Source organism: Triticum urartu, chromosome 2 (genome assembly GCF_003073215.2).
Source record: "Triticum urartu cultivar G1812 chromosome 2, Tu2.1, whole genome shotgun sequence".
NCBI lineage: Eukaryota > Viridiplantae > Streptophyta > Magnoliopsida > Poales > Poaceae > Triticum > Triticum urartu.
This window is the reverse complement of record NC_053023.1, coordinates 821,595-893,683: the sequence shown is the minus strand read 5'-3', so window position 1 is coordinate 893,683 and position 72,089 is coordinate 821,595. Positions and strand designations below refer to the sequence as shown.

The 72,089-nt window shown below is 44.0% G+C and overlaps 1 protein-coding gene, 1 long non-coding RNA gene, 3 other non-coding genes and 1 pseudogene across 6 annotated transcripts; 2 read left to right on the top strand and 4 right to left on the bottom strand.

Annotated features, from left to right (window-relative positions):
• Window positions 1-27,281: 27,281 nt before the first annotated feature.
• LOC125534913 lies at window positions 27,282-30,258 on the bottom strand. 2 transcript variants are annotated; one of them, XM_048697957.1, is made up of 4 exons: window positions 30,051-30,258; window positions 29,835-29,934; window positions 28,989-29,113; window positions 27,318-27,523 (listed from the first exon to the last, which is right to left on the bottom strand). In XM_048697957.1, the coding sequence occupies exons 2-4, from the start codon at window positions 29,908-29,910 to the stop codon at window positions 27,386-27,388; spliced, it is 339 nt and encodes a 112-aa protein (XP_048553914.1). In that variant the 5' UTR covers window positions 29,911-29,934; window positions 30,051-30,258; the 3' UTR covers window positions 27,318-27,385. The 2 variants fall into 2 exon arrangements, 1 of the variants encoding a protein (XP_048553914.1); XR_007294554.1 differs by lacking the exons at window positions 29,835-29,934; window positions 30,051-30,258 and having other exon boundaries at window positions 27,282-27,523; window positions 29,012-29,204.
• LOC125541852 lies at window positions 27,788-27,878 on the bottom strand. Its single transcript, XR_007297695.1, has one exon. It is a non-coding gene; the product is annotated as a small nucleolar RNA Z223 (small nucleolar RNA).
• On the bottom strand, window positions 27,932-28,016 carry LOC125541982. Its single transcript, XR_007297770.1, has one exon. It is a non-coding gene; the product is annotated as a small nucleolar RNA U36a (small nucleolar RNA).
• On the bottom strand, window positions 28,524-28,615 carry LOC125541832. The gene has a single exon (XR_007297678.1). It is a non-coding gene; the product is annotated as a small nucleolar RNA SNORD96 family (small nucleolar RNA).
• An 11,944-nt stretch (window positions 30,259-42,202) lies between the features above and the next one.
• LOC125534911 lies at window positions 42,203-49,085 on the top strand (annotated as a pseudogene).
• Window positions 49,086-54,116: 5,031 nt separating this feature from the next.
• On the top strand, window positions 54,117-54,707 carry LOC125540546. Its single transcript, XR_007297340.1, has 2 exons — window positions 54,117-54,161; window positions 54,261-54,707. It is a non-coding gene; the product is annotated as an uncharacterized LOC125540546 (long non-coding RNA).
• Window positions 54,708-72,089: the final 17,382 nt, after the last annotated feature.

The following is a 72,089-nucleotide window of genomic DNA, read 5'->3' as shown; positions in this document are numbered from 1 at the left end:
CGGTGAAGAAACATAACGTGTCGCTGTGGATTAAATGGTTTGTGTTTCAAAGGGCTCTAATTTCGATGTGCTAGCACATTGCCTGTGTTTTTTACTTATCCATGGGAGCTCCTATACGGTGCTTCAAGCGCCCGTTCATCGAACTAACTGGTGCTCACACAGCCTCGAACTTGGGCTGGCCCAACACGGGTGCTCGCTGTTGGTCGCTAGTCACGCTTCACAGTTTGACCGGTCAACTGTTGACTTTAAAAAAATAGAAAAATCCAAAATCCCAAAAAAAGCCACATAAAAAAATCATGAATTCAAAAATGCTCATGCAGCTCTGGCTAACATCTCAATCAATACCGTACCAGTGCCAAGCCATCATCTAGTCTAGGAAGGTAGAAATCGACAGCAATATAGATCGATGGCCGGTGAGCGCAAGGAGGCTAGTGTTGTCGTCGCCGTCACCCTCGTGGTGGTGGTGGTGGTGGTGCTGGCCGCATCCACTACACCACAACACTGATGCGAGGACAGGTAAACTGCCGGGAGAAGCCACTTTAAAGGGCAAATAAACTGCCGAGACAGTGTTTCTCGCGGCAGATAGAACTGCCACGAGAACGGCTGCCGGGGATTACTTGTCCCGGCAGATAGACTTCTCCCAGCAGTTTATCTGCCCTGGCTCACGTATTTGCCAGCGGTCTATTTTCTCCCAGCAGATTAGTCAAGCACATGAAACTAGAGTTGCCGGCAGTTCAATTGCCTACACAAGCATGTTTACCCGGCAATTATTATGCCAGCACCTTGATTTCACCACCAATTGGTTCTAGGCATTCCTAATGCAACATCCAATCAGTATATACGTTTAGGTAATCAGGACATGTCCAACGATTTGTACATGCACTACAATTAAACTAACATATAGGCCTCATCATAAACAGTAAAGTATATCCAATAAATATAACGACCATATATAAGCCGGTTGTGCCAAAAAAGAAGTACATATATGTTTACAGATGTGTCACACAACCAAAATAAAGTAGTGCCACAAAAGGAGAAGTACATATGTTTTTAGATGTGCCACACAGCCAAAATGAGCTTAGCAACCATCAAAATGAGCAGAGCAAGTCTCCAGGTTCAACAAACAAGACATACGACACTATCATTCCACCAACTTAATTGTAGGTCTTCCAAATCTTCAGCAACTTGAAGATCTTCCATACCTTGATCATCTTTTGTACCTTTAGGAAGCCTGCAATAGATCGGCAGATGTTACACACAACAGTTGCACTCAGAACTTAAGAAAGATGTTACAACAATCACATATAACATACAAAAGCGGCATATGTTCTGAAATATAGAGAAACAAGTAACATCTCTAGAGTAATCTCTACTACAGTACGAACATGTCCTGGACATCAGCAACACGTCCATTTTTTATCATCTTGATAGTAGCAAGCTTATCTTACTTCTCATCCTAATATAGTGTGCAAAGTTTGTACAAATATTAACAAAAACTAGTAGGTGTACCTTGTATTTTAAACACTTGCCTACAGCAGAAGTGAGGCTATAGACTCATGGTATGTAATCGGGTGCTTTGGTTGTAATATGGTCATCTATATTTGATCTGATAATGGTAGTGTGTCTGCCGCATAAGGGGCCGAGAACATAATGAATGTTTAGTTTATCTGCATTTAGCAAGTTAATTAGTAATCTGTATTAAGTCAAAGTGATTGTGAAGTTGTATGCCTGCCAGTAGATGTACCCAAGTCCTACCATCAATCCATAAAAGCATGGTTTTTGAAAATGGAGCTGACATAACTAAGGCAAATTAAAGTTCACTTGTGTTCATCTCTCACTTGTGTTAACCAATATGATGACTCGGTGTCTGCAATCCTATTGTTTCTAATTAATAGTGTTTGAAAGTCAGATTATATGTGTGAAGCTGAAAATTTAGTGAACAAGCTGCGATGCCAGATTGTTGTTTCAGGTTCTTTGTTAGGACTGCAGATTCTTTCTTTTTTCAAGCAGCATAGCTTCATTCTCATTCTCCTTTGGCAGGCCTTCTACTCCCTTCTTACTTTGCTGTGGCAAAACCAACAGAGAAACATATAAAAATGTTATATGATGAATATTTGCTCAAAAACAATGTGGCCAGAGGTAGCTCACGAACAGGCAAAATTTCAGAGGGTATCGACGCTCGTTCTCCATGGTAGCAGGAACCAAAAATCCACCCAAAAAAGTTGAGGGGAAACTCACATCAGACCAAACAAATCTAACAACCTCATCTCAACATACAAAATTGACAGCATCCAAAGGGATCTGCCCTCTAGGAGACAGGAGGAGGGACAGGGGAGAGGAGGGGTGACGGATCTGAGCAGCATCTTGGTAAGGAAAAACTCGTCTGCATCAGGTTTCCAACATGACGGATCTGAGCAGCATCTTGTGCCAGCGTAGTGAGGAACATGCACCACACTCACCGTCGGCGTGGAGGGAACCATGGTGGAAAGCCCTGCCCGTGCTCGTCAGCGCAGAGGGACGTGGAGATGAGGAGCGCGACGGCCCTGAGATGTAGAGGAGCCAGGAAGAACCGCTTCCTCTCACCCTTGCCGTCGCCGGCCGTCGAGACGAGACACGGTTTTCGTCGCAAGATCTGGTGCTGGAGATGAAGGCGACATCGACCAATTCCGCCTCCGCCTCCGGCCATGGAACGGGCCGCACGAGCGTCGCCAGCAGGAGTGGAACTGGCTCGGCTCTCATACGCAGTCACACCAACGCCGTCGTCTCGAGGGAGGAGTGGGTGGGAGGAGGCGGCGGCGGCGGCGGTTTTGATCTCTGTGCTCTTCCTCGACGCGGGAGGCAGCGGATCGATCCGGCCGTACTAGCTGCCAGAAGGATGGGTCACCGTCGTCCCCAACCCCATGCATGGCTCAGCACCCGCGCCTCAGCTCACCGCCCGCTGCATGATCAGGGTTGCGCGGGGGAGGAGTTGTGCTCGCCACCGGGACGGACAGATCCAGGCTTCCATCGAGCTCATGCGTCACCATCGCCGCCAGGAGGCACAAACGGGTGCTCTCCACCGCCGCCGCCACTCTGCCTCATGAGTACGTGCCGGTGCCCGCACCGACGACGGCGAGGCGCTCCATGCCTGGGCACGCTCAAAGTCCGGCGCCGCCTCCCACGCGCTTGTCTCCAACTCCCTCATCATCTTCTATTCCTCCCTCCCGCGGCCCCTCGTCCCCGCGACCCTGGTCGTCTTCGCAGTAGCAAAGACGTCGATCGCCTCGCCCGCCATCCTCCCGTCTTCTCACTCTTTTGCCGCCGCCCCGCGCACGCTCCGCGATTGCTGGAGCCGCTTGCAAGGTCCCCTCGGCTAGCTCCAATGTGGTCGTGTCCACAGCTTGCCAAACCACTCGGCTAACCTACCAATTCGTGTTAACTGACAGGCTTTTAACATTTTTCTATTTCCTGTTTTCGTGGAAAGAGCTTTTTTCTGTTTTTCTTTTCTTTTTCTTTTCTGCTAAGCGCGGGATTTATTTTTCAATTTGGTAACTTTATTTCATATCGATGAACTTTCTTTCAAAATTGATGAACTATTGTCAAATTTGATGAACTTTGAAAAATGTTCAGTGTGTATAAAAAATGTTCATCATGTATAGAAATTTTGTTCAGCGTGCATTCAAAAGGAGTTCATCGTATTTTAAAAAAATACAACTTTTAGAGTGGTTGGGCTTTTTTAGAACCGTTCGTTGATGTCGATCTAACGGCAGACAAATACGAAGTACTGGGTAGTACTCCGATGAAAGTACGCGAAAGTACTAAAACGAGTGGGGCCGGTACTCGTGACAAGGTGGGGACGCGTTTTAATCTAGGGGCAGTTTAGTCCTAGGAAAATTTGCACGCGCCGCCCCTCTCGTCGAATGAATAACCGCCGCCATGGTGCTACACATTCCATAATTACTCATCGCCGGCCATCTCCTCCCTCTCCTCCATGTCCACCGCAGTCATCTCCTCCTTCTTGCCGCTGCAACTTCGCTCCACTCAGGCAACCCCCCCACCCCCCCACCCACCCCCACCCCCTCTTCCACGGCAGATCGAGCTGATGGCCGGCGGCGAGAACACCGACTTCGTGCAGATCGCCGGCGGCGACCAGGTCAAGTTGGCCAGGTTGAGGGAGATCCGTTCTTGGTTTGACAACACAAGGCAGATGAGCTGGACGGCAATGGCCACTCTCAAGAATTTGACGAAGAAGGAGAGGGCAAAGCTTTTCCCCCAGCCCGCGCAACCGATTCAAAAGATCGAGATCCTCCTCTGGGCGATGGAGCAGGCCAATTCGTCCAGCGAGTGGACCAGGCGGAGGTGGTGGGCGTTCAGATCCAGGGTAGAGCATCCACTTGATCAGGAACCCACCGTGCACGAGGTGCCGTTGCAGATTGTGCAGCCTCCAACCGAGTCACCGGAGACTTCGAAGCGCAAGATGAGGAGGACAATGGTCGCGACCTCGCTTCCCCGCCGTTCTCCACGCTTCCCTCGCCGCTCTCCTCGTCTGAACGGCGGCGGTAGCTATGTTTAGAGTAAGCTTCCCCACTCCTCATCTTTCTACTGCTCGTGCTTACATCGTGGTGATACTGATCATAATAGTTCAGAGAGGGAAGGCTAGATGGCATTTTAATCTCAATGAATTGCATGAACATTTGAGTACATGGATTTGGAGGATGGATTATGATGTATGTGAACCCTAGGCATCATATGAACCCTAGGAAAAATTAGTAATGTTGTAGTGGTAGACACTGAAATATTTCGGTACACACCGGTAGGCACTGAAATATTTCGTTACTGCCCTAGGCAAAATTTGTAATGTTGTAGTGGTGGACACTGAAATATTTCGGTACACACCGGTAGGCATTGAAATATTTCGGTACTGCCCTAGGCAAAATTTGTAATGTTGTAGTGGTGGCAGACACTGAAATATTTCGGTACACACCGGTAGGCACTGAAATATTTCGTTACTACAATTTCAGTACACACCGATGCACACTGAATTATTTCACTACTGCAGTTTCAGTACACACCGATACACACTGAAATATTTCAGTACTGCAAATTCTATACAAAGTTGGCATTTTGTCATTTATGTGTGAATTAATCCATGCATCATATGGCCTAACTTTGTACATGAGTTTGGGTCAATTTCATGTCTATTTATTGTTAAAATTATTTTCATGCCATGAAACACAAGACAAGTCACTGACCCAAGCTTGCAAAGATGCCATATCAATGTTGCTGATATGAAATATGCATGTTTTCACCTAGTCTTGTGTCTGAATTAAAACTGAGCATTTTTTTCTTGATGGTATCCATGGATCTAGAACTCCTATGAATTTGCTCATGTTGGATGTTTTCTTCTCCATCATTTGTACTAGCATTCCGTGCGATTAGATGCCATGACAAGACCCCTGGCATATTTATTTTCTTGCCTCCAACATCACATGTGTGTTTTGCAGGAAAAAACCTGGAGTTCACCAGGCTGGCTGAAGTTGTGAGGCTGGGAGGCTGATGGTGCTACTACTGGCTGATCCTTCTTCTTTCAGTTTTTGTTCGTCATTTCTCAAGCCATTGGACCAGTGCTACTTCCCTATGTGCTGTTAATGTATTAAGTAGTTCCTTCGAATTTGTAGTATTAGTTAGTTTGAATGTGGAAGTACCTTAATTTGTAGGAACGAAATGTTGCTATGTATGACCAAGGGTTTCATACCTTAATCTTTGGATAATTAATTATGTGAACTATTGGATGTGGCGCATAACGAAACGCCTCTACCATTGATACTAGTTCAACATGTCGGTCCAATTAGAGACCAGCCACTACCATATAGAACAGTTAGCATTTCATACTACAACCTGGCACGTACAAAACATCACACAGTGGAAGCACATCCCTAAGAACCTTGCATTGTACAAGGTCTTAGAGACAAGCCTCTACCATATATAACAGTTACCATGTCACACTACAGCCTATAAAACATCACACAGTGGAATAATCATAGCTAGTAGAGCATTAGGTACCAGTTATAATAGTTGCAATCCATCACAAGCAATAGTACCTAGATATGAGTAGATATAGGTACGGTAATACACGACAAGTACTCGCAAACAAGAGCTAACATAACAAGTTCATTTCAGATTGATACATGGCCCACCGCAGTTCTAAATGAGGTGGATGGTGATCATCATCCTCAAGTCATGGCGACGGGTGTTCACAACAGTGAGTAGGATGGCCTGTCCTACCCGAAGATTCTTGGCACGAAGGAACTTCTTCCACCCTGCCCTGCTCAAGACAGTGCGACCGTCCGTGTCCACTGCATAGGCATAGCTGGTGATGGAGCCCGTTCTGGTAAGGCGTAGTCCAGCAGCCATGCCTTCTTCGTCCGGGTCGATGCCACAGCTATCAAGTAACCTCTTAGGTAATTTCTGAAAATAGTTGACATGATCATATACATTAGTGGAAATAGCAAAACAGTTGACATGATATATGATCATGTCACGTGCAATTATCAACAAAGCATACACTTGAAGACACATATATCATTGGATTCAACACTGAGCATATATATCATCACATCAGTACACTATACGCCAAGCATCAAATTACTACAGTAATTAGGCATATCATTAGATTACTACATACACTAAGCATATCATCGCATATTACTACACTACATGCATGTCATAAAATTCTTCACTAAATGAATTATAAACTAGGCCTCTCATCACAGTACTACAACATGCATATCATATGAACTACTACACTAACTAAGCATGTATATCATGTAATTACCACACTAAGTAACATACCATGATATGCCATTTAACATTCGTCCTTGTGAGGCGGGTCACGAATGGCTTCCCTAGGTAGTCTTCACGTAGCGGAAGCATGTCCCAGAGGTTGCCGATTTCCTCGTCGCCCGGTCTGAGTCCTTGGGCATACAGGTATTCAACAAGTGGGTTCTCATCATCATCAGAATCGTCATCATCTAACTCAGCACCATCTTCCTCCTCATGAACTTCATCCTCACTATCCGGAATCAAATTTAGATAGATAACAGAAATCCTGGGCCTATCTTTTCTGAAGGAGAAGCTGATCAATTCACCCCCACTAAGACGGTTGTGGGCGATGAAACGCCAATCATCTCCTCCTATCTGGGTTATCTTTGGCCCCTTCTCGACCTGCATAGTGTATGGGCCCCCAAGAGCATCGAAGGTCACGGTGTCTGCGACGAGCTCATTGAATGCCAATCTCACATTGCATGGTACGATCTATGTAAGATAAAAACAAATAACAGACACAATACATTAGTGGAAATAGCAAAAAAAACAAAAAGAATGTACTGTCAGAAGGTTCATATAAATTGTTACCGCTGCGAAAACAAAAGTAGGCTGGAAGTAGATGCCGAACAGCGTGGCGGTATCAAGGCTGGTCCGGCACCGTGAGTTGCAGCGTCCACATTGTGCTTCCTCCATTCTACACAGAACGTGTTGAACTCTAAGTTGAATTATACATAGTACAATACAAAGATCATACATATAATAAATCATAGTGAAAACCTATACTGGCAATGGCCAATCAATCTATTTTCTATCATCTACGTAATAAAGCAATGCCAATGACAATGGCAATGCCCGTCTCATCTAAACCTGGGAATAGTTTGGCATCCAAACTAAAACCAGTCCAATCCACAGCACACATCAAAACCAAACCAATCCAGATATTTTCATTTAGAATCTAGACCAAACCGAACTATACATGCTCGTCATCCAACCCAGTCCAAACCGTTTTCAACTTTTGGATTGAATCCAAAGGTTCAAACCGTGGACAAAGCCATACGCGAGGGCACGTCATGAATCTAGATCAGACATGGCGTCAAAGCTCGAGAGAGGCGACGAGCTCCGGCCAGCAACAGCGGCTCTTGGATTTGAAGCAGTAGTAGGTGGTAGTGGTAGCTCAAACTAATTGATTGATTTGGTCTCAAACCATAGAAACCAAATCAAGATCCAATCCAAAAACTAAGTTTCAGTCCAAACCAATCGGCTCAAATCCGCCTCCGTAGGGAGACGCGGTTGGGGAAGGGAAGAAGAGGGGAGATCTCACGTACTTGCCGGAGTTGGCGGCGGCCGCGCACCGGCAGCGAAGAGAGGGGTCGTCGAGAGATGGCGGCGACGGCGGCGGCGCTGGTCGAGAAGGGGAGAAAGAAAAATGTGGAGTGGTCGAGACGGGGAGAAAGAAAAATGTGGTACATGTGGTGGCTCGGTTGTGTGGATGACAAGGGGACCCACTTGTGAGACCGATAGCAATTGATGGCAAACCGCAGGAGGTGCAGGACCGCGTGCACGACCGCCACGTCCCCACGTGGAATGGGGACGGCCGGGTGGGTGTGTCAAGTCAAATCGGCACCCGCAGCTTCTCGGTAACTCCAAGAGGCAGGAGCAGTGCATTTCTTCCCCAAATCGGGTAGAAAACCCTCGTCCTCTCCCCACCCTCTCTTCCTTCGTCACCACCTCACCACCCTCTCCTCCTTCCTCACCACCCTCCTCCCTTCCTACGCCTCCCTCCTCCTGTCTTCGACCGACGATGAAGCGCGGGCGTGAAGATGCGGCGGACGAGCCGGAGGCAACCATCGGAGCACAGCAGCCTGCTGTCGTGGCTGTAGCCGTGGGTGCAGCGGCTGAGTCCGCCGTAGCGGCGGAAGCTGGCGGTGCAGCGACCGTTGTGCCTGCTCCCGCTGCCATCGCAGCCGTCGAGGCACCCGTCGGCGAGCACAAGGTCGGGGAAGATCTGGAGGAGGAGGAGATGAGAAGGCGTAAGCGGAAGGTGCATGACGAAATCGAAGAGCTCATGGAGGAGAACGCCATAAAGGAGTTCGACCTAGATAGCAGGAAGGGCAGCGACTTCGACGAGGATGCCATCGACGAGCTATCTGAGGTAGTACTCTGTTTTTTGCTCTGTTTTTTTCATGACATTGGGGTTTTTCTTGTAAACTAGATGAGCATCAATTTCACTTGGGCGTGCTAGTTCTACGTATGTAGGATTGTAGGGATCTAGCATAGATCTTCATGTTGGATGTGGATTTTTAAATCTGATTCACATTCTGATTCCAGCAGATACTCTGAGTTTTTTTCATGGCATTGGGGTTTGTCTTGTTAACTAGATGAGCATAAGTTTCACAAGAGATACATTAATGAAAGAAGTGGGGTAATGAACCCAAATACAAGAAAATGTTCATGGCAGGGATACATTAATGAAAAAGTGGGTTAAACAATGGATATATGGCAGGATTCTCCATTGGCTTCCCAAGGACAGTGACAAAATGCTGCAGTTCCTGATTTATTTTAGTTTATGTAGATGAATTAATTTGCACACATGTTCATATATGATTAGTTTGCACACATGTTCATAGATGATCCATTTGCAAATTCTATACAGCTTTCCATTTTGCAAAGGAAGTGATCGCTCCCTTAATAATTATGGGCTGACAGTACATATCCACTGGATACCAAAAAATCAAAACATTTCATCTAGCCAATTTTCCACAGTATGTTATCTCGATGATCACAGCCACATCTCTCATCAATATGAGCAGTGAGACACCCCATAGCTCCTTTACCAATTTCCTCCTGAAACTTATCAGGGTCTAACAATATTGGAGAAGCAGTATTGCCGCTGCCAGAAAGAATAATGGTTTCTTCATTCCAGTAGATAGAACAAACCCCCCTTGTGTGAAGCATGGAGGAGTATAATGAAGCCATTCTTCTGATTCCAAGAAGAATTACACCTGTAACAAGTATCAAATATCATTAAACCAAGCCACTTCATGAAGTCTTTCATGTGTTAATTATGTACTACTTGTGCACTAATCTATAAATGCAACTATTCCACCGTCCATATTTATGCATGTCAGTTTCTTTGGCTCAATTATGTATGTGCACATACGCCTTGTTTCTAGCAAATAGATAGTTGCCATGTTACACATGTGTACTTTCAAAACATTGTAATTAAAGTCAATGTACCATAATAGATTAGCTGAGTTCTTCTATGTGTACTAATTCACTAATTCACAGGAGGATGACGACAACGTGGACTACAGCATGGACAGCAGGCACAGCAAGAGCCGGTACACCCTGAGGCATCTGATTGCTGGGAAGATCAAGTACCGTTTCTTTGGCAAGATTGGGTGCCCTTTCTGTTGCAAGTCGATCGGTGGCGGCATAGATGGCATGATCCAGCATGCCTTCAGCACTGGCAATGGACATGGTAAGAAGAATGCCGCCAGTACTTTGGCTAAACATGCTGCCTACGCACGCTTCCTCGAGATTGTCAAAGTCAATGAGCCCTACAACATGCATTGAAGAAGGGAGAGAAGTGATGTGCTGCTAGAGTGCTGCTGCTGCCCCAGGACCGCCGTGTCCTGTTATGTTATGTATGTTTGTTTGTTGTTGGAGTCTAAAACTGATGTCCTATGGTGTGTCTGAACCTATGCTGAGCGGTGGTTGATCTGCCGTTTATGTTAAGAGTTTGCTGCTACTCTGGTTTAGTGTTCCTAGTTGTTAATACTATTTTGGTGATGCATGTTTAAGCCTTGTACAATGCTAGATGCTTAGGGTGGTGCTTAGAAAAATAAACAGGGTATTTCTGAAGCACCAGTGCCTATTTCTGCAGGAGAGACGCCTAGTTATGCGTCTACCCTGTACAAATAAGCACATGTGCTTAAGAAAAGCCTGGTTTATTTCTATAAGCAACTCCCCTAAGCACCTTGCATTGTACAAGGCCTTAGCAACTCAAGTATCGTACGGTGGTCTATGTTATGGTTGCTGTGTTATTCTGCCGTACGGTGATGCATGCTAGGAACTGTCATAATATGACTATGGTAGTTATAGCTTTCATGACTATGTTTAGTGTATAACTCAGCATGTTCCTACCATATCTATGAGCAATTACAACTGAACTATGCATTAATTTTTGACAAAATGAAAGCATGCAAATGATTGCCGATTCCACCTATTGCCAAATCAAGCTTTGTACTGATGATGCATTAGATATTGCAATAAGTAGAGGATGCTCATGATTGCCAAAAGTACCTATTTCCACTTTCTGATAAGAACTAAACGTGTATCAAATGATGCTAAAAGTAGAGCATGAGCATGAGCATGTATCAATGCATTAGATATTGCAATAAGTAGAGGATGCTCATGATTGCCAAAAGTACCTATTTCCACTTTCTGATAAGAACTAAACGTGTATCAAATGATGCTAGAAGTAGAGCATGAGCATGAGCATGTATCAATTGATGCTACCTTTTTGTGTTTGAATGGGCTCAATAAAGCTGGTGCTGGTTTATGCTCTCTGCGTGACCGTGATGGTAACGAAGACACTTGGTTGGCTATGGTCTTGCTGTCAAATTTAAGTTTCAGTTCTTTAAGACTCTTTGTTTTTGCTGCTTGCTCGGGATCGACTAGCTTTCTCAAGCGTCCACGTGCTCTCTTCCTTTTAGGGGAGTTGGGTGCACCATTTTTGGGGGAGTTGGCTGCACCGGTATCCTTCTGGGAGTTGGATGTGTCAGGTTCGTTGGAACCATCGGGATTGTTGACTAATTGTACGTCCTCTTCTGAAGCATCAGGTAGAACTGCTTGCTGGGCATCGTACACCTCCTTCTGTATAAGAGAGAGTGCTGCGTTAGTTCTAATCATGAGACTTATGAAATAAATGATATATTCTTCATGTAGCGCTAACCGTTATGGGGAACTTATATGATTCGAGACGAAGCGCATTGCAATTTGAATGCAGTAAGGCTGTACATATTTTCCACCTGAAAATATCTATCCTTGCCTATATTGGATAACCGACACTGACGTCAGCATAGCTTTCAAGCTAAACAAAGTACAAATTTAAATTAGGCATTCAATTACCTGGTTCAAAATATCGGTCATTTCATCCCCGTTCCATGACAACATGTACTGCAGTGTCCAAACCGCACAGGAAGTCCTGCGATGTTTAGTTAAAGATCAGTAATCTTATTTGTGTACGCAAATAATAATTTATGAGGCCATGCGTACCCATCGGTCTGTTGTGGTATGTTCTCATAGCGTTTTTTGGTCCATTTGGCAAAATTGATGTTATTAGCTGGTGATATCAACCCTTTCTTGACAGCTTCGTCAATGCAGAACTGAATCGAGTCCACCTAGGGTACGACGAGTTATACATAGGGTTACGGTACTTTGGGAGCTCATGTTCCATGCGGATCAAAAGAGGCAGCAAGAGAACACTTACAAGAGAATCTTCCTTGGTCTTGTCGCAATGATAATTCATAGAGTTCAGAGTTTGAATTTCTTTTTTGTCAAAATTAAACATCATTAGCATCCAATGGTTTTGGTGTACATTGAGTGGGACATGCACCTGCAGTAAAATTTGGGTTGGGTTGAGACCCGAAATTTGTCGTGTACAGTGTGTACGTAAACTATGAAAGTGTGGAAAACGTGTACCTTTCAGCGCCCTACAAATTTTCCTGCTACATGAGCTAACCATGAGGCTGCACGTCCAACAGGAACCACCCCCTTCATTTGTAACAGCTTTTCGGTTTCTTGAGGAGATATGATTGAGGTAGTATCATTCTCAATTTGGCTAATGAAAGCATATGCCATAATAACCTGCCAAATTTTCAATCATACAATAATAAGATAGTTGTTGCAGTAATGATGTAGAATAGAGTATAATGGGCTTACATCACCATAAATGTATTTCTCGTCCAAATTTCGCTTCAGATTTTCTGCTGTGAGGGAAATGTCTCCGATTCTAGCTATTTCAACAGGGTCATATGTTCCGCGGATGTAAACGGCTGTCTCTATGTCCTCATCCATGAACTTGTAATCATTACCAAAGACAGGCTTCATCGGAGTTAATTGTGGTTCCTCATTGTTTTCCGTCACATGTCTTGCACTTGGTGTACTCGAAGTTCCTGTCGTGATTTGGCTAGCCCTAGGAGTTCCTGTCAGGGATGAATTGCACACATTGACTTGATCCTACAATGAACAAAGGTAGTTCATCATTAGTTTGTTACTTTTAGATATTAATGTGTTGGGCCAATTTTGATCACCTGCATGCCTCCTTTCTGTGACACTGATTGTCGGTTCCTTGTAAATTCGTATTTTAAGTCATGTAACAGTGCAAACAATAATGAACATGAAGGAACATATTCATAAAAAATACAAAATGCACAGTATGACATACATGGAGTTCCCTCCTTAAGTCTTTAATTTCGTCCTCGGCCTTCGACAACCTAGGATTAGTGCCAGTTTTAGTCTTCATGTCGATCAAGTCTTCACCTAGAGTCTGGTATTTGACATCAAATCTGTGCTCAATTTCCATTAACTTCCTGCGTACCTTCTTTTCATGATCAGCAATGCGTGCATTCATGACTTCAACTACCATTTCAATCTGTGTAAACAAAATAAAACCCCGTTGGTAACAATAGCTAAATGAATGAGGTTCCATCACACCTATTTGTGATATTGCAAAAACAAATAGTCTTTGGAGTACATACTTGTTGGCTACTAAATTGTTGTCCTTGTGATGGTGCTCGATACGAATCATGTTGATGCACATGTTTATCTTTTTTCTTGGAAAATTATTAGAATTCTCGGACGGTCGTTGAGGAGCACAAATTTCCATGACAACCTATTTTTTTAAAATATAATGAACCATTAGTACCAAATAGAAAATCGGATATAGAAAGTTCAATTGTAGATAGGTACCAGCCCGTTATGAAGACCTCCTTTCTCGTAAGCATCGCTTCTTAAAGTAGCCATCATTTCGTCCCATCGTGCGATCAATGGAGGGGGTCTAGAAGCATACATTAATCGGCCACTACGCACGTGCTCCCAGTACCAATACTACACAATAAATTAGTTCATCACCATACAGATATGCAACAAAACAATAATTAAAGGATATTAAGTAGTGATCTATCACTAACCTGGAGCAGAATTAGATTTCCTTGTAGATTTATGTGATCTCGATTTCTAAACTTGTGAACGGACTTGAAGAAGTGATTAAGTGTGAAACATCCCCAGTTAAATTTCCTAAGGTTTTCAAGATCTGTAACGAGGTTGAGAAATTTCAAGTCCACATAATGTTGTGTTGTTGGTGCTAGAACAGTACCAATTGCGTACAGAATGAACCGCCTCAGGAAATCACCGTCTAGGCCTTTGGAAGCTCGGATCGCCGTTTCAAGGTCAGAAATCAAAATTTGCCCATTGTTTGCATAGGCGGTAAACAATTCTGTGTCGGTTTGCATTTGCAGATGTGGCTCTATATCCTCCCCTTCTATCGGAATGCCAAATATACCTTGCACGTCCTGTTTTGTTATAGGAATTGGCGTTTTACCGATGGTAATGGATTGCGTGTCCATATCTATGCTCTTGGCTAGTCTAACCAACATTATGCGCCTAGAGTCACTTCATGCATCTGGGTTAGACCGCCAAGACTGGTTTCTGATATGATGTACTTTTTGTGGTCTTGTGACAACAGTTTCATGGTTTTTTCGAACCTTGTCTGTGAGCATACTAACTTCATATGACCATGCTTTTCGGCGAGTTCCTGTTACATGCCATTAAATATTACTGAGTACACATGAATTATGTGTACGAAACGATTGTACACAAACAGTAAATTACTTACCGCATCGGTAATTTCGGAGATGGGCTTTTCTCCATTATTAAGGTTCGTATCTGAAACTGACATTGCTGCCTCGTATGCAATGATAAAATCAGGCTCAATTAATCTGAACAAAATTGGAAAATGTATAACAAAATTAGCAGAGAATTAATTTTAACAAAATTAACTGGGTCATTTAACATATGATCCACTTATGGGTTTAAGCACAGAACCTATTTGGGTGCAAAACCTATGAGGGTTCAACAACTAAAGCATCGGCGGACAACGATTATAAAGAGTTACGATCAGCTAATACCTTATCTCGGAGATGGTGCCACCGAGTAGATGGCGGCGGTTAGTGCGTCGGAAACTATAAGTGCCGGTATAGCGCGGTCGACGGCGCAAAGGAAAAATGGCACGTTCACGCGAGGAGGAGGCGGCGAGAAGAACACTGACGTCCGAGCCCTCAGATCACGTTGGCGGTGGGCGGCGAGTGGTGGCCGCCGACTCCTGTATTCCGTGGGCGACCGGCGTCTCCGATCTGATCTTGCAGCGGTCGTGGGAGGTGCGGACGGCCCGGGTGGTTAGAATGTGGAGCTGTAATCGCGGGATTTAGGGAGGGGTGGGCCGCGTGAGTTATGTGAGATTTGGATAAATGATATAAAGAAATAAGAAAATCTTGTGAACTCGGTGTGGGGTTTATGGGGTTTAGGGTTTAGGGGTTTAGGGTTATTAGGGTTAAGGGGTTTAGGGGTTTAGGGTTATCAGGGTTTAGGGTTGAGTGTTTACATGCAAGCCTGGAAATGCGCGTGTCAGAGAACGTACTTGCATGTATATGTACTAATGATCCCAAACTTTCTTAATGGCATCCCATGAGCACATAGAGAATGAATGCATAATGGTTTCCATGTTGGGCAAAATTTTGAATGTTTTTACGGTTTAGTGTGGGGGGGTTAGGGTTATCAGGGTTTAGGGTTTAAGGGTTTTAGGGTTGACGGAACTATGTTTGTCTTACGGTGGACGTAGCACACACACCGGACATTGGTGGAGCGTTGGTCTACAATGGATTCCCTCTGGTAGCATCGATCCGATCCGTTGAATGGCTCGGCCGACAAACTTCGTGCCACATAGAGCATGCATCCATCCACTGGACCGGATGAATGTTGGGTTGGTTTCATACAGGTGAGGAAAGCAGCTGGTGCTTTCGGGTTGTTGACATGCTAGGCCGGAAATGCGCGTGTCAGATATCGTACTTGCATGTATAATCCCAAACTTTTTTCATGGCATCCCATGACCCCATAGAGAATGCATGCATAATGGTTTCCATGTGGGGCAAAAATTTGAATGTTTTTATGGTTTAGTGGGGAGGGGGTTAGGGTTATCAGGGTTTAGGGTTTAAGGGTTTTAGGGTTGACGGAACTATGATTGTCTTACGGTGGACGTAGCACACACACCGGACATTGGTGGAGCGTTGGTCTACAATGGATTCCCTCTGGTACCATCGATCCGGTCCACATAGAGACCGTAAAAATCTTTCATGGCATCCCATGACCACATAGAGAATGCATGCATAATGGTTTCCATGTGGGGCAAAAATTTGAATGTTTTTACGGTTTAGTGTGTGTGGGGGGGGGGGTTAGGGTTATCAGGGTTTAGGGTTTTAGGGTTGACGGAACTATGTTTGTCTTACGATGGACGTAGCACACACACCGGACATTGATGGAGCGTTGGTCTACAATGGAGTCCCTCCTGTAGCATCGATCTGGTCCGTCGACTGGCTCGGCCGACATACTTCGTGCCACATAGAGCATGCATGCATCCACTGAACCGGATCAATGTTGGGTTGGTTTACATGTACATGTACAGGGACCCGAAATGCGTGTGTTAGAGATCGTACTTGCGTGTACATGTACCATCCGTTCCATCCACTGGCTGGGCCGACAACCTTCGTGCCACATTGTTCACATTGTCCAATTAACACTTTGTATAGATTTTTTTGGTAAAAAATGAACGAAATAATGCAACTAATCTGAACGTAACGTTTGGCATGTATCAAACCAAGTTGCCACTATTCCTCAAAAAAAAAGAACCCAGTTAGCCACTAATTGCACCAAACATATCTCGTAATTACGAACGAAAATGGGTTGACAATTATATCTATCTGGAAATTCTTGGACTGAATTTATTGCTCTTCCTTTTTTAGAGAACAATAAGTTAGAATGGTGGGCGGCGGGTTGGCACGGGCACGGCGATGGCTCGGGCTTGTGTCATATGTGGTTCGACCCGCGGTCAGTGCACATGTTTTCAAAGCCCCGAAAAGATCGCGCTCGTTAAAAAAAAACTTGCATCGAAGCGCATTACTTCAAAATAACTAATTAAACCTACAATCACGGATATATACCTTCCCATTCTACCGCATATCTACCCTATCCTAACCACCCCCATCTACCTTGTTTCTCCTCACATAGCCATCGCCGGGATCGCGCCATCGCTTCTCAAGCGACCACGCCGACGCCGGATTAAAAAGGTCTCTTCCACGGCTTCTCCCATCTTCGATTACAGTGCTGATTATTTTTTCCATTGATTCGACCAACAAGTAATTTCTGAAGAGATTAGAAAATCCAGCTTTTGCCATAATTGAGTAGTTCTGGTGTGATTCGAGTACAGGATGTCATGCAAGAGCTTTTTGATTGATAGTTTGTACTAGTTGATCGTACGAACTGATTATGAATATTTTTTCACGGTCGTATTGTTTCGAATTAGTTGGATGAGGGTGTGGATACAGTTTTCATACTATGGGTATATGTGTTGCTGTAGGGACCATGGTCTCAGAGGCGCATAACAACCGTGCGGAGTACGACAAGTCTTTGCATGAAGCGCGTCGGGAGATCGACTTGAAGGTGCAAAAGGATCGCGCTGAGGTAGATAAGAAACTGAAAAAAGAACGTTCATACGTGGACAGGATGATAAAGGAGGAGCGTGAGGAGTTTTCCCTTAAGATGGCGAAGATGAGTCTTGAGATTGAAGAAAAGTATAAGAGGGACTGTGAGTACATGGAAAAAAAGTTTGTCTTAGGCTACAAGGAAATGCATCAAACGTTGCAGAAGGACCGGAAGCTTGTGGACAGTATTATACAGACAGAGCGAGTCAGGATGGATGCCTATGTGTTGCAGGCACGTGCGGATATGGACAGTAAGCTGCTACAGGAGCGGTCGGACATGGATTACAAGGCCATGCTAGAGAAGGTCCGCTTGGAAGGACATATGTTAGAAGACCGTGCGATCTCACGGCCACCCCGACAACATGTCTTCAATTATTCTCCCCCTGTAAGTATCTCGCACCGATTCTATATATTAAGGACCTACGTATTCTATGATACAAACATCTTCAATTTGTGGCAACCTTATGTCGGCGATTGTATGTAGGCTAAGCATCATGAGACGGCACAGTCGCCATTCACTCGAGACATTGCGATAGAGTCACCCGTTCAATGCCACATCAGTCCACCCCAACAACATATCGTCAATTCTCCCCTTGTAAGTACCTCCCAACGATGCATACCCAAGATATGGTATGACCTTTCAAAACTTGTGTGTAAAGCCACTATCGACGTTTCATACGCAGGATAAGAAACCTGTGATGGCAGAGTCCCCAGTCACACCACATGAAGGATACATTCCACATAATAAGGTGAGAAGGTTTGAGATGGCACAATCCCCAGTCACTCCACATGAAGGATACATTCCACAAAAGCAGGTAACAACGCCGCAATGTTGCTATGCACATAAAAAATTATGTTTGCCCCTTTACTCATTGAATGTATTAACTCTGATGTGAGATACTAGGTGCTGGTCATGGAATTTTTTGTTAGTAGGGATGATGAGATGTCACATGTCCCGAGAGCATACTTTGATGAACACCCGGCAGAAGTCAGAATTTTTGAACCCGCCAAAGTGACCTACGATCTCATTATGAGTGAAATGAGAGATACTTTTGGTTGCAAACTGGGAGCAGAACTGTACTACTTCTTACCCGGGTCTGCGTGGAAGCTGCCAGAAGGAATGTTCTTGATTGCAGGACCAGATGATGTACAAAAAATGCTTTCTGATCTGAATGGCAGCAAGACATGTCACCTGTACATTGTGTACAATAGAACTACGGGTTGTTTTCCCGAGGATGACATTGATTCCGAGGTTCAAATTTTACATGTTACATGCATCTAGTTTATGGCTACGTCTTTTTTGAGTTCTTCCTAATACAATTCCTATGGTTTTCTACAGGAAGTGAGAATCCAAGAAATGGAGGGTCTTGCTAGAGAGTTGGCAGAGAAAGACCAAGAACAACTTAAGTTGTATGGTTACATTGATGTTAAAGAGAAAAAGATTGAAGCACATGGGTCATCACCAAGCCCGATGCAATCTCCAACGACGCAACGCAAGAGGTCACTGGATTTTGGCAGCGCAGAAGACAATATGGAGTAGGCTCAATTGTTTTTCAACCAGTTTAAGCTTCAAACCAGAATTATTTAGTTGCAAACAAACATTTTGTTTTCTGTTTCACACTATGTTCGCAATTATGGTACAATTTATTCATGATACAGTTCTTTGAACAACAATGCATGTGTTTTATGATCAATCATACAGTTGTTTCTGAGTTGTTTTTGAGATGGCATTGTGTCTAAAGAAGTTTCCATCTATAAAACTTGGCACGCAGTCGCATGGGAATCGCATATCACGCGAGAGACGTGCGTCGCACGGGAGAGCGTCGCACGCGAGCTTGTTTTCGGGTAGAAATCATAACATATTTCGGATAGATAAAGTTCACGTCCGCCACCCGCGCATGCAAACCCACATCGCCGCCATTCCCATGCATGCAACGAGACGGCCCATCCGAATTAGGCCCATCCGAAGTAGGCCATTAGAACCCTCCCCCCACTCCACCTATTCCCCTCGCACTGTGGCCTCCCTCCCTCCATCGCCAGATCCCCCACTCGTCCCCCTCTGTCCGCAGCCCCTGCACGCCGTCGGCGACTCCACCCCCGCCGCCCCCGCGCCCCCCGAACGGGATCGGCCGGATCCATCTCCTCAACCACCGTAGGACAGCGCAGGTACCCCAGTTTCTGTTGACGTCTCAATGGTATCCATGCTGATAATGCTAGGTAGATCGACTGAGTGTAGCAATTTTGTGCCACCAATCCACTTTTCTGGAAAATTCTTGCTAGAAAACCATCTGAAACTTGTGATGCTTGCTACTGTATAATATAGGACTTTTCAAAGTTCTGTTATGATGGCACTATTGGACACATACAGTAGAGCTGCGTTTTTAGTTGTTATACTTTCAGTTACCATCACTGCTTGGGAAAGGACGATTGGATGCATTCAGGTCTGCAGTTGATAGTGTATCATCATAATGTAGGTGCTGTGTTGTGTGATTCTTCATGCTGAGAACTTCAGCTTTTTCAGTTATAGTGAAAGGCTTCTGTATAAAAAAACTACTAAATGATCACAAAAACTTCTAGACAACATTCTGTATGATCTGACCAAAACTTGAACTAAATGATCACCAAAAGTTGAAGGATTTTGCATCACATCACAACCATAAGTGTTCTGCACCAACATCATAACAATCACATAACTACATAACAAAAGCAAACTTGTTCATCATTACAAAAGCAAACTTGTTCAACATAACAAAAGCTAACTTGTTCAGCATTACAAAAGCAAACTTGTTCAACATAACAAAAGCTAACTTGTTCAGCATTACAAAAGCAAACTTGTTCAACCACATAACTGCAAACTAAGACACATAATACCACAAACAACTCAATATCCCCAGTAGTAGGGGTCATCCCAATGATCCTCCGCCTCTTGCCAGTACTCCAAACCTTCTTTGACGATGTCGATTTTCTTCCATGCCTCGTAGGTGACGTACGCATCTTTCGCTGCGTACTCGATGAGGTTGTTTGGCAGTGGGCTGTCCCCCCATAGTTTGTGGTCCAATTCCTTGTTGATCTTCTTCTTCATTTCCTTGTACGATGGGTGGATGGGGCAGGCTGCAAACTCAGCCAAAGCCTGCCACTTCTTTCCATTCCTTGGAACTCTCCATTTGAGCTGCATGTCGACGTACTTGTCGGGGTTGATCTCCAAACCAGACAATTTCAGCTTCTCCTTGTCACCTCCAATGGAGAAGCCAACAAAGGTGTACAGCTTCTTCTCCTGCAGGAGCGGGCGGAGTTCCTTGGGCCTGCATCAAATTAATCTGGTGCATCAAATTCATCTACTTCAAAAACTTCAAAAACTACTAATTAGACATAAAATTCAGAACTAGTATTGCATCTACTCCAGAACTTCAGAACTAGTATTGCATCTACTTCAGAACTTCAGAACTATTGCATCTACTTGAGAAACTTCAGAAACTTCAGAACTATTGCATCTACTTCAGAAACTACAGAAACTACTAATTAGACAGAAACTTCAGAACTTCAGAAGTAGTATTGCATCTACTTCAGAACTACAGAACTATTGCGTCTACTTCAGAAACTTCATAAACTACTAATTAGACAGAAACGTCAGAACTTCAGAAACTTCAGAACTGGATGTTTTTACCATTTGGTTGCCGCGGTGATGTGGTATACCAGGACGAGATCCTCCACGCATAACTGTAGAACTGCAGCCTTTTGCGGAGGTTCATCTTCCCTCGTATACTCGACATCAACGCCGATCGACCGAGGAAACATGCCGCCGAGCCTCCTCCTGATCTCGCGGATCCTCTTGTCGGCTTCATCTGGATTGCTGGTGCATACGACATACAGCTTCTCCTTCAAGTGGATATCAACCATGAGCTTCACGGTGTAGTCCTGCTTCTGCCCGGGGACCGGAACGTCGTCGTCGACCACCAGCGGCTCCTTGCCAGACGCCTCACCTTGGTGATGCTTGGCAGACGGAGGGGAGTTGCTCCACGATGCCTCCGCCATTCTCTTGGCAGACGGAGGGGAGTTGCTCCACGATTCCTCCGCCATTTCCCTCCTGGCCAGCGATGGTGGAGGCAGAGGGGAGTTGCTTGATGGTGGAGGCAGAGGGAGGAAGATGGAGCGGCAATGGAATGAGGAGGGAGGCAGAGGGAGGCAGATTGAGCGGCAATGGAATAGGAGGGGAGTTCCCTGCATCGTGGGGAGTTGCCAGTGGAGGGGAGTCGTGGGGAGTTGCCAGTGGAAGGGAGGCGTGGGGAGTTGCCTTGAAAACTCAAACGTCCTGCCCTTTGGCCCTCGAAAAATCTGGAGGGGAGACGTGGGCCCTTTGGTTTGTCCTGTTTCTGAAACAAAACAAAAAAATAATAGCCATATTTTGCTCTCACTGCAACCATATTTAGAGATCAAAAATGGTACCAAAAAGTCACTGCAGCCATCCTAAATGGCACGAAAACAACACCAAAACAACATCAGCCAAAACAGCAAAAAATGCATCCATCGATCGTTCTTTATTTCTTCTAACATTCCGTGTTCTGTGCAGTGAGATAGACACAACGCTACAAATGCAGGCTGACAACACCCGCGATTTCATGACCATCAGGACAGACGGCGGCTTCATCCACGCTCCGGTCCCATGAGTCGAGTCAAAAGTAGTGATGCTATGTGTAGTTCTGAAACATTGATTGGCTCATGTTGTAATTAAACTTCAATGAATTGTATGTCTCTTTGGTTTGGAAAGTCATTAAACTTAGATGTAATCGATGCTATTTATTACTAGGACCATGAATTGTGCTATTAATGTCTTGCTTTTCTCTTCCGATCCTTTTGTTGCATACTTATTTATTGCTTATGTATTGTCTGCTATTTGGCTTGTGCATAGAGATGTCGTCGTATGTCGTGTACAAGGGTAAGGTTCCCGGAGTCTACGACGACTGGGAGGAGTGTCGGAGACAGGTTCACCATTTCAGCGGTAACAGTTACAAAGGGTACACCACTAGGACGGAGGCGGAATCTAGATACGCCCGCTATCTAGCGGGAGAGAGGAGGGAGTGTTGGAGGAACCGGATGAAGACCAGTTTCATCGCGATAATGCTCATCGTGATGACCGCAACTCTCTTCTATGTGATGGTAGTTTAGATGATCGATATCGACTTGTAATGTGAAGACAAACTCGCTACTCGCGGTCTCGAGACTTGTAATGTTCTATCTTTGTTCGGTCTTTTGAATTCGGAGACTAATATGATGAATTGTATTCGGAGAGCTATCTTCTATTGTATTGGATGAATGTGCTGTTGTTGTGTGGTGCTGTCTATATTCTCTCCAATAATATATTTTGTAACCTGTGAAAATATCAGAAATGTGCATTTTTCCGACCACCTCCAAATCACCTCAGTTTTGGCACACATGATCTCTTCCACAAACAAAACTAGATTTCCAAGTTTTTATATTTTTTTTTAAAAAAATTGAATTTATAATGCCCTCTAGACTGACTGCTGAAAACATCGGTCTATGCCTCAAGGGGGCATTGTAAAATAATTTTTTTCAAAATTTTCTTGCATACACATGTTTTGCACATGTGGGTCACCATGTACAAGAAAATTTGGGTGATTTGGAGGTGGTGGAAAAATTCACGTTTTTTCAAAAACTGGCTTAAGTTTAGACCACCTCCAAATCATCCAAATCATCCGGGAATGCGGGCATTTTTTCGACCACCTCCAAATCACCTCAGTTTTGGCACACATGATCTCTTCCACAAACGAAAACATCGGTCTATGCCTCAAGGGGGCATTGTAAAATAATTTTTTTCAAAATTTTCTTGCATACACATGTTTTGCACATGTGGGTCACCATGTACAAGAAAATTTGGGTGATTTGGAGGTGGTGGAAAAATTCACGTTTTTTCAAAAACTGGCTTAAGTTAAGACCAAATGGTCCCTTCGGGAATGCGGGCATTTTTTCGACCACCTCCAAATCACCTCAGTTTTGGCACACATGATCTCTTCCACAAACGAAAACATCGGTCTATGCCTCAAGGGGGCATTGTAAAATAATTTTTTTCAAAATTTTCTTGCATACACATGTTTTGCACATGTGGGTCACCATGTACAAGAAAATTTGGGTGATTTGGAGGTGGTGGAAAAATTCACGTTTTTTCAAAAACTGGCTTAAGTTAGACCAAATGGTCCCTCCGGGAATGCGGGCACTTTTTCGACCACCTCCAAATCACCTCAGTTTTGGCACACATGATCTCTTCCACAAACAAAACTAGGTTTCCAAGTTTTTGTATTTTTTTAAATTTATAATGCCCTCTAGACTGACTGCTGAAAACATCGGTCTATGCCTCAAGGGGACCTGCATGCAAGAGTCGGGGACCTGCATGTGAATAGTGATTCATCAAGGCCTTGACAGCTACTGGCACAGCGGCTGCCGCCCGATTTGCATGCAGCGAAGATGAACGTGCATGGAGGTTTTTCAAAGATTTCCAAGCACACCCCAGTGGGCCCCGCTTATTTAAAAAATACGTCAGTCATTATTGCTCTGTAAATGAAGAATATGCATGATGATTATGAATATGCATGACAACCATAGTAAGGGTGAAGAATCATAGTGCCCAATTTGTCGAAATACATCATCATTCTTAAAGTTGGACATCAAATGATACACACAGAAAATGGAAACGAAAGATGTCGAACTAATACAGTAACATGCCAGTACAACCGCACTTCACTAAATTACTGTCACGATGAAATAGAATGTAAAGACCACGTCACACAAACATGAATGGCACACGACTTTCTCTAGCTCATCGTCGGTTCATGCTGTATGTAGATATCATAGTTCAGCCTCGATATCCTACACAGAAGAATAGAATAAATCACATGGACATCAATTATGAGTAAAACACATGCAAAAAAAAATATGAACATATTTCGTACCTCTAGCAATTTAGCGCATTTACGTCGATTGTGACCTGGTTTCTTGCAATAGCCACAGATATTCTGTGATCTTGACTTCTTTGTCTTTGCCTGCAGCCTTTTCTTCGGTGCACCTCGTCCTGGCACATGCACGGGATCCAGAACCTTATCAACTTTCTGCGAGTGCGGCATCAATGGGCCAAACCTAATGCTGTTATGCTGAGCATTAGTTGACTCCTTGCTGTTAGCTTGTTCAAAACTTGATTGCTTGCCATGATGTTGTGCTTGCAAAAGCATCTTTAGACGGTGATAGTCCTCATCAGAGTGACATGCCTGGAAACTTGCGGCGTGACTACAATTCCACAACTCGCGGTACCTCTGCAGGCTTAGCGAATAGTCATACATCTGGTTTTTTCTGGTAGGTGCGTATGCACATTTTGCATTCATAGTCCACCTAGTGGGAACGCAACAACCGGGCAGAATTGTTTGTTTCAAAATCCCCAATATGTAAAAAAATGTGGGAACATGGTGTGCCTGCGCATTCCAGCTTACGGCAAGAACAACTCACCCTGTGCAAAAGACCTCCTTGCTCTTCAATGCGCACTCCAAACTTTTTATCCGTTCTTTCCTGCTTGGACACAACATAAGTGGAATCTTCTGATCCATCTAGTATCTCTCTAATCTGACATTTGTGACAGCATCTATGCTCCATAAGACCATCTTAAAGACACTAGGTGTGAAAACTGTTGCGGCGTGTTTCTCAAGCGGCGAAGCATTTTCCTCTGTAAATGGAACGGACTGCAAGGCTTCGACGTCATGGAGAGCTTCGTTAATCCGTCGCGACGCAAGGCAACGCTCATAGTGCTCTAGCATTTCAAACAACGACATCTTACCCTCAAGATGCGTATGTAGCACAGAGTTCAAGCTCTCACTCCTCTGATTGCTGCTCAATCCTAGGAAACAACGCCCCTCAAGATATGGAGCACACCACAACTTTCTCATCTGATACATCTGATGCAGCCAAGACTCCTCACTGGTTACTTTATTCCGTTGTAAGAATTGTATCCATTTTATCTCATGCTCTTCAATGGAAGAAGTATCATAAATGAAAGATCTGAATTCCTCCTTTCACTACAAGAAATATGTCAACTTATGACCACCACTATTGGTCACTGAATGGTCACAAATTTCCATTTATGACCTTTTTGTGACCAAAAACATAAGGTCAAAAGCTGGCCGTCGTAAACTGACTATAGCGACCTTTCTTCTGAAATGGTCGTAGACGTTTATGACCAAAATATTCCTACTGTGGTGTTTTGGTCACTAGCAACCTCCCCAGGCCACGTAGGCATCCAGCGTGGCAAGCTGATGTGGCACAAGATTCAGCCCGGTCCAATTTGGTGTTTATATGGGCCGAGCCCATTAATTCGGCCTTTTTAGTGTATTTTTTCCTGTCAATTTTTGGTCGACTTCATGGGCCAAGCCCAACATTGAAGCCTTTTTATTTTTGGGTCGTGGCCTTTTTGTCTCAACAATTTCAGTTTTCTTTTTTTATAAAATGAGTTCACTAGTTAGGTGGGTCCCCATTGTCAGATTCTGGTACTGGGTCCTAGCTGTCAGAGCCATATTCTTTATTTTCTAATTTGATGTAAATAAATACCTATATTTAAATTGGCACACAAAACACACGAAATATTTCAAATATTATCAACCATCAAAGTGTTACATCATATAACACACATACAAATGTGATAGCATCAAGTTTACAATCCGATAACAAGCTCCACAAGTGTACAATCACATGAACAGATTCTGCTACATCATATAACACACATACAAATAGGAGCAGCATAAAGGGCTTCATTACTCTCAGAACTACTCTTCCTCCGACTTCTTTGTCCTGATGCTCACGAAGAAGCAAGAAAGCCCAGCATCTGCACCTTACAGAAGAAAATGTTTAGGAACAAAATAGAAGTAAATCTAACAGTAAATAACAGAATAGTGAAGTTAATGAGACATTTTAGAATCAACTTGACAGTTGACAGTAATGTTTGCTTTGGACACATCCAAAACTAAAATTATACATAAATGCCTAATCTCCAATGCCCAATGCCTCAGTTTAGTAAATCTGCAGATTCCGACAAATCTCATCATCCTAAAGACAACAAAGCCTGCTTGGTAATATTTTAGGCGTTAATAATGCTTTACTCATAAAAGAACATTGCCAAAGTGATTAGATGGCATTGGAAAACTCAAAAGATAAGCCATATAGCTTTGTTTAATATTACTAAGATATATATCCATTAGTTTGTTTTAACATGGAACCCAAGAGTCTGTGACTCTAGCACCCTCAGAAAGTTGTTAATATGCCATCATACTAGCTGATAGACAAACATTCCAGGAAGAATATATGCTTGTTTAACAAGTACAATCGGTACTGCTATCTCTAACAGACAAATTTTCTATTAGCAAAACTGAATATGCTACTTCCTGATTCTTGGTTGCATAGTCCAGCTAGCTACACCAGTTTTCTCTCATGCAAAAATTTCACAGAAATGCAGATTTATGGATCGAATGTATGATAAAGCAGCAGAAATGCAGATATATGTCTATGAAACAATAGGTCAACTAGAGATTCATGTCTACAATTTGCTAGATAAGAAAATAACAAGTCAGGATATAGAACATGGTTTTAATTTGTTCTTTGCATATTACATCAGTATTCTGTTGCAGGGTTCTAGTACATCATGATCTACATGCACATGAGATAGATGGACTTGGCGCACATGAGATGAGGGTGGAAGGAGGAGGAGCAGGGCATACCTAAGGTGTCCAGGTCCTGCAGCTCATCAGAGATGTTGCAGGCTCACCGGCATCGACAGCCACCGCAACAGCAAGCTGGGTGACATACAAACTGAAGTTGCGTTCATTCAGTTGCAAAACAACAAAGTTTGCTAGTTCCTGTCCATCAACAATCACACAAGCATCACTTGTACAGCAGCAGGAGCAAAATTGATATGAGTTAGAAGGAGCAGAGCTCAACTAGTACAGCCAGCAGAGCTCAACTAGTACATCGCAGTACACATGAACCATCTATTCCACGGCACAAGAGTAAAATCTTTCTATAACCAGTAGATTATCCCCTAACAGAAGCTAATTAGGCACCAATACACAAGGCACAGCAAGCACATACTAAATAAGCCACGACCATAATACATGAGTACTAAACAGATCTTGTATAACAGGTTTTTCAGTCATGAATTTTCAGAAGCAGAACTGGCATGTTTGTTGAAAGTGTTTATCATCACAGCCATGGTCAAACAGAACACATGAATCTAAAAGAATGACAATAATGAGACTGTCTCTTTTTGTCTCATATTAAGAAATTCAACCATGTTTTCCCTTGTCCTTCATGAATTTATCAGAAGCACGGGTAAGGTTCAAATCACTGCCACTAATCCAAAGAAATGGCAAACGCTGCAAAGGGTTGGCAAGTAAACCATTTCTCTATCCGCGCCCACTACATCCCCCTTAGACCAAGTGCAACAAAGAGGGATAATAGAAGCTAAGTGCAAACAGGACAAAAAGCAGAAGAATTTAAAAAATGTAACTTATGAGAAGAACAAAGTGCACAATTTTTTTCTCTCAGATGCCAACCACAAGGGTAGCACAGATGATGCACACATATCAACATGGCATCAGTTCAGACCGCCCGTCTGCTTGTACTCTCTTCATAGAGAAATATTTTAGACCAAAAAATTATCAACAAAGATCAAAGCAACTTAAAAAATATGAACATATTTGTCCAGTCATTAGGTGTCCAAAAAGATGGTGTTTTATTCAGTTTTCATCATTGTCCAGCCATATTCTATACATAGTAAACAACAGAATAAAAAACTAAAAAATAGATGACATGTAAGTTCGAAAGTATTAAAAAAATTTACAGTCAAGCTGTTTAATTTGTCCTTAGAATTGCATAATGACAGCATGGGCGCACTACGACCAATCAGTCCCGAAAGATGGTATGATTAACAGGTTTTTCATCACCAGACAAATAGAACAGTAACACAAACAAATAGGTCTACAAAACAGAACTTAAATTACTACAAAAAACAAAATCTGACAAAAGAAGACAGAAAAGGAACGACAATAATAGTAATACGTGAGAACATCCCTCACATCATTCACTTTAGCGACTCATCTTTCAAGCATTCAATCAAATCATCTTTTCAAGCATGCAAGTGGTATCCAAAATTTGGATATAGGTAGTACGCTCATGTGGTGAATTTTGTGAATCTATACTCTGCATCTACCAAAAGGATCGCTCCCCTCACATGCAAATATAATTCAGTCCAATTGACTTTCTTCTCCCCTCACATGCATAAGTCAAGAGCAGACCATCTAAACAGGCGGATCAGACCTTCACCTTGGGAGGGAGGCGAGTGCTACCTCTTGCCGTGTCGTCGTCGAGCTCGGGTGGTCCTCCTCCTCCTCGAGCAGGACAAGGTTGTTCCTCCCCTACACTCCAATGGCCATCTTCTCCAAGGACATCTATAAGGGCAGAACACACCATTGATGCAAGTGTCACCAAGATAGTTTCAGTCAAAGTTAAAGCAAATGTAAACATGCAAACTGAGCCAAACTGATCAATGTATACATGCAATCCATCCAGGCCGAGCATGATGCTAATTCCTACTCATGTTGCTAGCACATATACATACATACACACCAAGAACGAATTCACAGGCACATAAATGAATATCCCCTGGATAGCATGGTAATGAACTACTCACATGCAATTTGATAGGACTAGTACTAGTGATAACAACCCAACGACATCCTAACAGCCACAACAACACGCACACTTCAACCGCCTGAATACTGGTGAATAGCAAAGTCTATCCATACTTGACACACGAGCAAATCAATGTCAAGTTCATCTCAGATGTGTGGTTCATGACAGCGGTAGCAGTTAACAAGATTACTGAGTTTTAATTTGTGGAAGCAATGAAACAAGCAATATAATGCCTATCTCGTTCACCACTAGAGTAACAGCAGTAGCAAATTCAGTCAAGCATGTGAGTAAGTAAAAGATGTAGATTAGCAGGGAATCAAACTAGTTCAAAGAAATCTATAACCAAATTTACAGTAACAATCATCTAGTATTAATCAATGGTTCTATTTTGATCCAAACTAGATGAATTCAAGGCTAATCTATTATGTGACAATAAACAGAGCAAGCAGGCGAGGTTGGTTGGTGAGTCAGACTGGCCCTGCAATCCGACGAACATGACGACATTGGGCTTGCCCTTCTTGGGGGTGAAGACCGGCTTCCCTGGATCTAGCATGTTGCAGAGCTCCGTGAAGACGGCCTGCAGCAAGAAAAACACAAGGGCATCAGCCTCCAACCGACCAGTCCCCCCTGGCACGCGCGTCCCTCGATCGAATAGCGCAGGAAATGAATTGAGGGAGGTGGAGCGGGCAGGACCTGCTATATGATGCGCCGCTTGTTGGTGCCGGCGGCGAGGGTCTCGAGGTTGACGATCTTCCGGACGTCAGACTGCAGGAGAGCGGGGGAGATCTCGTTTAGGCACTCCCCGAGCACCTTCTCGTCGATCACCGTGGCATTGCCCATCTGCGCAAGCGCGCGGGAGAGGCTCCTGCCCAGCTGCGCGAGCACCATCTTGGCTGGGCCCTCGGGGCATAGAAGGGAGAGCTTATTAGGCACCTTGCACAAGATAGACAGACGAGCGGGAGCAGCGCGGGGGAGGAGGAGCGTGCGCGTACCTTGGCGAATCCCTCGGTAGTGCCGGTCTGCGTAGCGAAGAAGAGGGCGACCCGCTAGCGGCCGTCGTAGGGGTCGGGCTCCTGGTCCTTCTCCGCGGCGGCGGCAGCGCGGCCAGCCACCGCAGGATCACGGTGCGCGGGGTGGGGGAGGGGGAGGGGGCGGGGGAGGGGCTGCTAGGGTTGGCGGGGTAGTAGAGGGAGATGTGCGCGGTGAGGGCGTCGACGAGCTGCCGCGCGGTGCGCGGCGACGCGAGGGCGGCGGCCATGGTCGGAGCCGCGGGGGGAATGGGGAGGAGCCACCGCGGGGGGAGCGTGCGCGAGCGGGAGAGGATGAGGGGGGAGAGTGAGGCCGGCGGCGAGATTGGATCTGGGGAGGGGATAGGGTTTGGGTGGTTGGAGGGGATGAGGGGGGAGAAGGGGGCGGCGACGATGGATCTGGGGAGGGGATAGGGTTTGGGTGGTTGGGCTGCCCCGGGGGTGGGGGTTCTTTTTCTTTCTTTCTATTTTTTTCATTAGCTAAATGGGATGGATGGATGGATGGATGGATGCCATGTCATCGATCCACGGCACAAACATTTCAACCAATAAGAACAAATCTTATGTAATTGTGTTTTTCTATTTGTTTCTCTTGTATTTTTTGCACGAGGGTGCATTTTGAAATGGCATAATTTGTTCAAAATATATCATACTTTGCATCAGGGTGCATCTTGGAATGGCAAACAATGTTGCCTAAGGAATTTTTCATTTTATTTACACGGAAAATTCATTTTCCATTTTTTGAGTGCCGGAAATGAGGTTTTTGTGAATGACCTACCATATATTTGTTGCAAAATGGTACCAAATCAATTTTCTAAAAATACTAGGATATATTTAATGCACAATTGACCAAATGGTTGGGTGTAAAAAGTTTTGATCCACCTCTAGTAAAAAAGACAAATCTCTGTCGATTCAGTTGGAAGCAGGTCAATTTTGAACTGCAGCTGCCTCGTAGTTTGCTCTTTATTTTTTTCAAAAATCAATTATAGGTACATAAGTATCTATTTAATCATAGAAACACAAAAAAAATTCCAAGATTCAACCACTAGCTAGGAACGGTCATTCCCGCCGTTTTGACCGCATTTTGAAATGGGCATAAAAAATTCAAAAAAATTCAAAAAATTGCAAAACCTTCGCATTGTGTCGTTATATGTGGCCAAGTTACTAGCAAAAATAATAAACTTGTAATACGGCAATTATTTTTTTAAAAAAGTGTTCTCAGAAACGAGCTATCATGTGTGGAGATCAATGCCTTTGAAGTCAGATGATCAATCTTATGGCCACATTCATGGCATAGTTTATTCAAATGATCTCATATTGTGCACAAGGGTGCATATTGGAATGGCAAACAACGTTGCCTAAGGGAGTTTTCATTTTCTTTGCACGAAAAATTCGTTTTCCATTTTTCGAGTGCCCGAAATGAGTTTATTTTGTGAATGACCTACCATATATTTGTTGCAAAATGGTACCAAATCAATTTTCTAAAATACTAGGATATATTTAATGCACAATTGACCAAATGGTTGGGTGTAAAAAGTTTTGATCCACCTCTAGTAAAAAAGACAAATCTCTGCCGATTCAGTTGGAAGCAGGTCAATTTTGAACTGCAGCTGCCTCGTAGTTTGCTCTTTATTTTTTTCAAAAATCAATTATAGGTACATAAGTATCTATTTAATCATATAAACACAAAAAAAATCCAAGATTCAACCACTAGCTAGGAACGGTCATTCCCGCCGTTTTGACCGCATTTTGAAACGGGCATAAAAAATTCAAAAAAATTCAAAACATTGCAAAACCTTCGCATTGTGTCGTTATATGTGGCCAAGTTACTAGCAAAAATAATAAACTTGTAATACGGCAATTATTTTTAAAAAAAGTGTTCTCAGAAACGAGCTATCATGTGTGGAGATCAATGCCTTTGAAGGCAGATGATCAATCTTATGGCCACATTCATGGCATAGTTTGTTCAAATGATCTCATATTGTGCACAAGGGTGCATATTGGAATGGCAAACAACGTTGCCTAAGGGAGTTTTCATTTTCTTTGCACGAAAAATTCGTTTTCCATTTTTTGAGTGCCCGAAATGAGTTTATTTTGTGAAGGACCTACCAAATATTTGTTGCAAAATTGTACCAAATCATTTTTATAAAATACTAGGCCATATTTAATGCACAATTGACAAAATGGTTGGGTGTAAATTTTTTTGATCCACCTCTCGTGAAAAAGAAAAATTTCCGCCGATTCAGTTGGAAGCGGGTCAAATTTGAACTGCAGCTGCCTCATAGTTTGCTATTTATTTTTTCCAAAAATCATTTCTAGTTACATAAGGACCTATTTAATCATAAATACATGGTTTGGTGGCGATACGTCGAGGTTTGGGCGGTGGCCGAGGGCCCCAACTCTAGAGCGCGTAAACTCGCATGCCCGTCGCGTGGTCACCGCGTGACCGTAATGTTTCCATGTGTTCTGGGCGGCTTAGGCATGTCTATTGGGTTGGGCACTCCCCAGGTTGGTGCTAGGAAGAAAATTACAACATAAGATTCTCACGAGAAGACCGATCGATGCTCAAACATGAATTAGCAGCCAAGTGTTTGATTAGCGGTACGGGAAATGCACATGGACAATGGGCGTGAGTTTTGGCTGAGGATGATCACCTACTAAGGAGAATGTCTTCACAAATTTTTAGCTCAAAAGGAGGATCCTAGGTGGTACTTGCTTTGCAAAGTACCACGCTGGACAAAAATATGAATGTTGAAGCTGGGCTCAAAATAATGAATGGATTGATCTGAAATTTTGTGGAGGATGGTTATTTGGGCATAGGAAAGCATTGTAGAAAATTGATACCATTTGGACATGCCAAAGTAGTACTTCCTTCACAATGCTCTTCTATGGACAGAAACTTGGGAAAACTAGTGAGAGAGATTGGATGAATGAAATGAGCTCAAAATTGGTGTAGGTAAGTTACTTAGGTATGGTCATGCGCTGGTCAATTTTCAGATCATTTGGGTAAGCCTAGCTAGTATTTACTTCACAAAGCTTCTCTCGAGGTAGAAACTTTGGAAATTTCCCGAGAAAGATTTACTAGGAAAATTAAGCTGAATATTATCATGTGGCAATGATTTGGGTATGGAAGAGTGCCTGAAAAGTTTGAGGGTAATAGGAGGGGTCTATATAACACTTGCTTTGCAACGTGCCAATTTGGCCATAAAATATAAATTGAACCTGGGCTCACATAGATTATTTGACTGAGCTGAAATTTGGAGGAGGGTGATAATTTGGACATATGAAGGAACTGTATAAATTTCATGTCATTTAGAGATATAAAAAAGGTACTTCCTTCACAATGCTTCTAGGTGGACAAAAACTTTGGAAATTTGCCGAAGAAGATTTGCTAGGCAAATGGAGCTGAATTTTGTCATGCGGTAATGATTTGGATAGGAAAGAGTGCCCAAAAATTCCGAGGGCAATCAAGAATATATAAATAGCACTTCCTTCATAAAGTGTTGTTGTGAACAGAATAGGAAAATGAATATTGTTGAATTAGTTTTGAACTAGGCAAGGAAGAATTTTTACATATTTGATGAAGATATGCCCCAAAGAATTTATGAGATTTGTTTGGGAATTTGGGGAATGATAGAAATATAGGTTGCTTCACAACCTAGGGCAAAAACTGCCACATGGACATGACACATAGGCAAAACTGATGAGATGGCGCCTAGTCATCACAACCCACCACAATCTATAAGGCTATGACCATCTATATTGGTCATTAACAACTAGAAATAAGGCAGCGGACTAGCACTGTTTGCTTTGTGACCATTTCGTGTAAGGAAATTACGACCTTTCTAACCAAAATGGTCACAATAGTTTAGGGTTTGGAGCCCCCTGAACGGCTTTTGACCAATTGGTCTAAAATGGTCATAAATTTATGACCAATTCTTCGAGGGTCACTGACAGAAGGTCATAAGTTGACATATTTCTTGTAGTGTTTACGTCGTCATCATGCAGATGGCGTACAATGTTCTGCTGAATGTGCCATATACATAGTCTATGGTTTGAGTCTGGCCAGACCCCCCTTATTGCTCTCTGCATTGCAAGGTCCCCATCTGTGATCACAGATATCGGATGCTTCTGTGCCATGCAATCAGAAAAGGTCCGCAACATCCACTCGTATGCCTGACTTGTTTCATGAGAAATTATACCACAGCCAAATATAACAGTGCTGCGGTGGTGATTCAACCCGACAAAAGGCACGAATGGCAGATTGTATTTGTTGGTTCTGTATGTGCTATCGAAAACAATGACGTCTCCGAAAGCCTCGTAGTCAAGTCGCGATTGACTATCAGCCCAGAACAGTCCCTTTAGATGGCCATGCTCGTCTACCAAGTACTTGAAGAAAAAATCCACATCTCGCTCTCGCCTCGCCATCATGTGCATGATCACCGTTTTAGTATCACCGGCACTGATTGTCTCCTGCTTATTAGCATGGCAGAAATTATAAACGTCCCTCTTTATGCATCCAACCTTATCAAATCCACCGTATTGAAAGCACAAAATATCCATAATACAGTATTTGCGGATCCCACATTTTTCCATGTCCGCAATGTCCGCTTTCTGCTCATCGCTAATTCGTCTGTGCGAACGCAGCAGACAAGAAAGATCCTGTGGGGCTAGAGGATGGTTGTGCTCATCGATGAAATCCTTGACAAACCACCGACCGGTTTCCTCCTGTCTCGTAATGACCAATTTAGCATTACACCCAACACGAGTTAAACTTCGTGGCCTCCTCTTTCTATCTTCCATCTTTCTTTTCATGTGCTTATCTTCGCGAAACCCTTGACGACTACACACAATTTTCCTTAAAATTATGTATTTGTTGGATCCATCCCACTCAACGTAGCTTTTCCTCACACTAAAACCTTTTTCAAGAGCATATTTGTTGTAGAATTCATAGCCTTCAGCCTCACTATCAAACATCTTGCTGACAACATTTACATACTCGAACATACTCTCATCACTTGCATACGCCATGTCTTCCTGCATATGACATGTGAGGGAAACCAATCATCAACATCTTTTTGTTTATCAATGTTGCAGGTGTAAAATAGCTCATAGGCAAAGACAAGTGCATGGAAAAGACTTTGCTGGTTTGACATGTGAGGGAAACCAATCATCAACGTCCAACAAGTAGTATCTCATCTTCCTTTAAACTATATTTCATGCGCTATGCAAACCTAAAGTGATGATGACTTTAATAAACTAAATTAAGTGAACTATGGAACCAGTATCTCATCTTCCTTTAGTATATCTCATCTCAAACGTCAACATCTTACTTAAACAAACATGATGCGATTAGCTCAAGAGAAACTATGCCACGATGAAGCTTTCCATTCGTTGTTCTAGTCCGTACCCGGATCTTGTGGGGTTGAGGTTGTACTGCATGCACGGTGGAGGGGCGCAACGGCCAAGAGAACGAGCAGAACGCCAAGCCGAATTCATACCTTAAGGATGGTATGCGCGAAGAGATGGGATCGCCCGCCGCGGTCGCCGCCGATTCAGCCGGCGCAGATCCGGCCTTCTTCTTCTTCGGTGACTGCGTGGGGGGCTGGGGTTGGTTGGGTGGAGGACGAGGACGATGAATTTATTCCTCTCGCCGGGCAGGTCAAGGACGGAGAAGGTCAGGAGCGGCGAGCGGCGACGAATAGATCGGAGGAGGATTCTGAACTGGATCGAGTAGACATGGATCTAGTCCTCAGGTGATCGGTTCAAGAAAAGATATTTCCCCCTGGACCATTATGCCCTTATCGCAATTAACATATTAAATTTAATCAATTAAAATTCCCCGCAAGATCTGACGGCTAATAAAAATCAGACGTGATCAGACATGTAAGTACTGCTAAGTACTCCGAGTACTAACCCAATCACCGTAAAACAGCTCTTAAAAAAATGTTCTACGTGTATTTGAATATTGTTCACCATACATAGAATTTTCGGATACGTATTGAACATTTTGTGAAAATACATTGAACAATTTGCGAATACACATTGAACATTGTGTAATATATATTGAACAAAATTAAGAAACATAGTGAACAATTGTATACTCATTGAATAACCAAAACCAAAATAGAAAAAATCAATATATATATATATATATATATCCATTTTTTATATCCATTGAACATCTTTATATCCATCGAACATTTTAAATAATACACGATGAACATTTTTGAAACAATATGAATACATGTGTCGAACAATTTTTGAATATGCATTCAACATTTAGTAAAACCATTGAAAAATTACATAATATATGATGAACATTTCTATGATACACGACGAACATTTTTATATGCAAAGGTGAACAATTTTCATAATATACAATGAACATTTTGCTTTATACAATGAAATTTTATGTAATACACGGTGATCTTTTTTAAAATTTGGTGAAAGTTTTTGAATACATGAAATTTTTTCCAATTCGCGATCTTTTTCTTTTCCAAAAAAAACGTCGTACCAGAAATAGTGCGGTTAGTGTTGTTGTTAAATTTCTCGCGCTGTAATGAATCACTAGGTTGTAGTAGATGTACTGGTTAGGCACGCTGCGTCGTAACTAAACGGTGCGAGATCGAATTCTGTTGGAGCAGGTTTTTTAGGAGTTTTTTCTCTACGTGTTCCCTACCAGATAGCGACAGTGGGCGCTAGTTGCCTGTACTGGCGCTTAATGCGCCGTATAGGAGCTCCCTAGAAATCACCACCGTCAGTCCATATGCCCTAGCTATTCGTCTTCTCCCGACAATTTATCTGCCTGCATCGGCGAGTACTCCAAGCTCTGCGGCAAGGACCCCGCATGCACCGCCATGGTCGAGACGACCTCTCGCGATGATGCCGACAGCGTCAAGGGCATGTTCGACGAGCTCGCCAAGGTCGGTGGAGACAACTTTGATTTTGCTTCTACGGCATGGCCGTGGGGGCACGCCGCCCTTCGCGCGGCCGTCGACGAGCATGGGGCCTGCCCCGACAACAAGACGGTCGGAGAGTTCGCAGGCGAGCACTGCTTCGGCGACCTCGGCGCGGCATGCAAGGATCCGAGCTGCACCGACGGTGCTCACATCAAATGCGACCGCACGGCGTCGAGGTTCTGCTACATCAAGGCCAACCCCGCCCACAAGAATGCCACACAGCAAAACTTGGATTGCTTCAAGGGCTGTTGCGAACAGAAGAGCACAAGTGAAGACTGCCGTAAAGTATGCATCGTCAAGATTCTGGCCGCTTGAAAATGCATGCATGCATCTCGTCCTCGTATAAGTTTTGTCCGAAGTCAAAATATCTTTATTTTGACCAAACTTATAGAAAAAAGCATCAATATTTACCATGTCAAATCAATAGTGTTAGATTCATTATGAAATGAAGTTTCATAGTATGTATATATGGTATTGTAGAGGTTGACAAATGTACCGGAGGGAGTACTTCATTTCAGAGTCCTTCATTCATGTTTTCACATGCATGTATTCATCTCATTTTGTTGTTGCTTTTTTTTGTACATCCAATTTGTTTGTTTGTTTTTGTGAAAAGAACATTCATTTTGTTGCTGCTAGCAGAATTTGATGTGTTTGCATCTTGGCAGAATTTCTTAGTGCACGAGTGGCACGCCTGTTTTCTCTTGTTGCATGGCTAGGGAGGTTACAAGCATGTTTTTTTTGGCTCAGAAGAAGATAATAGAAAGGAGAAAAGCAAAACCGTATGTCCTCTTTTGTGTACTTGTGTTGTGACCGGTGAAATGATTTATTTATTTTTGCGGGTGAAAATGAATTGAGAGAGCTGACAAACTCAGCTCCAATATTGCCATGATGGGCAATATATTTTTTCTCTCCAATAAATTACTACCGGGAAATGATTATATGACGAGTGTGTGCATCCTTCGAGCACTCGGTGAAGGCTGCTAACCGAGGGCATATAACAAATATAGACCATGTTTGCAGAAAAACTACCAAAAATTACAATGCTAATTTGATATATTTTTGAAAGTACATTCTATGACGTATTTAATGATAACTAATTTGGTATTGTGTTTGTTGATAGTTTTCATATAAACTTGAACAATTTTTGTACCCTTTGACTCTAGACAAACATTGTGTAGGATCGAGAGTATACCAACTAGAGGCGGGGAGGGTGGGGGGTCAATGGGATTATTTTCAAAACTTCGAGACAAAACAACAGAAGTAATACTACAATAGGAACAACACAAGCGCATGAAGACAAGCAGGCTAAACCAGTACGACTAAGCAAAACTATCGATGAAAGCGATGATAATCTTCCTAGTGTAGTGGTAGAGAACTCTCGCGACAGCAATGGTCACACAGAAAGGAAGCAACACAAACACCATGGAGGACAATATGACGAAACAGATCACGATACTAAATACACCCTACTGAGAAATGTTCATCAGAGCATAACTCAGCTGATAACAAAGTAGCACAAGATAATCAAGAGACGAGCATACAGACAAACTATCTTAAGCTTGGCAAATTGAAATGCACTGAACAGCATAGCCATGCTACACATAATAAACAAAGGAAGATATATGATCACAATTATCTATCGAAACACAGAGTACAGAAGATAAACTACTGAAAGAACTGCAATAGAGTCGAAATAACTAATGGTGCTCGAAGACGATATTGATTATTTGATAGACCAATTCACTCTTCTGCCAAAGAGCTACGTCTGGTTGAAGGGACTTGGGATTCAACCCAAAAGATAAACTCTCTTCGTTCTAATCTTCTTCAACGTGATGTTGATAAGACTTCAGTTGAATTCAGCTAGGATAGATCATTACTGGCAATGTCCAAACCTTCAACAAACTTGCTTCGCGGACTACAATTACTCTTGGTTGCTGAAAACTTTGACTTGGTGAAAAAAACTACTCTTTGACATTCAAGCCTACACTATTCATCTAGAGAGTGTGCAACTCTTAAAAGTAATAGGTACAAAAACTCTCAACTCAGATCTACTGTGATTTCAATCGTTGACCGGTCAACTATTGACTAAAAAAATAAAAAAAAAATAAAAAATCCAATTTTTTTGCATAAAAATTGAAAAAAATCATGAATTCAAAAATGTTCATGGATTTGAAAGAAGTTCACAAACTTTAAAAAATTCATCAAATTGGAAAAAAGTTCATCGAATTTGAATAAACATTTATCAAATTTGAAAAACGTTCATCAGTTTTCAAAAAGAAATCATAAAATTTGAATAAGTTCATCAAAAAATGAAAATTTTCATCAAAATTTGAAAACAAATCTTCAATTTTCCAAAAAGTTCATCATAAAATGAAAAAAGTTCATGAATTTATTTTTTTCCCATCGAGTAAGGAAGAAGGAAAATTTTGAAAAAAACGGAAAATGAAAAAAAGGAAAGAAAAAATGGAAAAGGGAAAGAAGAAGAAGAAGAAGAAACGATAAAAAAGGAGTAACTTATCAGATCCTGTTGTGTGATGTGGTGGTTAGTGTGTCCCTCAATGCAGGAAATCGGTGGTTTGATTCACTCCTAGGGCGCTTTTTTTTTGCATTTTAAAAATAGATAAACAAAGGGAATCTAGACCAGCCCAGCGCGGAGGGCTGTGTGTTCCCATTTGCTAAATGTACTAAGAAGCGCACTTATACATAAAGGAACAAGAAGGAAGCCCTATTTGTTAGGCCCATGCATGAAGATGGCACAAACAACCGTCCTCCGACGCAGTCTGACTGAAGCAATCAAAGGCCGCGATCCTCCGCAGATCGATAACAGGGAATACTATTTGGCGCACGGGCCATCGACTCGACCGCACGAGTAACCCCCCCTCCCCCCTACGTGCTGGTTTATGTATGGGCCGGCCCATTTTCGGGTTTCATTCCAAGTGGATTTTTCTGGTTTTCCTTATATTTTTCTTTCTTTTTCTTTTTTTGTCTTTCGTTTATGTTTCTTCATCGGTTTATTTTTTTACTTATTTCTCATTTTTTTCGTTTTACATTTCAATTTGTGAAAGTATTTTAGTTTGTGAACATTTTTAAAAACCCTATTTTTTGAAACCATGAATGTTCATTTTTAAAATTCATGAACAGTTTTTTTCAAATCTAGAACATTGTTTTACAAATTTTCGAATATTGTCTTAGGTCATGAATTTTTTTGAAATCATGAAGATTTTTTGGAATCATGATCATTTTTTAAATTCAAGAATATTTTTTTGAAATCTTCAACATTTTTCGAATTCATAATTTTTTATAAATTTGTGATAATTATCATAAATTGTGAACATTTACCGAATTGGTGAACATTTTTTTTTTGAGATCGTGAACATTTTTGAATTCATTAACAATTTTTAAATTCGTGAATATTTTTTATGAGTTCGTGAACATTCTCTTAAATCTTGTACATTTTTTGAATTCGTGAACATTTCTTGAAATGGTGAACATTTTCGAAATCATTAACATTTTTTAAATTCATTAACTATTTTTAAATTCATGAACATTTTTGCACAAATTCGTGAACATTTTCGAGTTCTCGAGCATTTTTTGAATTCATTCATTTTTCAAAATTCAATACTTTTCTGAAGTCTAGAACTGTTTTATATCCTGAATTGTTGACAAAACAAAAGGGAAAAATCAGGGGGTGTTCCGGCCCGCACATGGGCCCGCCCTGAAGGGCGTGTTGGGGAGCGAGGGGATGCGCGCGGCCGGTTCCCGACACGCGGGTCGCCGAGTAGGAGGTCCCATCGACGATGATCTGTACAAATGCGCCATGACTTGCACGTGCTCTAGGCTACCTCCCATCCAATTCTCCTATCGTTCCGTCGCTGTTCTGCTATTCCAGGTTCACCGCCGCCAGTAGATCATCCGCGCCACTCGACTTCGATAAGCGACAACGTCGTTGGGCGGGCGGTTTCTTGAACCTGAGGGTGTTCAACGGGCGCAATAACTTGTATTCGCTTCGACGCTTGGACCTCTCCAAGGTCGACTTGTTCTACCAGACACCTGAAGAAGCGGCCACGCACACCAAGGTGGTGCCGACGCTCACGCCCGCCAAGGCGTCGACACCCAACATAAGGAGAATCTGCAAGGCTGACTTGGAGATGGCGGCACCCAAGATCAAGCCGCCGACAACCCTGGTGACTGTGAGGCCGCCAGTCCTTCTGGACGTTCATTCGCTCTGTGACTTTCTTCGTGACAACATTGGAGAACAAGGTCACCGTCGCCGACCACGCCAACTACATCTTCCGCTTCGACACCGATACTGACTCCGTGCTCACCATGTCGAGCCTACACGAGCAAAAGAACACGCCGTTGGCAGTCTCCTTGCCCGGCACTGCGACGTCCTCCCGCTGCCACCTTTCATCATCCACAACAAGCACACCTCCGTTAGCCCCTACGTCGTCATTAGCAGCGACACCATCGGTTATGCCGAGGACATCGGCACCTACTTTCCACACCATGACTCGCGAGTGGAGCAAGACCAACGACTAGCTCATGCCGTTCCACGACAAAGGCGGACTACGCCCCGGAGCTCAGGCTCTGGTTCGGTGTTTATCGCCACTTCTCCTATGTCGTTAAACTCTTCGATGTCGTAAGAGGGGAGGAGCCACTGGCTGAGGAGATTCAGATATGGGTGGATGGTGACCTGCCAAAGGAGTGGCACCCGAGCACTGGTCTCAACACCAATGTCAAGGTCAGGATCGCGGACTTCGATCTTGGTATCTTAATTTCTCCCTGTGTAAAACTTTATTTACAAAAATTTAGAGAGAGGGAGGGAGGGATGGATATTGGGCCTCCGGTTGGTTGGTTGGTTGCAGATCCAATATCCGACTTGGGAGAAAGAGAAATTACCTCCGCCTGCCACTCTCCTCTCATCTCTCTCCCTCTCCCTGCGACGAGCGAGCGAGCGGCTCCCCTCCCCTCGCCTCCCCTAGGGTTTCGCCCTCCGCCGTCCCCGTCCCCGACCACCTCCGCTGCCGCGGCCCACCCCCACCGAGCTCCCACGCTGCCAGATCCGCCGCCCAGGCCCCGCTCTCGCCGCCTCCGCCGGCCTCCAGCTTCGGGACAAGCTGAGCTTCACCTAGATCGGGACAGACAAGGTGCGCATTTCGTCCTTCTCATCACTCTATCTATGTATGTATGTATGGATTCCTCAGCCGCCGCCGACTTTCGCTAGATTTTCATTATTACTACTGTAGCTAACAAAGAGTACAATAAGCTTAAGCTCCAAGCAAGTTAGTTAGTTACCTGGTGAGTGAGCGACTGACTGACTGACTTTGGCCAAATTTTCCGACATGTCTTAGTTTGTGATGCGGTAATGTTCGTTTATTTAGCATTCAGATTCACTAGTCAATTTGTGAATGCCATGCTGCATTCCTTGTTGTACAAATGATGCCGCACATGCTCTGAGTGATGCAGCTTTATGCTTTGGAAGATACACACACACACACACACACACACACACACACACACACACACACACACACACATATATATATATATGATTGACCCTGCCTATATTCTATGAAACATCATGGTTAGCCACTTGACAAGTTTCGTGCACCTGGTTTGAGCTTCAGAAAAAACCACTTACGTTTCCATTGTTGGGTGCAGATGATTGACATGATTTCAGCTGTCCAAGACCTTAGTGGGCTGACCACCAGGGAACTTAGCGAGATGCTCAAGGAGTCCGACAGCTTCGTCTTGCAGTCCAAGGCGCAAAACGGAGGTCCAGAGCAGGTGCTTGCTTATTAGGAGGTAAAATGTTCACACCTGTTTCAGCCACCCTTTCGCTCACGCGTCTTCTCTGCAGGTGGACATGGAGAAGCTTGTCTCATCGCTTCCTCTCCATCTTCTTGCTCTAAGTTTGGATATCGCAAGAGGCACAGATTTGACATATGTGCTCCGTGGCGTGCGCTTTTTGCATTGCTTGTCTGAGCTAGCAACTCGCCACACAAAGCTGGAGCAGGTGAACTTCTCGTTATTTAACACTGGCTCGTCCGTTTCATCATATATGAATTTCTTACCCTGTTCATTTGAATCTTGATGTTCCGCGACTTCTCTCTTTCTCCATGTCATAGTTGACCCATGCATCACATCATATGGTCTTTGTGTCTTGTCTCCGATAAAGCTTAATTCGTTCAGTAATTTTGGTTTTACTGTATGATTAAATGCTAAATGAGTAAAAGATGAGCATTGAGTCACAATCCTTGTTTATCTTCGTGCAGGTTCTTCTGGATGATGTCAACTTATCTGAACAAGTTATGGACCTGATATTCTATCTGCTGTCCGTTCTGTCCCACTGGAAGAAGGTTCGGCAACCACCAAATTATTTATTGAGGGCGGCATGCTTTTACTTAACTGTTACCATTTCATTACTAATTTCTGGTAACAGCTATTGTTCTGAATTAGGAAGATCATCTCGGCGCTTCTCCCTTCATGCATTCATCACTTGTAGCAGGAAATCTTCATCTGATGACAAATTACTTCTCATCTCTGTGGCATGAACTTGTTCATATTCTTCTTGCACATCCAAAGGTAAGTAGTAGGTAACCCATATGGTAATTTAGTGATTATTTCGTTCCATGGCTTGATTCTGAATAAACAGTGAAATATAAAAGCATATAACTAGCTTCCAGAATTTATAACATGTTAATGTTTAAATTCTACTCCCTCCATCCCATAATATAAGATCATTTTTTACACTATGATAGTGTCAAAAAAATGTCTTATATTATGGGGCGGAGAGAGTATTTTTTAACCTTGCCCCTATTTTGCATTGCTTTTGATTTCTGAACTCCCAGATTTTGTTGTTTTTCATCATCACGGTCAACTTTTCTGTAATAATCTTGTTGCGCTGCATGTTGTTTCATAAATGATAATGACATGTTTATCGCTGGTTTTGTCCTCATCCTGAATAGAATTTGTAACATATTGCGGAGTGTCAACTCTTTTCTTAGAGATTCCAATCAAATTCATTTATACTTGTGGTGTTTTGTGGTTCAACCAGATTAGTAACAAGTGTAGATTACAGGCTGAAATTCATTTATCGCTGGTTTTGTGATTCCAATCTGAGCTAAAATTAGTAGTATTCCTAAAATGTGCCAACTTCTGCGCTATATTATTACAGGCTGTTATCCGCAGGCATCATTTTATTATATAATACTAAGAGATTATGTTTAGTATTTAAACCTTTAGCTATTCTACTGGGTTATCTGAACCTTAGTTGCTGATAAGTTTTTGCTGACTACTGTTTAGTTATTGATTCCTGTTTCGTTTATACATCTCAGTAGAAAGATATTTCGGTAGAAAAAAAGCAAACACCTGACCTTCTCCTAGTTCTTTCTTTGTGTACTCCCTGGATCACTATGGCATCCTTTGATATGAATGTTATACCAGCAAGACATAGATCTGCCTGTTAGGTACTTTGTATTCAATCTGTTCATCTCTGTTAATATTTGCTGTTTTGTGGTCAGGTTGATATCTTTATGGATGTAGCCTTTGATAGTCTGCACGAAGATATGAGGTTATTGAGTGTCAGGCTATCAACATTGGGCACCAAAGCCTTTCCTGTTGGCCCTTTTGACTCACAATTCACTTACTTCATATGCCAGCAGTGCGAAGCATCATTGCAATTTCTTTTGTCACTGTGCCAGCAGAAGTTATTCCGAGATCGTATTTTAAAAAACAAGGTCCCGTATATCCCTATGCGTCTCATTTCCTTGTATTTTTTTTGAAATACATTTCCTTGCATTTTTAGTTCCACTGTTAAGGGAACAACTGCTGAATGTGAGCTCCTTTTCTTCTTTATGATTTATAAAGATATACTTGTTTCGGCATACTGATCAGTGATGCAAATAGAATTATATCACACTAACTCATAATTGTTCTCTCCCTAAAAAAAACTCATTACTTGTTCTCCAGTTTTAGTTCAATTCCATCTCGTTACCCCCTTGCATAAGATTTCCAGAAAATAGATTAACTGATTAACCTAGACTAATCTAGTGTGCGGAATAATACTTTAATTTAGTGACACATACATCTTCCTTTCTTTTCTACTAAAAGAAGTGAGTATGTACTCAAATATGTTACTGTTTCTGTATATCATTACATCGTGTATGCCCTCGGAGGATATTGACTTAAGAAGTTACTAAATGCAGGAGCTCTGTAGAAATGGAGGTATACTGTCACTCTCGTTCACAATATTGAAGTTAGGTGTTCCAGAATGGCTGAAAGGATCAACTGATATCGCGTCTTCCATTTCCAGACAGAAGGCTAAAATCCTTTCTATCGTAAGTTTGTCATGAGTCTTGAATTACTTTGTTTAATCCAAGTACTGCTACTGTCTACTGCCAGTGTTGAGTTCATAACTAGCGTGAATCTGAAAGTATTTCTTACCTCGATGAAGTCGCCACTTTACCAAAGAGCATGCAACTAGGGCTGGAGGTTAGTTCTCCTAGGTCTGACCACAGCTGGGGTTGAAATTACTCCTTTTCTGCAGCATCTGAAAATATCATTTGGGTCCTATCAAATTTATCACAATGATTACTGCAGGTTCTTGATTTGCTGAAGATCGCATTTGGAAGAAAACAAAAACCTGCTGCCGGTTCCCATGATAAGAGTTACCCCGTGGGTTCTAACCTTCCTTCATAACTAATACTGTAAGCTTTGAAACCGACTGCTTTTAACACCTACCTAGGGTTATATATAGTCTTTTTGCAACTGCAAAACTGTTACTAATTCAATTCTGTTCATCTTTTCTGTAGATTCCCTTTCTGACACAAATTTTGGCGACTCCTCATGATGAGTTTGTCTCGAGTTGGTGCTCTGTCGATCTGCCAGTGATAGAAGATGATGCTAATCTGGATTATGATCCATTTGGTGCAGCTGACCTGGCACTGTTAGCTGCTTCAAATATGCTGACTGAAGCTAAAGTTAACTATTCATGCAATTTTCGCTCTATCAGCATGCCTTCAATACAATATGCAGACAAGAACATCCTGTGTGGTGAAAATAATAGCAAATTTGCACGTCTTTGTTCCAAACATATGCGAAGGTCAGAACTTCTCTTAGTTGCTATGAGATGCCGTATGATTTTTTGTGTGACCTTGTTAAACGCAAGTTCCGTTGTCATGCATGTTAACAGAGCAAGAAAGAGACCTCTTTCTTCAGAAATTCCAGAAATACTTGTTATCAGAGAGTCCCAAGCCATCATTGGACCATCCAGCAGCTGATGAGATCACTATAGTTTGTACAAACTTGGGTACAATCACTTGTATTTTTGTTTTATAAATTTGTTGTGATTATGTTAATTCATCGCATTGCATATCTAACGTCTCCTTTTGCTGGTTTTGCAGGATCTTTGTCCCATTATGCTAAATCATTAATCCCTGGTAACTTGTTAAATGAGGAAGATGTGCAACTATTAAGGTGGGTAATGTCATTTTGAGTGGTCCTTGGTGTGCCACATAGAAACAATATTCTTTATACTTTTCTTGTTGTATGCCTGATTGGTTTAAATTTGTTGCCCTCACCTGGCAACTTCTTTGTTGATGCTTCTCTAAGCTTTACCTTTCCTCTCTGCAGTGATTTTGCTTATAAGTTGCAACGTTGGTGTAAATCGCAAGTTGGACAGAGAATATCGCAGGTTTGTTTGCTTTACTCATTGGTCTCAAACATCATACCAAAGCATTATGTTTAGGCTCTCTGTTCTCTGGTTCTCAAGGGATAATCTGTAAAATTAGTAAATTACATTTCTGCAAGTATAGTTTTAAAGTGTATAATGTCGTCAGGCAAATTCATTGTTTCTTTTGTATGGCTGGTGTGATGGGTGTGCTCAATGTGTAAAATAGAAAATAGCCTGGAACCATGCATGGGGTGCCAGCTTCATACTTCTTAGCAGTCTACTCAAAAGTTTTTGCCAGTACCTCATTTTCTTATGTTAGATGATTTCATTATGTGATGTTTTAGGTGGCAAAAAGTGACGTCACATCAGAAATGAAGGGCTAGCGTTCCAGATCCCAATATGGATGGCCCTCCTAAGGTAACATTATCGATTACATTAATATTAGCCATTGACTTGGTAATGTATTTGATCCCAATCCAAAATTGATGCTAGCAGGATGTGCAAAACATCGAAGAGTCTATGGCGACGCCCCCCATGAAACAAGATGGAAATGCTAGGGATGAGACTCCAAGAAACCGTGCCACTACAAATGGTGGGGTCCTGCAAAATTCAGTCGGTCAGAACCTAATCCATCTTGGCGTTGCGAGGACGACTAGCGCGGGCTATCCGGGTCCCAGTACTGCTACCAGCATGGAGGTCCCACGCTGCAGAAGTGTAGACCATTTCAAAACACCAGAACCTAGCAAGGAAAGTGGTCTCCGGGACGAGGATGAGAGGCAGCCTGCTAGTAGTAGGAGGAGAGGAAAGAAGCAAACCATCATGAATGACGGGCAGGTAAATGAAATTGAGAATGCTCTGGTTGATGAGCCCGAGATGCATAAGAATGCCGCTTCCCTTCAGACATGGGCAGAGAAGCTGAGTGGGCTTTGTCTGATTAATTAATGAAAATGCGTCCTTGCTTTTCAGGGTGCGGAGATCACATCATTGCAACTAAAGAATTGGTAAGGTGAAATTATCCGTCTTCTTTCCTAGGAATGTACTGTTGCATAATATAACCAGCTCTTAGTCCTTCAAATTTCGTTATTCCTGTATCATACAGATTTTCTTTTGTGCCTGCATTCTGTATCTGTTTGTAATAATAGGCTTTTATTTTAAATTCTATCTAGGCTGAAGAACAGAAAAGCCAAGCTTGCTCGTATCGCGAAAGAAAGAGGAGTGCCATACGATGGCGAGGGTGCCGAGTGCCGACAAGTCATCTACACCAGCTACTTCTCAGTTGGGCGACTCCTCAGAGAGTGCTGGTGAGGAGAGCTATTTGCCGCCTTCAAGAGTGCTGAATGCTCTAGGCTTATCCAACTCCAAGGGCAGCAGCAGGCTCGTTACCCCAGACTCCAGCGAGCCAACCACACAAGACATGATGACGAGCCGCCCCGCCCGTTCACAAGGTCAAGGTCATTCGAACCTGGCCGCCCCGTTCTGCTGATGGACAACGAAGGGTGAGATCTTCCAGGTTGAGGGCAGGGCACAGGGAAAGAGCCTGGCGGAGAGCCACATCTGCATCATCGACGTCGCTGAGCTCAAGGTTGAGAAGTGGAGGGAGCTCCGACACCCTTCTGAGGCATCCGGGAGGACTTTCCAGGAGGCGGAGTCGAGGCACGGCGGCGTGATGAGGGTGGCCTGGGATGTCGTCAGGCTTGCTCCAGTGGCAACGTAGGGTGGTTGGTTCCCTTTTGTGGTGTCGGGAATGTAGAAAGAAGCTGCCCTCGGGCCCCGTCTGGGCGGGCGGGCGTCGAGAAGGTACAAACAGCGAGTAGAGATGAGAGAAGCTTCGCTGTCAATCTAGGATGTGAAGCCAGCCTTATTGTAACTAGTGTTTGGAGAAAGCCAGCCTCCCTCCCTGTCATCTGTGTATCCTTTCCTTCCTTATGTTGCATCCTCTTGTTAGGGTTTACTAGTTGTGCTATATCCGTCGCATTGCAACGCTGGTATGTTGCCATGTGACACACAAACAAATGTATCTTTGGTTTCTGATAACTGAGAATGTTGATAAGAAACATGCACTTGAGGCGTTTGGGTTCAAACTTTTAGGTCGGGGAAGGATTGGAAGCAGGTGCATTTATCCATATACATGATCACAGGAAATGCGGTTCTAGCGAAAACCTCAAGGTGCTGGTCATGTATCCATCAAGATGCTCAGTCTCATTTAAATTAGAGCACCAAGTGGTGCTGATATTTTCTGCTAATATATTGAAGCTAATGATGCTACCATCTAATCTTGGTGGTCTAATCTTTTGATTCACTGGAAACTTGGCATGGCACCGATTTAAAGTTTAAACAGGTGAACATGACCACCAAACTGGAAGTGTAAACCTACATTGAAATCTTAAATGAAGTTTGTTTTGGGTTTTGGATGCCATTTTTTTTTCGAAAATTTGGGCGGGCTCCAATGCCAAGGAACCTGTTGGTTGACGTCACCCACCCACCAAACCGGAACACTCTCTCTCTCTGACGGGACGCCGGGAGCTGCATCTCAACCGTCCACGGCTGGAAGGAGGCACAGGATCAGCCCGAGCTTTCCTTTCCTTTATAAGAAGGCTGCCACCCCACCCGCTTCTCCCATCGTCATTCTCTCTCTCTCTCTCTCTCTCTCTCTCTCTCTCTCTCTCTGTGGAGGGAGGGAGGGAGGCTTCCATTCCACCCCACTCCGCCCCGCCGCAGATCGAGACGAAACCCTAGCGGGTGGAGGAACCATGGCCGCCTCCTTCCGCCTCCTCCTCCTGGCCGCCTTGCTGCTCCCGGCCGCCGCCGCCGCCACCTACGGGCCGCAGCCGTGCGAGCCGGCCCTGCTGGCCACCAGGGTAGCCCGGTTCTGCGCGACGAACATCACCTCCGACGACTGCTGCGACCCGCTGCTGGCCGCCGTCGACCTTCATGGAGAGGCCTGCCTCTGCCGCGTCGCCGCCGAGCCCAAGCTCGCCGCGGCCGGACTCGACGCCACGGGCCTCCTCACCTCCTGCGGGGGACTGCTGCGCGCCGACCTCGCCGCCTGCCATTCCCAAGGTACGCGCGCCTCTCCCGCCCGATCGATCGATGCAGTTCAGTGTTGGATAGATTCGCCGCGCGCGAGGGGTTTTGCTTGTCCTTGTCCTTGTTGGTCTGGATCTGGAGTTGGTCTGGTCTGGATCAGTGTTGGTCGCTCGAATGGAGATAGATCCTCTCCTCTCCAGCGGAGGGAGGGAGAGTCAAAAGCCGGGGCAGGGAAACAACAGATGCATTGCAGCTTTAACCTGCCACGGAGTCTCTCTACTTTCTTATCCGTCCGTATCGTAGCTGCTCCATCGTCATCGTCTAATCAACTGCTGCTTCGCTTTGCCTTCTGCATGCGGTTTTCGAATTTCGGAATTATTCACTTGTTGTTGTTGTTGTTGTTTGTCGACCATGTACAGCAACAGGAACAGGACCTCGCACGCAGCCGCCTCACCTGCAGCGCGACGCCCACTCCAAGACCTCACCACGTAATTAAGCAAACCTCCATCGCCTTTCTACTTCCGATTCACCAGCGGCCTCCTCCATCTTAATTATCACTACGGGAATGGTTTTGCAGTTGCAGATGAGGCCACCACCGAGAAGCAGCCGCCTCACCACTCCAAGGCCAAGGCCCCGCTCGCGTCCGCTGCTGTCATCTCCCCGGCGCCACACTCGGGCGCCTCATCGTCCCACCTCCTCTACAGCAGCGCTGTCGTCCGAGACCATGTGTCCGGTACGGTAACTAGCACCAATCCACATGCTGCAGCTTCCTTAATTACTTACTTTCTGCTGCTGGTGTGGTGTGAATGTGATGATGCACTTGTGTGCTGCTGTACCTAGGCTACTAGCTTCTTGTCTTTGCCAGCAGGGAGGCCTTCACTGAAATATATCACTGAATCACTGAATCCATATGTAGTCGTGCTTGCTTTCTGAATCACTGAATTACTGAATCACTGAATTACTTACATGCTGCAGCTCTATTTCTGAATCACTGAATCCATATGTAGTCGTGCTTGCTTTCTTGCTCATCGAGTGAAACAGAGTCATGATGTTTGGGTTACAGATCGAGTGGCATCTATTTTTGCTCTCCTATGGTTTGTGAATGCAACAGTTAGGTACTGCTTCTATGCTATGCGATCGATATGTTCTGAATCACTACTGCTTCTAGCTCTATTTTTGAAGATGAACTACGTACGTACCCTGCTGCTATGCTGTGTGGTCGACATGCATGGTCTGAATCACTGAATCGATCTGTAGTTGTGCTTAGGACTCCTAGTTGTGCTTGCTTTCTGCTCATGTGTGATGATGCCTCTTCATTTGCTCCTCGATCTATGTCCATTCCATTTGATTTGTGGAGCAACGGTTTAGCTTTCTTCTTCTCTGTAGTGATTGATATATGCATGTTTAGCTTTCTTCGTACCCTGCTGCTATGCTATATATGTGATTGATATGATCTGAATCGATATGTAGTTCTAGTTGCTTTCTGCTCATGTGTGATGATGCCTCTTCATTTGCTCCTCGATCTATGTCCATTCCATTTGATTTGTGGAGCAACGGTTTAGCTTTCTTCTTCTCTGTAGTGATTGATATATGCATGTTTAGCTTTCTTCGTACCCTGCTGCTATGCTATATATGTGATTGATATGATCTGAATCGATATGTAGTTCTAGTTGCTTTCTGCTCATGTGTGATGATGCCTCTTCATTTGCTCCTCGATCTATGTCCATTCCATTTGATTTGTGGAGCAACGGTTTAGCTTTCTTCTTCTCTGTAGTGATTGATATATGCATGTTTAGCTTTCTTCGTACCCTGCTGCTATGCTATATATGTGATTGATATGATCTGAATCGATATGTAGTTCTAGTTGCTTTCTGCTCATGTGTGATGATGCCTCTTCATTTGCTCCTCGATCTATGTCCATTCCATTTGATTTGTGGAGCAACGGTTTAGCTTTCTTCTTCTCTGTAGTGATTGATATATGCATGTTTAGCTTTCTTCGTACCCTGCTGCTATGCTATATATGTGATTGATATGATCTGAATCGATATGTAGTTCTAGTTGCTTTCTGCTCATGTGTGATGATGCCTCTTCATTTGCTCCTCGATCTATGTCCATTCCATTTGATTTGTGGAGCAACGGTTTAGCTTTCTTCTTCTCTGTAGTGATTGATATATGCATGTTTAGCTTTCTTCGTACCCTGCTGCTATGCTATATATGTGATTGATATGATCTGAATCGATATGTAGTTCTAGTTGCTTTCTGCTCATGTGTGATGATGCCTCTTCATTTGCTCCTCGATCTATGTCCATTCCATTTGATTTGTGGAGCAACGGTTTAGCTTTCTTCTTCTCTGTAGTGATTGATATATGCATGTTTAGCTTTCTTCGTACCCTGCTGCTATGCTATATATGTGATTGATATGATCTGAATCGATATGTAGTTCTAGTTGCTTTCTGCTCATGTGTGATGATGCCTCTTCATTTGCTCCTCGATCTATGTCCATTCCATTTGATTTGTGGAGCAACGGTTTAGCTTTCTTCTTCTCTGTAGTGATTGATATATGCATGTTTAGCTTTCTTCGTACCCTGCTGCTATGCTATATATGTGATTGATATGATCTGAATCGATATGTAGTTCTAGTTGCTTTCTGCTCATGTGTGATGATGCCTCTTCATTTGCTCCTCGATCTATGTCCATTCCATTTGATTTGTGGAGCAACGGTTTAGCTTTCTTCTTCTCTGTAGTGATTGATATATGCATGTTTAGCTTTCTTCGTACCCTGCTGCTATGCTATATATGTGATTGATATGATCTGAATCGATATGTAGTTCTAGTTGCTTTCTGCTCATGTGTGATGATGCCTCTTCATTTGCTCCTCGATCTATGTCCATTCCATTTGATTTGTGGAGCAACGGTTTAGCTTTCTTCTTCTCTGTAGTGATTGATATATGCATGTTTAGCTTTCTTCGTACCCTGCTGCTATGCTATATATGTGATTGATATGATCTGAATCGATATGTAGTTCTAGTTGCTTTCTGCTCATGTGTGATGATGCCTCTTCATTTGCTCCTCGATCTATGTCCATTCCATTTGATTTGTGGAGCAACGGTTTAGCTTTCTTCTTCTCTGTAGTGATTGATATATGCATGTTTAGCTTTCTTCGTACCCTGCTGCTATGCTATATATGTGATTGATATGATCTGAATCGATATGTAGTTCTAGTTGCTTTCTGCTCATGTGTGATGATGCCTCTTCATTTGCTCCTCGATCTATGTCCATTCCATTTGATTTGTGGAGCAACGGTTTAGCTTTCTTCTTCTCTGTAGTGATTGATATATGCATGTTTAGCTTTCTTCGTACCCTGCTGCTATGCTATATATGTGATTGATATGATCTGAATCGATTCGTAGTTGCTTTCTGCTCATGTGTGATGATGCCTCTTCATTTGCTCCTCGACCCTGCTGCTATGCTATATATGTGATTGATATGATCTGAATCGATATGTAGTTCTAGTTGCTTTCTGCTCATGTGTGATGATCATGGCTTCTTCTTCATTTGCTAGCTCCTCGATCATTGTTGAACTCTGCTCTGATATATGCATGTTACTGAACTTTTATAACAAATGGTTGAACTTGATCAGGTGCAGGTGATGGGTACACCAACAAGTGCGCCGCGGAGCAGTTGGCAAACCAGCTAGTGCTAACCTGTGATACAAGCGAGAACACGCCAACTCCAAGTTGCTGCGAGATCATCTCTACGATCATGAAGCAGAGCTGTTTGTGCGAAGTTTGCGAGGAGCCGGAAGTTCGAGCGAGCACACATATGGCGCGAAAACACATTACTCTCTCTACACCATATGCGGTGGAGAGCAGGTGCTTCCTGGCCAGTGTGGACCGGTTAACTCCCCTCCTCCTCCTGCGACGCTCCAGCAGCCACCCCATCTTCATCGCATCGTGGCCGCGCATATCTGTGTCAACGCTGTTGCCTTCATTGTTAGGCGGCTTTCTTGGTTTACTGGCCATTGCGTATGTGTCAACGCTGTTGCCTTCATTGTGGCTTTCTTGGTTTGTTGCGTATGGAGTATACAGGCTAGTGCAATGGGCCAAGCTGCAGGGTAATCATATTAACACTAATCCCAACTTTTGCTTTGCTTTTCTTTTTTGTTGTGGATGACTGTTTCTCAAGTGCATTGTCATGGCCTGTAAACAAACAGGTTTTCTTGGAGGTGTTGCTCCACCTCCAGGACCAGCCGGGCCCCAGCTCCAGGAGCAGCAGCTGCAGCAGATGAGGGACGCCGCCGCATCCGCAGCAGAGGAACGGCTCGAAAGAGGAGCAGCAGCTGCCCGGGTTGCCGTCTAGACAGCGACCATTCATTGATCAGTTTCTTTGTCGGCTGTCTTTGTGGATCAACTCGATATGATGCATCGTTAGTGGTTGTGTTGAGTTTTTCACCTGCTCGTGCTGGATGCTTAATTGCTTGGGTCGAAAAAAACATGTACTATTGATTTGTCCCAGCTATAACATGTACTCAGGCATTGAGAATTCACTATTTGATCAACAGAGCTGCTTAGCGGTTGTTTGATGCATCGATAGTCAATGTAAACAACAACCACTAATCAGTTAGTAGTAGGCCAAGTATTATATAGACTGTTTCTTGGTATACTTCTTCTTGTCTCTGCTCTTGCAAGCTTGTTCAGCTCAGCTTCTGCCCTTTCTTTCAGCTGCTATTTCTGCTGCCTTTGCTTGAGCTTTTACATGCTCTTTCTCAATTCTTTTCTGAGCCGCATCCTCTGCTTTCTTCAACTGAGCTTCCAACTTGGCCTCTAGAATGGCTACATTCTTGCCTTGGTCTTATCCCTCTGTAGTGCAGAGCAAGCAATTTCTGTGCCATCTCAATGTGTCCATGGATGTTACTCTCCTGTACAACATGAAATAGATGAGTACAATGCATGAACAAGATGAAATGAACAGTGCCTATAGATAAAATTACCTGAGTAGAGACTGGTTCAGGGTTAGGTGCAGGCGCAGCAGGTGTTGTTGGAACATTTAGTGGTCCTGAATTCGGTGGAACTAAGCCATTTTTGAACCATTTCTATTATGATCTGGTAGTTCACAGTAGCTGCAGTGCATGCATAATCACCCCCATGCCTTGACAGTAGCTGCAGTCCATTCATCTTCTCCCATTCAGTCCTATCTTTGCAAGGATGTACGTACTATGTTGGCATAGGCTTTCTTGTGCATCTCAATGGAGTAACCCTTGTCCACTAGAGAAGAAGAGGATCAATGTTCTCTTGCCTCACGCAAGCAATGGCATGTGGACAAGGTACTCCTGATTGTTGCCATCGGTTGCAACTACACTTCTTTGTCTTGAGATCAACCACATAGTTAGTACCAGTAGAGCTAAACCTATCTCCAACTGAAAAGAGATTATCACAAAAACTCCCTCAACAAAACAGTTGCTTTAGTACTCTATATTTTTTTTCAACCAACTTCCTTATCTTATGACATACTAGAACATAAAAGCGCGCGTTGCTGTGCCCGTATATTTTATGGGAATAATAGGAAAAGATTCAATTATATAAGAAAATTTGGACATCACACAATAAGAGAAAGAAAAGGAGCATTTTGTAAAGTACATCAATATACTTTTTTGAGGGAATAGTACATCAATATACTTATGGTGGGGTATACGGGTTTTAAAATTGACACAGGTGACACTGCCATCTAAATTAGCATTTGAATTTCATAGTACAAAAAAGTTTGTCTAGCATTCATTTGGTAAGACATTCGAGTAAGTGGTGGAGCATGTCTCGATGGCACACGTCATTGTCCGGAGCCTTGACATCTTAGATGCTGCACAAAGGAAGCAAATGAATAAAGAATGATGCAATGAAACTATATGTAACCAAATACTCCCGTCCACTTATAACCGGACGGTGATGGAACTCGGGAACGCAACAGCCGGCCACCTTATGCACCATTAAGAAACAGCAAATTAATCAAGCAAACACAGGCTGTAGCACCACATACTTTTGTTTTTTGGAGAACAGCGCCACAGATCAGCCGGCCCAATCCCTCCACGAAGAACTCAGCTCGCGGCCCAACAGTCCGGTTCATGAGAAGGTGCCTAGAAAAACCTGTGGAGCAGCAGCCCTTTTGACGTGTTGGTTTGTCAGCTTGTGCAAGCGGATGAGGCGGACGAGGCCCAGAGAATGATGCGGGACGATAGAATCATCTGATGCGTTCGTGTGCCTAATCGGACGGCTTAGGACCCAAAATCGATGTGAGGAGGCATAGCTAGCTCAGTTTTACTGTTTAGTAATGACCTGTCCACTTTTCTTCCTCCTTTTGCTTGTTGTAGTGCCTTGTCACACTGCTAGGAAAATGCTTATACATAGAAGTTTACCGGTAGCGCCTGTTTGCCCCCCCCCCACACGCTACTAGCATGTACCAGTAGCGCCTGGTACAAAACGCGCTACTGCTACTGCGTAGCAGCAACGTTGGTTACCCTGGGCTGCATTGTTGTTATGTGGGCCGTAAGGCCAACACGTTAGCCCACTTAGCTGTAGCGTGGGCTGTGCGCCTGCCCCCCCCCTCCCGCACCATCACTTCGATCATCCCATTCCTGTCCCCTCCACCCGCCGCCGCCGACGCGGTTAGGGTTCCTCCTGTTGGAAATATGCCCTAGAGGCAATAATAAAAGAATTATTATATTTCCTTGTTCATGGATAATTGTCTATGTTCATGGCTATAATTGTTTGTCCGGAATCGTAAATACATGTGTGAAATAATAGACCACAATGTGTCCCTAGTGAGCCTCTAGTTGACTAGCTCGTTGATCAACAGATAAGTCATGGTTTCCTTGGCTATAGACATGGGGATGTCATTGAATAACGGATTCACATCATTTAGGAGAATGATGTGATGGACAGACCCAAACTAAGCATAGCATAAAGATCGTGTAGTTCGTTTGCTAGAGCTTTTGGCAAATGTCAAGTAATTTCTTAGACCATGAGGTTGTGCAACTCCCGGATACCGTATGAGTGCTTTGGGTGTGCCAAACGTTCACAACGTAACTGGGTGGCTATAAGGTACACTAGGCTAAAAGTGTCTGTTGGGTTGGCACGAAGATTGGGATTTGTCACTCCGTGACGGAGAGGTATCTCTTGGGCCCACTCGGTAATGCATCATCATAGCTCAATGTGACCAAGGTTGGTCACGGGATCATACGGTACGAGGTATCTCGCTGCTATTCATCAACCTCTCCTTCCTTTGGAAAGGGAAGACGTCATCCGCTCCGTACGTGTGTTGAACGCGGAGGCGCCGTCCGTTCGGCGCTTGGTAACGGTGATTTGGATCACGGCGAGTACGACTCCATCATCCACGTTCTAGTGAACGCTTCCGCTCGCGATCTACAAAGGTATGTAGATGCAATCTGAATACTCGTTGCTAGATGAACTCATATATGGATCTTGGTGAAACCGTAGGAAAATTTTTGTTTTCTGCAACGTTCCCCAACAGTGGCATCATGAGCTAGGTCTATGCGTAGTTCTCTTTGCACGAGTAGAACACAATTGTTGTGGGCGTAGATGTTGTCAACTTTCTTGCCGCCTACTAGTCTTATTTTGCTTCAGCGGTATTGTGGGATGAAGCGGCCCGGACCAACCTTACACGTACGCTTACGTGAGACCGGTTCCACCGACTGACATGCACTAGTTGCATAAGGTGGCTGGCGGGTGTCTGTCTCTCCCACTTTAGTTGGAGCGGATTCGACGAAAAGGGTCCTTATGAAGGGTAAATAGAAGTTGAGAAATCACGTTATGGCTTTTACGTAGGTAAGAAAACGTTCTTGCTAGAACCCTATTGCAGCCACGTAAAACTTGCAACAACAATTAGAGGACGTCTAACTTGTTTTTGCAGCAAGTGCTTTGTGATATGATATGGCCAAAGTTGTGATGAATGATGAATGATATATATGTGATGTATGAGATCATGTTCATGTAATAGGAATCACGACTTGCATGTCGATGAGTATGACAACCGGCAGGAGCCATAGGAGTTGTCATTATTTTTTATATGACCTGCGTGTCATTGGAAACGCCATGTAAATTACTTTACTTTATTGCTAAACGTGTTAGCCTTAGTAGTAGAAGTAATAGTTGGCGAGCGACTTCATGGAGACACGATGATGGAGATCATGATGATGGAGATCATGGTGTCATGCCGGTGACAAGATGATCATGGAGCCCCAAGATGGAGATCAAAGGAGCTATATGATATTGGCCATATCATGTCACTATTATTATTTGATTGCATGTGATGTTTATCATGTTTTGCATCTTGTTTACTTAGAACGACGGTAGTAAATAAGATGATCCCTCATAATAATTTTAAGAAAGTGTTCCCCCTAACTGTGCACCGTTGCGACAGTTCGTTGTTTTGAAGCACCAATTTGATTAGATGAACTTAATTATCATGAACTTAGTCTAAAATCTTTACAATGTGTCTTGTAGATCAAATGGCCCACGCTAATGTTGCCCTCAACTTCAACGCATTCCTAGAGAAAACCAAGCTGAAAGATGATGGCAGCAACTATACGGACTGGGTCCGGAACCTGAGGATCATCCTCATAGCTGCCAAGAAAGATTATGTCCTAGAAGAACCGCTAGGTGAAGCACCATTCCCAGCAAACCAAGACGCTATGAACGCCTATCAGTCACGTGCTGATGATTACTCCCTCGTTCAGTGCGTCATGCTTTACAGCTTAGAACCGAGGCTCCAAAAGCGTTTTGAGCAACACGGAGCATATGAGATGTTCGAGGAGCTGAAAATGGTTTTCCAAGCTCATGCCCGGGTCGAGAGATATGAAGTCTCCGACAAGTTCTTTAGTTGTAAGATGGAGGAAAATAGCTCTGTCAGTGAACACATACTCAAGATGTCTGGGTTGCACAACCGCTTGACTCAGCTGGGAGTTAATCTCCCGGATGACGCGGTCATTGACAGAATCCTTCAGTCGCTTCCACCAAGCTACAAGAGCTTTGTGATGAACTTCAATATGCAGGGGATGGAAAAGACCATTCCCGAGGTATATTCAATGCTGAAATCAGCGGAGGTGGAGATCAAAAAGGAACATCAAGTGTTGATGGTCAATAAAACCACCAAGTTCAAGAAAGGCAAGGGCAAGAAGAACTTCAAGCAAGTTGCCGGAAGAAGTCAAAGTATGGACCCAAGCCTGAGACTGAGTGCTTTTATTGCAAAGGGAAGGGTCATTGGAAGCGGAACTGCCCCAAATACTTAGCGGACAAGAAGGCCGGCAACACTAAAGGTATATGTGATATACATGTAATTGATGTGTATCTTACCAGTGCTCGTAGTAGCTCCTGGGTATTTGATACCGGTGTTGTTGCTCATATTTGTAACTCAAAGCAGGAGCTGGGGAATAAGCGGAGACTGGCGAAGGACGAGGTGACGATGCGTGTCGGGAATGGTTCCAAGGTCGATGTGATCGCCGTCGGCACGCTACCTCTACATTTACCTACGGGATTAGTTTTGAACCTCAATAATTGTTATTTAGTGCCAAGTTTGAGCATGAACATTGTATCAGGATCTCGTTTAATTCGAGATGGCTACTCATTTAAATCCGAGAATAATGGTTGTTCTATTTATATGAGTGATATGTTTTATGGTCATGCTCCGATGGTCAATGGTTTATTCTTAATGAATCTCGAACGTGATGTTACACATATTAATAGTGTGAATACCAAAAGAATTAAAGTTGATAACGATAGTCCCACATACTTGTGGCACTGCCGCCTTGGTCACATTGGTGTCAAGCGCATGAAGAAGCTCCATGCTGATGGACTTTTAGAGTCTCTCGATTATGAATCATTTGACACATGCGAACCATGCCTTATGGGCAAAATGACCAAGACTCCATTCTCCGGAACAATGGAGCGAGCAACCAACTTATTGGAAATCATACATACTGATGTGTGCGGTCCAATGAGTGTTGAGGCTCGCGGAGGATATCGTTATGTTCTCACTCTCACTGATGACTTGAGTAGATATGGGTATGTCTACTTGATGAAACACAAGTCTGAGACCTTTGAAAAGTTCAAGGAATTTCAGAATGAGGTAGAGAATCAACGTGACCGAAAAATAAAGTTCTTACGATCAGATCGTGGAGGAGAATATTTAAGTCACGAATTTGGCACACACTTAAGGAAATGTGGAATCGTTTCACAACTCACGCCGCCTGGAACACCTCAACGTAATGGTGTGTCCGAACGTCGTAATCGCACTCTATTGGATATGGTGCGATCTATGATGTCTCTTACTGATTTACCGCTATCATTTTGGGGATACGCTCTAGAGACAGCCGCATTCACTTTAAATAGGGCACCGTCTAAATCCGTTGAGACGACACCGTATGAATTATGGTTTGGGAAGAAACCTAAGCTGTCGTTTCTAAAAGTTTGGGGATGCGATGCTTATGTCAAGAAACTTCAACCTGAAAAGATCGAACCCAAGTCGGAAAAATGCGTCTTCATAGGATACCCTAAGGAAACCATTGGGTATACCTTCTACCTCAAGTCCGAAGGCAAGATCTTTGTTGCTAGGAATGGATCCTTTCTAGAGAAAGAGTTTCTCTCGAAAGAAGTAAGTGGGAGGAAAGTGGAGCTTGATGAAGTACTGCCTCTTGAAACGGAGAGTAGTGCAGCTCAGGAAAATGTTCCTGTGGTGCCTGCACCGATTAGAGAGGAGGTTAATGATGATGATCAAGATACTTCGGATCAAGCTCCTACTGAACTTCGTAGGTCCACAAGGACACGTTCCGCACCAGAGTGGTACGGCAACCCTGTCCTGGAAATCATGTTGTTAGACAACGGTGAACCTTGGAACTATGAAGAAGCAATGGCGGGCCCAGATTCCAACAAATGGCTAGAGGCCATGCAATCCGAGATAGGATCCATGTATGAAAACAAAGTATGGACTTTGACAGACTTGCCCGATGATCGGCGAGCGTTAGAAAATAAATGGATCTTTAAGAAGAAGACGGACGCGGATGGTAATGTTACCATCTATAAAGCTCGACTTGTCGCTAAGGGTTATCGGCAAGTTCAAGGGGTTGACTACGATGAGACTTTCTGTCCCGTAGCGAAGCTGAAGTCCGTCCGAATCATGTTAGCAATTGCCGCATACTATGATTATGAGATATGGCAAATGGACGTCAAAACAGCATTCCTTAACGGCTATCTTAAGGAAGAACTGTATATGATGCAGCCGGAAGGTTTTGTCGACCCTAAGAATGCTAACAAGGTATGCAAGCTCCAGCGATCCATTTATGGGCTGGTGCAAGCATCTCGGAGTTGGAACATTCGCTTTGATGAGATGATCAAGGCGTTTGGGTTTATGCAGACTTATGGAGAAGCCTGCGTTTACAAGAAAGTGAGTGGGAGCTCTGTAGCATTTCTCATATTATATGTAGACGACATACTTTCGATGGGAAATGATATAGAACTTTTGGACAACGTTAAGGCCTACTTGAATAGGAGTTTTTCAATGAAGGACCTTGGAGAAGCTGCTTATATATTAGGCATCAAGATCTATAGAGATAGATCGAGACGCCTCATCGGTCTTTCACAAAGTACGTAACTTGACAAGATATTGAAGAAGTTCAATATGGATCAGTCCAAGAAGGGGTTCTTGCCTGTATTGCAAGGTGTGCGATTGAGCACGGCTCAATGCCCGACCACGGCAGAAGATATAGAAGAGATGAGTGTCATCCCCTATGCCTCAGCCATAGGATCTATTATGTATGCCATGCTGTGTACCAGACCTGATGTAAACCTTGCCATAAGTTTGGTAGGTAGGTACCAAAGTAATCCCGGCAAGGAACACTGGACAGCGGTCAAAATATCCTAAAGTACCTGAAGGACCAAGGATATGTTTCTCGTTTATGGAGGTGACGAAGAGCTCGTCGTAAAGGGTTACGTCGACGCTAGCTTCGACACAGATCTGGATGACTCTAAGTCACAAACCGGATACGTGTATATTTTGAATGGTGGGGCAGTAAGCTGGTGCAGTTGCAAGCAAAAGCGTCGTGGCAGGGATCTACATGTGAAGCAGAGTATATGGCAGCCTCGGAGGCAGCACAAGAAGCAGTCTGGTGAAGGAGTTCATTACCGAACCTAGGAGTCATACCCAATGCGTCGGATCCGATGACTCTCTTCTGTGACAACACTGGAGCTATTGCCCTTGCGAAGGAGCCCAGGTTTCACAGGAAGACCAGGCATATCAAGCGTCGCTTCAACTCCATTCGTGAAAGTGTTCAAAATGGAGACATAGAGATTTGTAAAGTACATACGGACCTGAATGTGGCAGATCCGTTGACTAAACCTCTCCCTAGAGCAAAACATGATCAACACCAAAATTCCATGGGTGTTCGATTCATCACAATGTAACTAGACTATTGTCTCTAGTGCAAGTGGGAGACTGTTGGAAATATGCCCTAGAGGCAATAATAAAAGGTTATTATATTTCCTTGTTCATGATAATTGTCTATTGTTCATGCTATAATTGTATTATCCGGAAATCGTAATACATGTGTGAATACATAGACCACAATGTGTCCCTAGTGAGCCTCTAGTTGACTAGCTCGTTGATCAACAGATAGTCATGGTTTCCTGGCTATGGACATGGGGATGTCATTGATAACGGGATCACATCATTAGGAGAATGATGTGATGGACAAGACCCAAACCTAAGCATAGCATAAAGATCGTGTAGTTCGTTTGCTAGAGCTTTTGCAATGTCAAGTATCATTTCCTTAGACCATGAGGTTGTGCAACTCCCGGATACCGTATGAGTGCTTTGGGTGTGCCAAACGTCACAACGTAACTGGGTGGCTATAAAGGTACACTACGGGTATCTCCGAAAGTGTCTGTTGGGTTGGCACGAATCGAGACTGGGATTTGTCACTCCGTATGACGGAGAGGTATCTCTGGGCCCACTCGGTAATGCATCATCATAATGAGCTCAATGTGACCAAGGGGTTGGTCACGGGATCATGCATTACGGTACGAGTAAAGTGACTTGCCGGTAACGAGATTGAACAAGGTATTGGGATACCGACGATCGAGTCTCGGGCAAGTAACGTACCGATTGACAAAGGGAATTGAATACGGGATTGATTAAGTCCTCGACATCGTGGTTCATCCGATGAGATCATCGTGGAGCATGTGGGAGCCATCATGGGTATCCAGATCCCGCTGTTGGTTATTGACTGGAGAGGCGTCTCGGTCATGTCTGCATGTCTCCCGAACCCGTAGGGTCTACACACTTAAGGTTCGGTGACGCTAGGGTTGTAAAGATATATATATATATATATGCAGTAATCCGAAAGTTGTTCGGAGTCCCGGATGATATCCCGGACATCACGAGGAGTTCCGGAATGGTCCAGAGGTAAAGAATTATATATAGGAAGTGCAGTTTCAGCCATCGGGAAAGTTTCGGGGGTCACCGGTATTTACCGGGACCACCGGATGGGTCCCGGGGGTCCACCGGGTGGGGCCACCCATCCCGGAGGGCCCCATGGGCTGAAGTGGGAGGGGGAACCAGCCCATAGTGGGCTGGTGCTACCCCCTTGGCCCACCCCCTGCGCCTAGGGTTGAACCCTAGGGTGGGGGGGGGGGGCGCCCCACTTGCCTTGGGGGGTACTCCACCCCCCTTGGCCGCCGCCCCCCTTGGGAGATCCAATCTCCAAGGGCCGGCGCCCCCCCAGGGGCCTATATAAAGGGGGGAGGGAGGGGGCAGCCGCACCCTACAGCCTTGGCGCCTCCCTCTCCCCTGCTACACCTCTCCCTCTCGCGCAGACGCTCGGCGAAGCCCTGCTGCGGTGACAACTGCATCCACCACCACGCCGTCGTGCCTGCTGGATCTTCATCAACCTCTCCTCCCCCCTTGCTGGATCAAGAAGGAGGAGACGTCATCCGCTCGTACGTGTGTTGAACGCGGAGGCGCCATCTGTTCGGCGCTTGGTCACCGGTGATTTGGATCACGGCGAGTACGACTCCATCATCCACGTTCTAGTGAACGCTTCTGCTCGCGAATCTACAAAGGTATGTAGATGCAATCTGAATACTCGTTTGCTAGATGAACTCATAGATGATCTTGGTGAAACCGTAGGAAAATTTCATTCACAGGAAAGTGAGTTAAGTGGCACGGGTTTCTCAAGGCCACGTCATTCAATGAGGTTGGTTCCTTTCCGAGGCGTTTGCCACCAGATCAATTCGTTTTGATAATGCAACAATTCACATGCTTCATGGACTGAGGAAGAGAACCCGTTAAATGATGCATATACTACTACAACAAAAAAAAGGTGTTTCTATGAAGAAGAAAAAACTCCGGCAGACGGTGATAAATTTGAATTAATTAATTTGGATGAACACCCTTTGTAGAATGAACCATTGCACATCTCTGTCTGCGTTCGGCTTCGTGCCATCGGCTATATCAGCAGTGATGGAAATTTGGAAAAATCCCAGTGCTTGGTAACTAATTGGAACCGCAAGTTATAAATTGTAATCTAACACTCCAACTCATTGAGTCATGGTGTAGTAATCTGGAGAAAAACTCTCAAAAACGACAGGGATTGACAGATAGATGGCCACGGAACAAAATGATCACCATGCAATTAAAGATGTGTATTCTCAACATTAACATCTTTACTTCTTTACACTTGGTTGTACATACGCATTGTATCTCATGCCTGCATACAAGAGGGACATTGACAGGCATCTAGTAACAAGCTAGCCAGTAAACCAGGCAAAGCTACACTTGTTTGAAATCGCATTGTTGATCATGAAAACTAAAGAACCAGCACTACAAATTATTTTCATCAACGGGCAATTGATTTCTCAAGTCAGTCAAAGTGTTCATCCAATGTTGGAGGTCAAGCCATGGGAGGGTGTGCGCCGGCCTAGCCACCACCAGGTTCTTCTTCATCTTGGCACGAAACACCACTATCAATAACCCGCTGCTGCTGCTGCTGCAGGACACATAGATGGAACATGTTGCACATGGTAGATATCGATTCATGATGCAAACCGTGCAAGCGGAATTTTTAACTAGGCATGATGGATGGGGGCATGCAGCTAGAAAGATATTTGACCACCAACAATAGTAGATATGTTGCGGTGAGAAAGTGAACCAAATATTGCAACACTCATACGTCAACAACAGGCAAGACCTACTAAGCCATCACCCATCGGCAATAAAGAAAAATCACTCACTCTCTTGTCAAACCTCCCTGAACAACCACCTATATAAAACAAGCCTTGTCTAGTTTGTGTTGGGACTTGTCTACAGTTGACATATATTGCCTGTGCATAATCCTAACAGGACCTAAACTGACACACCTTTCATTCAGCTATACAATGCATTCTTAAGACTGAAACTGTGACAATCCTCTCACTGGCATACTTGAAATAACCCACCAATGCTTAATATGGACTAAAGATAAGCAAGCTAAAAAGGGTCATCCTGGACAGCTCAAAGAGAACTCACCACTCCCACGGTTGCGGAAGCCGAGGATGTAGAAGGTTGTAGCCGACCTTGAAGAATCAGTCACATGTGTGTCAAAGTGTTCATCCAATACTAAAGCTCAAGTGAGAGGAGGGTGTGCCGGCCACCAATAGGTTCTTCGTCTTGGCCGCCCAACCACACCATTGATCCGCTGCTGCTCATTGGCAGGCCACGAACAAGCAAAACTACACTTGTTCGAAATCAAACCGTTGATCATGAAAACTAAAGCTCCAGAATTACAAATTATTTTCATCGACGGGCAATTGTTTCTCTGAGACCAAACCAAGTGAGTCAAATTGTTCATCCGGTATTAGAGCTCAAGTCAACCAAGGGTGCGCCGGCTTGGCCACCAGCGGGTTCGCCTTCATCTTGGTGCCAAACCCTGCCATCAACAACCTGGTGCTGCTGCTGCAGGACACATAGATGGGACATGTTACACATGTATATATGTAGATGTCAATTCAAGTTGCAAAGCATGTAAGCACAGCTTTGAACTGGGAATGATGAATGGGGGCATGCAGCTAGAAAATAATACTATATCTTTGACCATAATATCGGGTTCCTTGTGGTGGCTAGACACACTTATTTGACCCAGACAAGAGACCGATAAATCAACTGGTGTTTGTTACCCACTAAGACAACATAGCTGCTGTTGTGCTCACCAATTTAGAACACAACCACATACACATATAAGCAAGACCTACATAGATGAATGAGATTCTAGACTAACAGACCGAAATAAAGCACCGGTGAAAAAAAATCAAGTGGTGGTTTGTGTGCTCACTGATTCTGGATGAGCTCCGCGGCGGCACACTGCTCCACCCGGACGAGCAGCTTCTGGTGCACGTCGTAGAACCAGTTCGCCGCATAGCCAGCGCCCTGCACGCCCAGCGAGAGCAGCATCTTCCTCCTGGATTTAATGAGTTTAGGGCATCCAAATCCTGTTCCACGTCAACATTATGCAAGTTAAAATAACCATCAACGTCAGCCAATTAGCTGAGTTCACTAACTAACTGTCTCTACAGTTATCGTTTCAAGTCCTACATAAGCATAAGAGCTTGATGAAAGGCACCAAGTTATCACTACCCATTATAAAATATTGTCACCATCTTTCTGAAGATCGAAGGCAGCAAGCCTATAACAAGTTATGCACTTACACAAGGTTAAAATAAAAAAAATTCATTTGATGATAATTACTAATACCAAAGAGAATATCGAGGTATTCAGTTCAAATTCCACCAGGACGGATACTCGAGAAGATATAGCTTTCATTCAGCCACACAATGCACATATCAAAGGGAGAACATTAGCCTAGCCTCAATGGAAAAATTCATATCCTATCAAATGACATCTCGTTTCCTATAGGAATTGAGAGCACGTCATTTCACTTCCTATGATTTTCCTAATCCAATATTGTTCCAATCCTATGAACCAAAGGAGGCCTAAGACTGAAACTGTGGCAAGGACCAGCATACTCAAAGCAAACCACTGATGCAAAACAAAAAGGTAAATCCGACAACAAACTTTGAGACAATTAATTATGGCATAACCATACACAGGAAGCCAAAACCACAACGAGGGCATTAAAATATCAGAACAAGAAAACTCCATCAGATCCATGGACGACACAAAGAACACAATAAGTCGACAACAACTTGTTGTGCAGACACAAGGTTATAGCGAAACCTCTTGATCTACTGATAGTTACTAATATAGAAAAGGACAAAGAAGTCAGTTCAATCCCCGATAGATGTTCAAGAAAACTCAGACAATACCATCCAATGTGTTATACTACAACTCATTGATGTTCTCAAAATTTTTGGAAGAAAGAAAATAAGGGAAACAAAGAGCCAGTGGAGGAATTACATTACATGTGAGGTAAAATAGATAAGCTGTTGGTTATTGACTGGAGAGGCGTCTCGGTCATGTCTGCATGTCTCCCGAACCCGTAGGGTCTACACATATATATATATATATATATATATATATATATATATATATATATGCAGTAATCCGAAAGTTGTTCGGAGTCCCGGATGATATCCCGGACATCACGAGGAGTTCCGGAATGGTCCGGAGGTAAAGAGTTATATATAGGAAGTGCAGTTTCGGCCATCGGGAAAGTTTCGGGGGTCACCGGTATTGTACCGGGACCACCGGATGGGTCCCGGGGGTCCACCGGGTGGGGCCACCCATCCCGGAGGGCCCCATGGGCTGAAGTGGGAGGGGGAACCAGCCCATAGTGGGCTGGTGCGCCCCCCTTGGCCCACCCCCTGCGCCTAGGGTTGAAACCCTAGGGTGGGGGGGCGCCCCACTTGCCTTGGGGGGTACTCCACCCCCCTTGGCCGCCGCCCCCCTTGGGAGATCCAATATCCAAGGGCCGGCGCCCCCCCAGGGGCCTATATAAAGGGGGGAGGGAGGGGGCAGCCGCACCCTACAGCCTTGGCGCCTCCCTCTCCCCTGCTACACCTCTCCCTCTCGCGCAGACGCTCGGCGAAGCCCTGCTGCGGTGACAACTACATCCACCACCACGCCGTCGTGCTGCTGGATCTTCATCAACCTCTCCTTCCCCCTTGCTGGATCAAGAAGGAGGAGACATCATCTGCTCCGTACGTGTGTTGAACGCGGAGGTGCCGTCCGTTCGGCGCTTGGTCATCGGTGATTTGGATCACGGCGAGTACGACTCCATCATCCACGTTCTAGTGAACGCTTCCGCTCGCGATCTACAAAGGTATGTAGATGCAATCTGAATACTCGTTGCTAGATGAACTCATAGATGGATCTTGGTGAAACCGTAGGAAAATTTTTGTTTTCTGCAACGTTCCCCAACACCTCCTAGCCGCCACTTCCACCGCCGCCGCAGGTCCTCTCGTCGCCGGCACGGGTAATGCTCATCCCCTCCGCTACTTCTCCTCCCTCTCGTCACCCCCTCTCTTGCTGCCCGCGCGCTCTTGCCGCCGTCTCTCGGTCGCCGCCCTCCGCTGCTCCTTCCCCTCGCTCTCGCCGCCTGTCGCCTCCCCACTCCCCTGCTGCCCCACTCCGGCCGCCGCCGCTCACACTCCAGCCGCCTCTCCACTCCCCTGCTGCCCCACTATCCAGACGCCCCCACTCCGGCCGCCTCCCCACTCCACCGCTGCTGCCCCACTCTGATCTGCCACCGTCCCCACTCCCCTGCTGCACCATATGATGCATGTGGTTGTTTGAGTTTTCCACCTTGATGCAGCGGCCTGTTAATTTCTTGGGTCAAAAAAATGTACTATTGATTTGTTCGTATATTTGAGCTCTTTAACACAAATAAACAACATCTAATTAGTGGTTACATTTACTGACGATGCATGAACTCTCTCTCCCTCCCATATAGCATTTGTGTTCAGTTGAAAAGAGGAAAAATACTGCAAAACTAAATTCGTTCTCTATGCTGGAATTTTTGTCTATTTGGACCTAGCCCAATAGCAGTTTCAGAAATACCTAATAAATCCTAGAGGCCCACGCAGCCCATTCTTGCAAGGCAAGAGGTGGAACTAAAGTTTAGTCCCAGATTGCTAGTTTAGAGGGAGTTGGACCTCTTTATAAGGGAGGTTCTTTCCCCACTTGTATGAGCATGAGAACAAGAGGGACATCCACGCGCGCTTCTCCTCCGCCGCCCACCTCGCTGCGCCGTGCCGCGCCGCGCCGGTTGCGGGAATGAGCCAAGCCGATGTCTAAATTTTTGCCACGCACTACGGGTATACGAAAGGTCACTCCAAAGCTGAAACGTTTTTCTGTAGTGGACACTGAATCCGAACGGCGCGCCTCTTCGGCTGCTGCCTATTCGTTTCGTCTCCCGCGTTCCCTTCAGCTCCCGGCGCAGCCTCTCGCCTCCTTCTCTTGCGCCTATAAAAGGGAGATCGCTCCTCTCGGAGAGACGCACCAGAACTACTTCCTCCTCTCACCACCGGTTCCTGAGCACTGCGCTGCTGCTACGATCTTCCCCATCCCGGCTTGCGGCGTGCACCGCAGGTCGGGACAATAGGCCTTCGAAACCACACCTTTTGAGTCCTGTACGGGAGAAGGGTGATAAGGTTTTTGGGGAGCGCTCTGCACGACTACTGACTCCACTCCTTCGTCACGGACTCCGACGACTTCTTCCGTGATGTTGACAACCTCCTCGACGACATGGCTAGCGAGGACACCGACCCCAAGTCCAGTGCTACCGCTACTGCCGCTGTCCCGTACGTGTTCTTACTTTTTTTGTTAGAAGTCATGTCACAGTTCCTTGTTCTACTGTTTGCCCTACATATGTTAGGCTCTACTTCATATATGCTGCTTGCCCTAGATATGTTTGCCTACAGTTCATATGTGAAGATGATATTTACCTTCTCTCTGTCAGATCGCATGACTTGCTTTATCTCTGCTATTTTAGTCATGCTTTATTCAGTATTTCCGTTAATAAAATCATATGGTAAATTGCTCATATTTCCAACAATCCAAAAACCTTATGATAGGCAATTTACCCCAAGTGGTTTTGCTGCTTCCATGAGACCTCCTATGTTTGAGGGTATCCACTATAAAAGGTGGCGCGTGAGAGCAGTCTTATGGTTTCAAACCATGAGTTGCTATGACGCCACTCTTGCCACTCTTAAGCTCTTTTCTAAAGAAATTATTATGCTCAAATTGCAAATTCATAAAGCTTCTAATATTTGATTCAATCTCGTCCATCCTTCTAAGAAGGTGGTTAGGACCCTTAGGCTCAGCCATAAGGTCAAACAAGCAAGCAAGCACACAAAAGAAGGCAAGCGAAAAAAGAGAGGAGGAGATTGGGAAAGAGAGGGCGAATAAAACGGCAAGGGTGAAGTGGGGGAGAGGGAAAACGAGAGGCAAATAATGTAAATGCGAGGGAGATGGGTTTGTGATGGGTACTTGGTATGTCTTGACTTGAGCAAAGACCTCCCCGGCAACGGTGCCATAAATCCTTCTTGCTATGTCTTGAGCTTGCGTTGGTTTTCCTCAAAGAGGAGAGGGTGATGCAGGAAAGTGTAGCGTAAGTATTTCCCTCAGTTTTGAGAACCAAGGTATCAATCCAGTAGGAGGCTCCTCAAAAGTCCCACGCACCTACACAAACAAACTGAGAACTCGCAACCAACGCAATAAAGGGGTTGTCAATCCCTTCACGGCCACTTACGAAAGTGAGATCTGATAGAGAGATAATAATATATTTTTGGTATTTTGTAATATAGATGCAAAAAGTAAAGATGCAAATAAAGATAGATTGAAAGCAAATATGATAAGAGATAGACCCGGGGCCATAGGTTTCACTAGAGGCTTCTCTCGAGATAGTATAAGTATTACGGTGGGTGAACAAATTACTGTCGAGCAATTGATAGAAAAGCGCATAGTTATGAGATTATATAGGCATGGTCATGTATATAGGCATCACGTCCATAACAAGTAGACCGACTCCTGCCTGCATCTACTACTATTGCTCCACACATCGACCGACTCCTGCCTGCATCTAGAATATTAAGTTCATAAGAACAGAGTAACGCTTTAAGCAAGATGACATGATGTAGAGGGATAAACACATGCAATATGATATAAACCCCATCTTGTTATCCTTGATGGCAACAATACAATACGTTTCTTGCAACCCTTTCTGTCACTGGATGAGATCTCGCGGATACAGAAGGTTACGGCGGTGAAAATTATGTTTCGTGGTGCTCCTGGATGTTTTCGGGGTCCATAGGTATATATAGGAAAAATAAGTACGTCGATGGCCGCCCGAGGGGCCCACGAGACAGGGGGCGCGCCCTACAGGAGGGGCGTGCCCTCCTATCTTGTGGGGCCCTCGGAGACTTCTTGACTTGCACTCCAAGCTCTCCGGATCAGATTTGTTCCAAAAATCACGCTCCCGAAGGTTTCATTCCGTTTGGACTCCGTTTAATATTCCTTTTCTTCGAAATACTGAAATAGGCAAAAAAACAACAATACGGGCTGGGCCTCCGGTTAGTAGGTTAGTCCCAAAGATGATATAAATATGTAAAATAAAGCCCATCTTTTTATTCTTAATGGCAATGATACAATTACCTGGCATGTCCCTTTTTGTCACTGGTATTGAGCACCGCAAGATCGAACCCATGAGAAAGCACCTCTCCTATTTTGTAACACTACCTTACCATTCATTTTATTGGAAATATTATATAACCCTTTAAAGTGAGTTTTCATACTAGCTTTAGTCTCTTTTATTGACTCAATGTGGCGATAGCTTACTAGTATGATGGGTTCAATAGTTTCTATTTTTGGTTATACAAACACATTTTCAATCTTTTCATAGGTGTCAAAAGCATTATTCCAAGGAAATCCTTTCCAAACATTGAATCCAAGACACGTCTATGCATAAAAGATAAACCAACATAAAAGCTCCTAAGGAGTAACTTGATATGACTTTTGGGGTTAGCCCTTGTTTGTATCTCTAATAATTTGT

Bases quoted from the DNA above. Each gene is read 5' to 3' on its own strand.
- LOC125534913 (XM_048697957.1), bottom strand. From the start codon at position 29,910: ATGCTAGATCCAGGGAAGCCGGTCTTCACCCCCAAGAAGGGCAAGCCC. The intron at 29,114-29,834 runs GCCAGTCTGACT...CTGCCCTTATAG, and splicing joins CATGTTCGTCGGATTGCAGG to ATGTCCTTGGAGAAGATGGC. The intron at 27,524-28,988 runs GTGAAGGTCTGA...GTTGATGGACAG, and splicing joins GCACTCGCCTCCCTCCCAAG to GAACTAGCAAACTTTGTTGT.